A 65493-nucleotide genomic window follows, 5' to 3' on the forward strand; every position below is an offset into this window, starting at 1 on the left:
TCATGCATAGTTTCAAAAGATAAATTCATTAAGCACTATCATTATGCATCATTACATTATTTCATCAAGCATGTTTTCATAAAGTGTTTTCAATCAAAAGAAATACAGAAATCATTAAGATACACATTATCATTAAAACATCTAGCATGATTTAAGTCTAACATTTTGTTCCTTTATCGTAACACATGTAATTTTTATGATTATTTTCAAAATTATTAGATAAGCATGATTCCTAATTTTTTGTATTTTCATTAGTAAACATGCAATTTTTAAGAAAATTAATTCTAAACTAAATTTAAAATAACTCATGAAAAGTATTATGTAATTTTAAAATAAATTAAGGGAATTTTGATTATCTCATCGTCGAAAGCCGTTAAGGCATAGTTTGCCACCTCGCCTTTGTTGATTTTCTCCTCGTCTTCAAAGGAGCTCGATTCATCCAAAGTCACCTTCTTCTTTTTACATTCATAGCAAGTAGTTGTGTTCTTTTTGTTCTTTAATTTTTATTTTATGAACTTTCTAAATTTCATAGTGAGGAGTTCAAGTTCACCATCACTTGAGCTTATGCTTGAGTGGTCTTCGATTGTTCTTAGTTTGAAATCCTTCTCGTCCTTTGGAAGTTTGTTCTTGAGTTCTTCACGTATATTGCACGTCAATTCATAAGTCATTAAAGACCCTATTAGTTCTTCAATCGGAAAGGTATTCAAATTTTTTTATTCTTGAATTACCGTTACTTTTGAATCCCAATTCTTATTAAGAGAACGTAAAATTTTGTTTATAAGTTCAAAATCCGAAATCCATTTGCTAAGAGCTTTTAAACCATTGACGACATCCGTAAAACGGGTGTACATGTCAACAATAGTTTCACTAGGCTTCATCTGAAAAAGTTTAAAATCATGCAATAAAAGATTGACTTTAGACTCTTTAACGCTATTCATGCCTTCATATGTGATTTCGAGAATATGTCAAATATCGAAGCCGTGTCGCACAAAGAAACCTGATTGAATTTGTTTTTGTCTAAGGCACAAAATAGAGCATTCATAGCTCTAGCATTTAGAGAAAATGTCTTCTTCTCTAAATCATTCCAATCGTTCATTGGAAGAGAAGACCTTTGAAAACCAAATTCAACTATGTGCCATAAATCAAGATTCAATGAATGTAAGAAAACTCTCATTCGAGTTTTCCAATAAGTTAGTCCATCCCATTGAAAAAGGGAGGACGAATAAGAGAGTGACCCTCTTGAAAGCCGAAAAGAATCATTTCTTATTGGCTGTTAAACCAAATGAGAAAACGAAGCTCTGATACCAATTGTTAGGAACAGGGTTGGCACTAAGAGGGGGGGGGGGTGAATTAGTGTAGCAGTAAATTCACGTCGGTTACGAAAATTTCTTCGTACGTTGAAAACCGATTTCGGAAACTTAACTTGAAAGTGTGTTCATAAAAGTATTGAAGGCAGTTTGCAGTTAATGTAAATTGCAAGAAGGAAATGCAAACCAAATTTTATAGTGGTTCGGTCGTCATGACCTACATACACTCTGTCGATTCCTCTTCCGTCAAGGCCACCGGCATCCACTATCGGTCTTCCTTCAATAGGCAAAGATCAACCACCTTTTACACCCGTCTTCTAATTTTTCTGGGTTTAGGAGACAACCCTTACAAGCACTCACTCCTCTCTTACAGAATTCTAAACTTAGAGTAGATGAGGGAATTTATCAAGAGATTGCAGTAGCGTTTTCTCACTTTTAAATTCTATATGCTTGTGTTTTTTAACCAGGGATGAGAGGGGTATTTATAGGCTTTAAGTTGATTCAAACTTGGAGCCTAAAAACATCTCATCCTGGGTTTCTCGGGTATGGGCGGTACCACCGCCAATGTCAGTCTGACAATGACACTGCACTGGGCGGTACCACCGCCTAACACTAGGTGGTACCACCACCCAGACTGGCGGTACCACCTCCTGCAGCCTCTTGGAGGTTGTGTCTAGGCGGTACCACCGCCCAGACCGACAGTACCATCGCCTGACATAGTCTCGGAGACTGTGCCACGACGGTACCACCTCTTGGGTCACTGTTTAGACCTCTTATTGGGCCCAACATAGTCCCTACATGGGCCCAACTGGCCTATAATTGGTTTGGCCCAATTCCAAACCCAATTACATGCTAACTACAATTCCTAAGACATATTCTAAGCTAAACAAGTCTGTAAGTCTAGTTTCTTCCGGTGAGCTTCCGGCGAACTTTCGACGATCTCTCGGTAATGTTCCAGTAGACTCTCGGCAAGCTCCTGGACTTCACAAAGATCTTCTTGGCAAGTTTCGATGAGCTTCTCTGGCAAGCTCCGAGACTTCTCGGTTGGTTCCTACAGAACTTCCGATGAACATTTGGACTTCCGACGAACTCTCGAACTCCCAACGAAATCGCGTTCTTGACTCCGGGATTTCATTTTGCTTTATGCCTTGCTATCATAGTTAATCCTGCACATATAAAAACACACTTCGATCTAGACAATTAATACTAAGCATTAATCATGTTGTCTGGCATGTCATTGGTCCCTCGACGTTTCATCCGATTCTTTGGTGCATCGTCCTCTCTTGCGACCTATTGCCCAATCGGCCAGTTGACTCCGCAACTCCGATATCCTTAGCGCAATATCCACTCTTCTTGGCCTGATGCCCGAATCCATGGCCCGAAGCCTTCTATCGATACGTCGTCCGATCCTCCGGCCCGACGTCCAATCTTTTGACATGTTTTCCTCCGGCCCAACATGATTCTTCCTGCTTTAATTGTCTCATCCCTGATTGAAGTATCCTGTGTCACTCAAAACGCAGATCAAATCATTAACACTTATCAATTGGTTTCATCATCAAAATACGAGATTTAATATTCATGACCTCCAGAGCCCGAACCGTTCTCTCACACACAAGAGACGTCTCACTTGACGATAGACCACTACTTAAAGTTGACACTATCACCTCAGATACCAACCTAACAGAAGAAGAGGAAAAAGAGGTGGACATCTCAATCAACCTGAGGCATTTACCGACCAAGTAGAAAATGAGGGAGCGAGGACCCAGAGCACAGGAATGAACTCAGCCAAAAATGAGAGAGACAAGCAAACAAATAAAAGAGGGGGATGGGGATTTATAGGGTGAAGCCCTGCCAACCGAGGCAACCCTTCACCTCCCCCAGAAGGCCACCAATTGCTTCCCTTGCCTTAAAGACTCTAGAGAAACACAACTTCCGAGACAAGCGGTAGGACATCTCTCTCTCTTCCCCATAGCGGGAAACTTCTCGCCAGGGCAGAACTTCTCGCCAAGGTGAAAACTTCCCACCAAGGCAAAAGCTGTCAAGGATGAAGATTTCCCACCAAAACTGACATGGCGGGAATCTCCCGCTCGGCCGCATCAGTCATACAGCGCCCGAGTCATGCCGCTCGGTCGCATCAATCATACAGCACCCGAGGCATGTCGCTCGGCCGCACCAGTCATACAGCACCCGAGTTATGCCGCTCGGCTGCATTAGTCATACAACGCCCGAGTCATGCCGCTCGGCCATATCAATCATACAACACTCGAGTCGTACCACTCAGTCGCATTGGTCATACGATGCCCGAGTCATGCCCCTCAGTCACGTCAATCCCGCTCACGTCAACCTGAGCCGTGACACTCAGTCGCATCAACCCCTCCGAGTCCAAGCCGAGATGCATACCGACTCTAGCCGAATCACCACGCCCAACGTCGAACGACTTCGCTCGACTAGCCATAATCCCGACAACCTTTCCCAACGTGCCTTGTCCATGATCGATCCCTGCCCCCAAAGGCCCCTGGGGTACAACCAGCCACTACATGTCAGACCCGACTTACAAGATCGCACCGCGCCATGCACCTAGGCCCTCGTCAAGTGACCAAGTGCAAGCTGCTCTCTGAGGGGTGGGGAGAGAATGATAGAGCATATCTTGGGAACCTACCCTCCGACCACTATTCTCAGTCACATCAACATCAAGGATAACACGTCGGATTGTACCCCCTGGTCAACGCCAATTTCGCAAAGGTCGGGCGGCGCTGACTAAGTACAGCGCTGTCCCGCAAAGGTCAGGACAACGCCAAACAAGTATCGCACCGACCTGCAAAGATCGGGTCGACACGGTGGCGACCGAGTATAGTGCCATCCCGCAAAGGCTGGGACAGCGCCCACTGAGTACAGTGCTGTCCCGCAAAGGCCAGGACGATGCCGACCAAGTACAGCGCCGTCCAGCAAAGGCCGAACGGCGCCCATCAAGTACAACGCCGTCCCACGAGGGCCGGGACGTTGCCGACTGAGTGTAGCATCGTCCCGCAAAGGCCGGGACGGCACCCACCGAGTACAACGTTGTCCCGCGAGGGCCGGGACGACGCCCACCGAGTGCAGCACCGACCCGTAAAGGTCAGGACGGCGCCGATCGAGCACAGCGTCGGCAGCAATAAATATGACAAGTACAACTGGTCCCCTATGGGAGGATAAAAAACCCCTCGTGGGGTCGGCTAGAGTGGGGATTGCGACTCAATTCTAATAAGATCTTCGGAGGGGTCGAAATCGGGAGTCTCTTCCCGACCCCTACCTGTGTGCAGGGACCGGAGGCCAAGAAGTAGGCGGTCAACCCAAGGGAGTCCCTGACTTTGAAACCAGAGCCCAAGTCCGACCTCGCCAGACTACGATCCTCACTGACCGAACACCGACATGGATGATCCTACGCCCCCAGGACTGAACGAAGCCGTGTCAACTCGCTCTACCACGGTGTGAAGGACCACTATCAGATTATGTGATTGTATCATTTCAGTTTAATATCTTAGGTAATTTCTCAACCATTTGTATTCTTAAACCATTTACATTTATATTATATTAGGGCTTATAAGCCTTTTGTTCTCCTATTCCAGGATCAATAATGAAACTAAACATGTCGATTTAGCTTCGAGACTCACCAAAGAAACTGATAATGGAGAGATGGCTTTTCTTACTGCAAAGATGGTTTCGTTCATGGAAGAAGGCACGAAATGCACCTCTTAACTATGACACAGACCGCTAAGACTCAAATTCTGTTCACATCCAAAGGTCAACTCATACTCTAAATTGGAAGTTAATTCTTCTTTCGCCTTATTCTATAAGGATAAAGAATCAGATTCATTATCTGTATATACACAGTGATGACATAAATTTAAGCCGTGAGAACATTGGAAGTCGGTCAGCGTTAGGACAAGCAAAATATAAATTGGATGGAGTTGTAGCTCAGGTTCAGATAAAACTTAAACTTGTTGATCTGGTTTCTTTCCATGGACTGCTGTCTTATCAGTATGACAAACATACAATCAAGCCATTAAATCATCTTTAAACATAAATGTTCTTAGTTGTAAACATGTATATATATATATATATATATATATATATATATATATATATATATATATATATATATATATATATATTCTTTATTTTCCTTCTTTTTTTCCTCTACACTCTAAATGAAAGTGATTATAAAAAATTAAATTAAATTTGATATTTGATGGTACAATTTCATCGTGTTCTCAACCATCATCCACATCATATTAGAAAGCTTCAACGAAAATGTCGCAAATGATCACAGTAAGATTTGAGGGTTGGGATAACTCTGATAAATACTACCAATTGAGTTCTAAAAATTTTATAGCATCTTCTGATGGAGTTATCAAGTGCTCGTTGACTTCTTAATTTTGCCTATACTCACTTGATGAATCTTTTGTTGTTTTTTTTATAATGAGTTCTACAATAAAAATCTCGTTTGAGAATGAATCACAAAAACAACTTCTCCATTTCCAATTGATGCATCGAAATATATATATATATATATATATATATGCAGAAATAATTATTTTATCTTTTATTTAAATAAATTTAATTAGTTTGGTCGTATTTCGTTTATATAATAAGCTGTCATATATCGACATCTACTCAACAAAGGAGAAAAAGAAAGTAAATGCATAAAAGATAGCAGAAATCAGATTTGTTTTTGTGTGAAGATTAGGAATCATATTCATCTTACAAAGATGAGAAAATTTATCAATCAAGACTACTATCAAGAAATGAAGATTATTTTTTAAATCAAATCATAAATACTAACTTCTTCAAAGGAAAAAAAATTATATATTTTATTTGATATGATTATATTATTTTTTTATTCATATATTAGAGCCCATAAAAATTAAAAATTCTAATACATTATATTACACTAATCAGATCTGAATCAATGAATTAAGTTCTTTTATCACTTTATGTGTGAGTGGTGCGAGGCTATAGTTATGTTTTCAATGATATGATTCAATGGTCCACGTACAAGACGTGCGGAGATGCAAAGCTTTCGTCTCTCTCTTAATATTTATGGTTATTCTATTATTATATTTTTAATTAGTTTTTAGCTATTATTTTTTTTTATATCTCTGTTTTTTTTGTTAGTCTATTATCATTGTGGATAAATTAGCACTTATAATATATTCTCGTATCATATGAGTGGATGGGCCATAAAGAATGAAAGACTCACATGGATCTCTACCCGAATGGGGCTCAGTCCATTTATCATAACCATCATTCCTTCCCTTTTCAAAATTGCTTACAAATGTACAACTCATTATAATGGTAACTTGCAATCTTGATATCGTTAATTTTGTGAATGCTAGATATTGAGCAGCTACTAATGCTTCTTACTACATCATAGTCATTATTCCAAGTTACCCTTTTAATTAATTAATATTTAAAAAAAGTATTTTGTTATCTATAAAATCAGATGAGATAATCGATTCATTAACTTAATAGATATAAATCACATAGTAAAATGTGGACTCATCTTATCCTATAATCTAGCTAAATTCTTCTCACACATTTTATTCAGGAGAGCTTATTAGACACTGATATCCATAAGAAGATTATAATCATCTGGTAAAGAAGCATAGCAAATAAAACATGATAACTCTTTGGAGACTTGTGTTGATGTAAGATTCCTACATGAGAAGCACATTATTATCTGAAACTAGCAAAAGCATAAGTTGAGTGGTGACACACAGGCAGAGAAACTGGTTTTCTAACAACAAAAAGGTTGTGTTTTTTGAGACAAAAGTCTCAATCCATCCAAGGAGAAGTAATCAACAGTATTCACTTTTTTTTTTTTTTCAAAGGTGAAAATCATAATAACCCTACTCATATGAGGTCATTTATCCTTCCAAATCTTTGAAACCTTCAAGTTTATTACAAATTTTGCGTGTAAATTTGTCACCCTATTCACTTCTCTATATACAGTAACCGACCATCAATATTTCTAACAAAGAACTGTGATTGTCTTCTTTCTAGATTATTTTTTATCATTTTACCATATTCAATTATAACCGATACTACTTTGTCATGGACTTAGCGCTTATTACCGTCCGATCATAGGGTCGATGGCGTTGGCCGTCAACCCAACCCAAGCACCATGGTTTCAGCTTTGAAGGTGCCTGATGAATCACTGAGTGAGAGGAAAGGAAAAAAAAAGGCATAGGAAAATGATGGAGGAATCTGAACAACCATGTGGGATGTTGTTGTTCCTTCTCGAGGGTCACTCTCTCTCCATGCCCTGAAACATTCTTTGAGCAGTGACAAGCGTGCTGCTGGTGGAGCCACCGGATCGAATGCTTTATTCTGGTGGTTGACACATCCTGCTCACCATCTTCCCCGCATGAGCTTTTGGCACACCACCACAGTCTACTTCCAATCCAAATTGCCCTGCACACACCCTACTGTTGCTTTGTGTTGTGTCTTGGTGAGCCTTCTTCTTCTACTTGGCTTCTTACCGCACATACATGCTCAGCTCCTTTCACTTTCTTGGATGCTTGATTCTACTTGGCTTGTAGACCGACCGGACTTATGCTCATCGCAACAATATCTCTTCTACGCTGCAACAAAAAAAAAACAGAATTAACTTAATAGATCTGAATCACTAATCTAAATAGCGGAATCTCGATTCTCTTTCTACGTTCGATATGAGACTAAACTTGAAGTGCATCAATATATATATATATATATATATATACTCACACTAGCGAATTAGCATAGGACATGAAATCTTGTAGGCTAACTTATCTTAACATGTTTGTCCGTTTCTGCAAAAGGATCTCTTCTCTGAGTAATCAAGCAAGATAAGTGAAGGGATAATTTGTGTGACATATTAGTATTCTGTGATATATCAATGCCAAAGAAACATCTATGCTGCAACTAGAAAGAAATAGACATGAACAAAATGTTGCATGTTTAATAATAAAATTAATAATAATAATAATAATAATAATAATAATAATAATAATAATAATATTGTCTTCTATCTTATTATGCAATCATTAGAGTTGGCCAAGATTTGAAAAGATTAGGCAAAAAAAAAATGGGTCCAATCAGAGACAAAAGAGGAATAAATCGAATGAGATGGGAAAAGAAAAAGGTTGCAGCAGCAAAGAGAAGCAGGGAAAAAAGGGTGAGTAAAAAGATGGTCCATGTTGATTAACAGAACTTACTTGTTCTCTGACTGCAGGGGAACAAAACTGCAGAAAAGCCTTGTGACTTCCATCCTCCCGAAAGATGAGCATGTGCTCAAGTTCTTTCTCCTCATCACAAAGTGGACTGTCAACAATCCAGCGGAAAAAGGTTGAGGAAATTTGTCATACACCTCAACCGCACAAGAAACACAAGAATGAGCCAGTGCACCATGTCAGCATCATTCCGTGGTTGAATCCATCCATGGCACATCTCTGCATCAGAGCTTCCTCCATTTTGCTTCCTTTCGGTAGGTGATTGATTCCTTTCGTCTGTATAACCCGTGTCACATCAGTCCGATACAGGAGGCAGATGCTTGGACTCTTCAGCTACAAGCTGGCCATGAAAGAAGGGTGAGGAAGAAGCTTACATATCTAAGGCAAAATACAAACACTTGGTGTTAAGGATAGGGCTAAATCATGATGAGGTAATGCCACGAATGTATGAACATAATATCTGAAGGAAACTTATAAGATTAAAAATAATAACAAAACAAATACTATATGCGAAAGAAATTTTAATATAAATAATCGGAACCTCATTAGTTATTCGATTCAATTAACCGATTGGAGTCTAAATCAAATCACTCCTTGCGAAAGCATTTTATCTCTATGGATAAAGCTATTATTCCATGTGAGGAATAAAGCAATGAATGGATTGGATGCTCTGCTGCTGGTCAATATCACACCCTTTGGGACAAACAAAGGCATACATGAACATCCGATGCACCACACGTCGCATGATGATATGAACTCAAAGAAGGAATCCAATTCGGATTGGGTATCAAGCAAAAAAAAAGAAAATTATAAATCATATATATATATATATATATATATATTCTCGCATAATATAATACGTTTTTAAAAAATCCGAAAATTTTCTTAAATTCTTAAGATAAATTTAAAAAAAAAAGATTTTATTCATTTTTTTATAATTTTATTTTAGATAGAAAAATATTTTTATGTACATAAATTAATCGGATAAGGTTGTCAACTCTTCATGTCTAGTAAAAATATTTTGTCAACTTTTCGTTTGACAAAATAGATCCCCTAACTACAAACAAAACTCAAAATATCTTCTTATTTGAATATAAATAAGAAAATAATTTCTTTTTCCCTCGTCATGGAAACCAACAAAATGTGGTTTCCTGTAGATGTGATGGACATGGCAGATGTGAGAGAAACATCGAACAGACAGAAGTGATGGGCAGATCGATTTACGGTCCAGCGAGTGTCTGTAGATGTACGACCTCTTCTGATGCTTCCAATAGGAATTTGCCGATATCCAACAGAGAAAATAAAATGTTAGCATCTTCCGACTCCTACAAGAAACAAGCTTCCACTCACTACAACTACAGAAGTTGGCAATCCTCAGCATGGGAAAAAGAAGTGCCAAAGATGTTCTTGGTCGTTCATACTCTTACACTTTTGTCATAGATTCTCAATCCTTTATAAACATCTGGTTCTGGTGAGAAAGAAAGAATTGAAGATAGTGAAATAAGAAATGATGGATTAAGAAGCTCGCCAAACCATCTGATGTTGTTGTTAAGATTAAAAAAAGAAAAAAAGAGTTATTTAGAGAGTTTGCATCCAAAGATTGATGATGGCATGGCAAGCTTAAAGCAGCATCAGCATGCGGTGAGAGTAGTCTCGTCGATACATATTTTCTAAATTGACAACACTCGAAAATATAAATCCTCACTAAAATCCATAATTTTAACGAAAAATTCATTATTTTCGTCACTACAGTGGCATAATCATGATGAGACAGACTCGGACCGACGATGGGTTATATTTTACCATTGATTATGTTCCTATAGGTCAATTTTTCTTGTAATTAATTGTATATGAATCAAACCAAGTTGATGAGACAACAAGAATGGTAGGTCACCTGTTCTTCTTACCTTCTTCAGCCAACCACTATTCTTGTCTCTTCTAGCTCTACTTAACAATGTACATGTATATGTATGTATGAGGAACGTTATATTTGTACTGCGTGTTTGCTCGTGATCATTATGTTACCATTGGCCACCGCATCGTTTGGTCTGCGCAAAAAACATCGTGCAAATTGCTATGCTCAAACTTTTCTTGTCCACCGACAACGAGAATAAAAAGTTAATCGATATTTTAGGCGAATACAATGTCTTTAGTACAGTAATAAAAATTAAAATAAATTTTCCTCGGCATTTTTGGAATCATGTGAAACCACATGCAACGATCTCCATGTTTGAAGAAGACCATGCAAATTGCCAACCATCAATGGAATAGGAAGCCAAGCTTGCATATGCGTAAGACATGATGACCAGTGAGTCCAGTCCCACCATGGACGAGCTACCCTACAAGTGAAAAATCTCAGGGCATATTTCAACCTTGTCTCCATCCATTTAAAATATTTCCTAGACCCGGAGGACCATCATGCGAGTAGCCTGATGAGAGTAGGGTTCTTGTTGGAACTCACCGGAGGTGGATGTTAAAAGTGAGAGAAGCTGAAATTGGGCATTTAGGAACCCAATGAACAAAGCACGCAGAGAACAGCAAAAGGATGTATTACACGCATTTTGATTCGAGAAAAGAAGAAACAAAAGCATGCATAATGCTCTCCTTTGGAGAAAGTTGGGAATACCAATCTCTCGATATCTTTAACTTCATGGGGAATTACTACGAGCAGTTTCATCACTGTTGATCTTTCTTCTCTTTTGCATCGAATCTAATACAGAGCATCGGAGTTTCAGATCCATGCATGCATCCAAGGAGACATCCATCGTAAAGATCGAGAGCCACCACGCGCCCCTAAATTCGAAAGAAAAACAATGTAAATAAAGCATTTCGACGAAAGACGAGAAAAAAAGTAAAAAAGAGGCAAAGAGAAGAAAAAGTGATGAGGATCCTTCCTTTGTGCCATGATAAGATCACTACTTTGTTTTTAGGGTTTGATAATGAATGTGAACCTTAGATCAAGCTACCGCCAATAATTGAGACGAGAGGGAAAACAGATTAAGAACGCATAAAGCAAAAGATCATCATATGGCACAGTTGTTCAAGTTGCATCTGATTTCTGCTTCTGGAATAGAACTGATCAGTGTAGCTTTTTGCAATCAAAGCTACCTTTTGGTGCTTCAGATCGATCCATTGGAACCACAAGGACAATGAGTGGGGAAACTCCATTTCCAATCACTGCAACTTCCACTTCTTTCCTCGGTACCTCCACCTAAAAGACTCCATGTTTCTTGAGAGTAGACCCGAGCTTCTGCTTCCTGAGAGATAATCGCACCATGCACAATTAGAGAGATACTTTAATGGATCTCCCACCTCTTTTGTGACAACATCTTCTTAAGTCCCTCAGAAATGTAAAATTTCCGAGAACAAGAGTAGTTTAATCATGATGATTAGGGGAGAGTCTATTTAATTAAGGGTTGCGGCATGGCATGGTGTGGAATATGGAGGTGGCAGCATATAGACAAGGAAGAAGGATGGGTTCGCTGGGGAGAGGAGTTGGAGAGGAGTAATCAAAGGAAAAAAGAGTGCTTGCAAAGGACATGGCGCACCCGACACAGATTTTGAGCTGTGTACGGTCTCAAAGCTGTATCTCCACAAGGAATATAAATAAATAAATAAATAAATATATATATATATATATATATATATATATATATTTATTTATTGATATGTTTCTTTCCCCAATGAATAATGTCCAATGGTTTTGGGCATTTTGTTTATGGTTTGTGGAAAATGTAATGCTCACTGAGAATGATTGGAGTTTGTCCCAAGTTGTTTTGTCTCGTTGTATTGGTGAAGATAATAAATACTTCCTTCTTTGATTAAGATTATATTAGCATAATGCATGACTATTGGAGCAGTAATCACTCATGATTAGGAGTTTTGAGGCAATTTTTGGAATCTTGGAGGATATAAATTGATGACATTTAGGGGGGTGGGGGGGGGGGTGTAGATCGGAGAAATGGATTGCTACTTATGCTCGGGTAACTCATGGCTGTACTGCTTCATACCTTTTGACTGACACGTGTGACATGGACAGCCTACCGCTTTGGAACATGTTTTAAGGAACACTGCATGAAAATAATTAGGTTGTTTTGTACATTATATGCATGTCTCCATGAATCATTGAGTGTGAATCGATAGATACATTATGGACCCAATTAAGCTTAGGTTGTTAAAATGGAGTCTAATATAATGATCAAAGATATAAAACTTTGCATATGTTGTTTGAATGTACATGTTTTTGTTCTTCGGAAACACGATTTTAATGATGAAATTATCTATTTTATCGTCAACCTGATGCGATGAGATTGATGATCTGGCCTTATTTTTTTTCTTTTTAATATTATTGAATTTAGAAGAGAGAAAAAGACACGAGTTCAAGGGCTGTAAACCAATTAAGAAAAAAAAAATCTCTCAAAATAAATAATATTTGTGTATCACATCTTAATCCATTCCTACAACAACTTACATCAAGGGTGTATTCGATGAAAGAAATTTCTAAATACTAAAAATGAAAGTATAAATAATAATAATAATAATAATAATAATAATAATAATAAATCATTTGTCTTGTGGCCACAAGAGTCGATCTTGTGGCCAATAACATTAAGGCTTCAAAGACAGAATCAAGCAAAAAGCATAGTTTTCTAGCTTTATCATGGAACATCATGCAACGAGTATAATTCCTTAGCTTTAGCATGGATCATCTACATGTAGATGATCTCTCACTCATGCTTGGTGAGAAATAGACTATAAGTTCTTCTCCATCTTAATTGCCCAAGAAAACAAAGCTCAAAGGATATGTTCTTCCTTCATGCTTTTGGTAATTAACTCTAATATTCTCACTTTTGCACTTCATGAACTACAATAATAAGAATGTCAAATTCCGAGTAATCATTCATTCTTAGTCACACCACTAATGAACTATCAACTGGCCACCAACATATAATTAATTATTTGTTAACTATGGACTTGTCTACTATATGGGTGGTCCATATCCTCTCACCTTGAGCAGACTAATTTCCAGTGTGCTATGGTGACTTATCCTTTGTCACTCCTTAAGGACTCCGTATGCAATAGATTACAGAAGATAAAACAATGTTGACTACAATACATACTTAGGCCAATCCTACCATACAAACTTGTAGCTTCTACCCTAATTAAGAACTCATATTTCCCTAAAACATTCTTTCACTGTGAAACTGCCACTATCTTTTGTTTGCCCACTTTGTGATAAAGCAAAAGAAAGGAGGGGGGAGAAAAGCAAGGAAAGTAAGAGAAAACATTAAATAAAAGATGGGTGGAAAGGAAGCTCCTCTCCATACCTTGTAAACATAACCTACAAGCCCTTAGCTGGTATTGCTTTCCTCTCCAAACCTCAACCAGTAAAGTGAAAAGAAGCAAAGGTTGACCTGGGTGACAGGGAAAAGGAGTGGGAGCTGCAGAAGGATAGGGCGGAAGAGGAGCTGTAGGCATGAGTAGAGGAGCTTATCAGAGCTCCATAGTGCAGCAAATGATGGGGAGAAGCCCTAGCTTGTGGAGCATGAACAACAACCTGATGCCACCTTCTCAGGAGATGTCCACTCTCTTTGCTTCTTCCTCCTCTTCCCCTTCTCCTTTGTCTTCCTCCGTCTTCCCTAGGTACCCAAAGCCTGCTGGTTTTGCCCCCATGATCCCTTGCCATGAATCCCAAGAGGTACCTGAATCATGGAGCCAGCTGTTGCTGTAATACCCTCTCTCTCTCTCTCTCTCTCTCTCTCTCTCTCTCTCTCTCTCGCTCTCTCTCTCTCTCTCTCTCTCTCTCTCTCTCTCTCTCTCTCTCGCTCTCCCTCTCTTCACTGTTGCTAATATAAGATCTGTTCTGATATCCCATGCATGGTGGGAATACAATTTACAGGGGGGGATTGGAGGAGGAAGAGGAGGGGCGCAGCCACACTGGTAATTTCCCAGTGAAGAGGATGGAGAACTGGGAGTACCAACTGCCATACACACCAGCGAATGCCCACATGGTTGATATCAAACAAGAGGGCTCTGAGGTCGGACACCATGCCTATTACCATGGCAAAGAGCAAGGAGCTCAGGGGGGTAGGTCTTCATGGAGTCAGATGGTGCCAGCATCCTCTCCCAGGTCTTGTGTCACGACAAGCTTCAGCAACAACATCTTGGACTTCTCCAACTGCAAGTCGCAGAGAAAGCATCACAAATCTGACCTTTCGTCCGAGGTAAGGAACGCAAAGAAAGGGTTTCGTTGTTGTACATGTTCTTATCGGTTATAATCTTGCTCTTCAAAAAGGCAACTCAACGATTCAAAGAAGAGAAAAAATCTTATATTTGGTGTTCTTCAGATCCATATAAGTTCTCGTTATAGCCAATATTTGTTGCAGATACTCTTACTCTATGGTGTGCAACGTCTTACTTTCCTTTCTTCCTTTGCCAAGTGCAACAGCAACAGTGGTGCAGCTTTGAAGAAGGCTAGAGTTCAGACCTCCTCAGCACAGTCATCTCTCAAGGTTTTTATCTCCATACTTACATAATAGTTGCCCTCTCGCTCGATAGAAAAGATAATTTATAGATGTAGCAAGTGAGAGAAAGCATTTGACGATGGTTTATGTGTGTTTCTTCCCAGGTTAGGAAGGAGAAGTTAGGAGATAGGATAGCAGCTCTACATCAGCTAGTTTCTCCATTCGGAAAGGTACTACTACCAGGCTATGTGCACTAGATCTAGATGCGAGAGGTCACTCACTAGCCGGCTGCAAGTGTTGCTTCTGCTGCGCATGGCTCTCTGTCTCTCTGTCTCTCTCTCTCTCTCTCTCTCTCTCTCTCTCTCTCTCTCAGTCATTATTCCTGGTCATCAAATAAAGAAGCCCTGACATGGCTCCCTTTTGCAGACTGACACTGCGTCTGTACTGTTAGAAGCCATTGGCTACATCAGATTCCTCCAGGGTCAAATTGAGGTCCAATCTCTCTCTCTCTCTCTCTCATGAACAAAAAGCACAGATCTTTGGGTATGGATGAGGTCGCGCGTGCGATAAAAGCTGATTCAATGGCCAAACCATCCTTTAGTTATTGTTGTCTTGCGTCGTCATGTGTTTCAGAGATTAATACCTCTTCACCCGATTCCCAACCCTTTTGCTTCATGCAGGCTCTGAGCTCCCCGTACCTGGGCAGCAGATCAAGGAGCACGAGGCAGTGCGTAAGTATCCAAAATGCCCCATTCCTTCACTGCTCCCAACACTTTACCTCTTCCGTTAATTAGGGCTGAAGCATAAGCAGACAACAGCAAGTTTCATGAGCTCTCCTGCACATGCATGCATGCATGGAGATTCTACTACTTATCATGTGAGCTTAACAGTGGGATGCTTATCTTCCAGGGTAAAGGAGAGAGTAGTAGTATATTTGTGGAAGACCCTGGAGTACAGGTACATGTGGCTACCTCCTGCTTCATGTTCTTTTCCTCCTTTAAAGAGAGCGTCGAAAGAAGAATAAAGCTGCAACTTTACAGCCTTCAACATGATTAGCTATTTATTGACAGATTTAGGAGATATCAAACCCATGATTAAATCCAATTTATCCTGTTCCTTTGAACAGCTGTTGAGTGCTGATAGCTGCATGAAGAGAAGAGGTCCACCAGCTGATCAGGTACATCGTGATGTTAATTAGGTGACTCAAAGTAGCTTTTTGCCCTGTCGTTAAAGGGTTATGATTGATTGCAAATGATGGTCTTTCTTTCACATGTTATTGCATATCATTCATATCAACAGGATGATGGTGGTGGTGGTGATGGTGATGAAGATGAGGATGAGCCCAAGGACCTGAGGAGTAGAGGACTGTGCCTGGTGCCTGTGTCCTTCACATTGCATGTTGGGAATGACAACGGAGCCGATTTCTGGGCTCCTAACTTTGGGATGGGGTTTCAATGAGAAGGGCATGGCACAAGTCTTCACATCAATTTATGCTTGTCCGCTTGACATCTCACTGTAGCAAGAGAAAGGAAAAGGGAAGGAATCTTACACCTCATGATTGAAAAGCTTAGGGCCCTCTTACTCGGGTACTTTATTGGATGTGGCAAATGTAGCATATTAGGGATTTCAAATAGTGAGTACATGTAGACATCAGGGCATGGGTTTGTAATCTTCAGACATGGAATGAACCGATTGTCTCCTTCAATTCATTTCATTGAACTGTACTACTAATATTGGCCACCAATTAAATTGGCTGTGAATGCCTCAAAATTAGCTCTTGCGGAATTGCTCGGAATACCTTGTTTTTAAGCATGTATTGTTATACATATAATAATAAGCTTGAAGGGCTGATTGTTATGGTTCTTATACGTTTAATCTCTCCATTAATTTGGGAATTGCTGCTGATGCAAGTATTTTATGGACTCTTTAGTGTCGTCATTCGGTATGATGAATTCAGTTGTTCGCTTCTTCTTGTATAGTTGACCCAAGGGCGACTCAAAACTTCATCATCCTTTCTTTGTGGCTCTTGTCTGATCACAGCGAGAGAGAGAGAGAGAGAGAGAGAGAGAGAGAGTGAGAGAGAACGAACGATCATTCCTCTTTCAACATCGATGCGGATGCAATGCTCCTCTTGAAATTCTTTGCTTGGCTTTTCGTCCAATGACTATAATCTTACAAAAATACTTAATAATATCCAAAATAAAATGGTTTACGATGAACACCCATGATCAAATTAAACAAATTATAAAGCAACTGTATGTTGCAACCAACAAGCATTAAAAAGATACCAAGAAATATGTGTGTGCTGAAAAATATAAAACAAAAGCGCAAACACTTGATGTGCCTTTTTATCATGAAATTTCAAAGGATTTCACATTCATAACAAATGAAGAAAGGCAAAAAAAATAAAGTCAACACCACAACAATAGTAAACATAAAGATTTCATGACATACTAGATATTAAATTCTTCCTCCTAATGTTATACCATTCTTTGAGTAAAAAAAAGAAATATTCAAAAATGAAGTTTATAATATATTTAAAATGAAATCAACTCCCTCTCTACTTTCTTCTTCTTATCATCAACATGCCAAATCATGCTAAACACTATTTGATCTCTCCTAGTGTTAGAATTCTAAATGGATTTAAATAAAGTTAATATTGTTTAGAATCTCTCTCTCGTGTCATGGTAAACTGCATTATTTTCTTCAAATCTTTCATGTGTTTCCTTAAATAATGTTGGTCAGATTCAAATCTCTGTAAGTACTGCATTTTATTTCTTCTCAGCTTAGTTATTTGCTTTTCATTCCAAAATCAGAGCTTGCTTATATTTATCTATTCATTCCTTAAAATAATTCAATAAATAATGTCACAACTGAGATTATGCATGTATTTTTCAATTAAGGATTTTTACGAGCATGGTTTGCCGCCTTCCTCTGCCTCTCCCACGGTAAAACTTCTGGCTTCGCCAGAAGTTTATTCTAGGATTTTCTTTATTACTTATCGTAGATTCCTTATTCTAGGATAAGACCTTCTAGTGACAAAATAATCAGTTAGTGAAAGATTACGGATCTTCTCTCATCTCTTCTTCATCCATAATCCATCACTTATAATGGTTCTATGAGAGACAAAAAGAGAGAAGAATACGAGTCTAACTTTTCTTATAGATCAATATTACTATAGCTTTCTAATCTGACGATGACCTGCTTATAGATCAAATAAAGGCTTTTTGAGTATCATCGAAAGATACGTATCGTATATTTGATCTATTATTATTTGATTTTAATTTTTATTATTAAAGTTTTTTACATAACAGTAGTATATTACAGTTTTTATGCTTATAATTAATATCAAAGCTATGTTTTAAAATCAAATATTTAAATTATCAAGGTATTTTAGATCTATTTTATATTAAGATTTGTTTATTAGCATCATTCACTTACAAAAAAGTGTTGTTTGATTTTAATTTATAATGCTTAAACAATCTATTTATGTTATCGTTCAGTTTTTCTATCTAATCGATGCTATAGCCTACTTGTAGGCGATGCGAGGTTCCTCGTATTTGATCGATGGATCATTATTAACAACTTGTTGTTGGCAATAGAATTGTTTAGGGTGACGACCTCCGGTGGTCGCTAGCCCAATCGCGAGCAATGACTACGTACGTAATGGAAGCACCATGGGGTGCGATAATCAACGACGATTGCATGCATAACTTCTTGTATACAATAGCCTTATGATGATTGGCCTATCTTAGTCACAGGTGACTATAGTAGCGCCGCTGCGTGTAGCGGTTGTGGCGACTATAACAACATCGCTACGTGCGGTTGCAATAGCGTTGATGCCTGCGACGGCTACTGCTAGTCATAAGTGCCCTGCAAGCACATATGACATGCTACATAATCTTTTTATTTATTATTATTATTGATATTTTCTCACTTTACATTGCATGTTGTATATATTGTGATGTCCATGGATCTGTATAATGAGAATCAGATCATAATGAGATCACGATAATGAGACTGATTCGCCTTTAAACATAGACATTAAATAAACCCGATCATAAGTTGCTTGAGAGGGACATCGTGATAACCGAACAGACTAGTGTGATGCATACTCATTTATATGATGGAGGCGATTGGTCATATAGCTGCTCGTGTGGGGACACTAGGAATATAATGCAAGTGCTCATTGGAGAATGAGTTTACTGATTGATCTACTCATGGAATGCTGAACGGTTAATGATACTTCATTATCAAATAGCAATTGTGTGATCCTAGTTGTGTGTCTAGTCCTTAGACTTGAAACGCTAAGGATGCCTTATATGAGTACTCCGCTCTTTGATACCGGACTTATAGATCTAGAGATTCTAGATCTAGCACAACCGATCATTAGGAGTGGTCGCTAACTTTATGAGGGCAATTGAGTGTTGATAGAGGATCATTCGCTCTCAGTGTCATGAGAGGAATATTCTATGTGTTCTTACTCAGACAAATCCCTAAGCTAGGGTCTTTTGGATTGAGAGAGACAGAGTTCTCCAAAAAAATCCAATTAGACTCGAGTAGATTCCACATGGGCCTAATAGCACCATACCCAATATATAGTCTTTGAGATATTAGATGGATGAGAGACTATAAAAATATGGTAACTGAGGACAAACAGATCCAATGGATCGAATTCCCTTGTATCATCTAGGGACTACGGCGTAGTGGTCTAGTATGTCCGTAGTCGATGAGAAAGTGAATTATTATAAGAGATCATAATTCACTGAGTTAGAAAATTTTTTGATAGGCATGACTCATAGCCAGCTCGATATTGGGCCTAGAGGATCATACACATATGGTAGGTGTTGTAATGAGTAAAGATTCAGATATAAGATATCCATTGGAACCCCTAGTTTATTGGATATCGAATAAACCCCTAAATTATTGGATATTGAATAAGCCCCAAAATTATTTGGTAGAGATCTACTAACCTAAGAGGCTTGGGTAGTTGGATAGAGATTCAATACCCAATATGGCAGAATCCATTAGGGTTAAGTTGATAGGGATATCTATAAATAAGAGGGAACTAAATGAGCATAGGCTAGATCTTTTTTTGTTGCTACCTCATTCTCCTCCCTCCCTCTCAACCGATAATCCTAATTTGAGGTGTGTGATAGTAAAAAGGGTCGATCCTTTCTTGATCACGTGGTATGCATGGAGAGGAAGATCATGTTACAATTTGAGGAGCATCTTCGTCGCATCTACGATTACCACTAGATAGGAGGATAGTTGATTTCCTTCATCCACTCCTATAGATATGGGATTTTATAGGGATATATGATCTCCCTAGGTAATAAATCTTACTTGATACATGGGGTTTTGATTTTGCGTCTTGTTTTACTCATCAATCTCCACATGATGATGAGAACCCTTTGTTTAGGAAATCTGAGATTTTATTTTTTTATTTTTCTATTGCATATATGATGTTTTGTTCAGGTTTCCCATTAGCTACAATAATGCCATTGTGGCATTTGTTGGTCGCAACCGATGTTGACTGGATGTTGAAGGCCATAATTCTCAGCATCTACGTGGTGGACATATAGGCACAATTGCGCACTATGGCAACCGTGGGGGTTGGTGGTTAGCGCATATGCATGATTGCATGGTGGGACGATTTGTCGAAGATGCTTGAATAGCAACGCACCACAGAGGCATTCCACCAGTGAGGAATGCAACGGCATGGGTCGACGACCAGTGAGGTCATGGGTCGACCACTTGAGAAAAGCCGCACCACCATAGGTGGTGCGTAGGCAATGGACAACAACTATGCCGCCAACCTACACTCATGGGTGTAGTGGTATGTAGTGATGATAGTTGCAAGTGAGGACTTAGAGTTTTTTAAAAGATATTTTTATTCTCTAAAAATTAAATAATTATAACCTATGTACTTAAATTTACTTTTTAGTTATGCCCATCAAAAATAAGATATTTTCATTATATATTTGACTTAAAATTATAATTTTACCACTTAAAAATTAAAAATTTAACTTATTATCTTAATTATAAATTGACTAATTTAATTTATTTTGATCAAACTTAATCATGGTTATATTTTGACTACTTGATTGGATTTAGACTCAATCAATAAAGCTTTAATCGAATTTGAAAATTTTAAAATTTGATGATATCTTGATTTTGGTCAAATTTAATTTTTGATTGATTTAGTTGAGTTGATGTTTAGCCCAATTCTAATCCTCCCCAATTAAATAGAATTGATTAATCTAATTTATGGTTATATGTGAAATTTTAGAAAATATAAATTATAATTTTTTTATAGTTTCTTATATGACATATTGATAAAATACTTATGTTTGATAAATAAAAATCTAGTTATTATTTTTGGATATTTGTTTAGTTATTGACATGCATATGTTTGAAATTATAACATAATATTTATTTATACATAAAGATATCATTTATGATTTATTATGAATATAATTATTATATGAGTTTTTCTTTATGTTGATTAATATTCAATAATTATTATGATTATTATTTTATTATTATTAAATTATTTTAATATATATTAGATTGAAAAAAATTAGTAAATATTATTTGTAACTCACATCCCTAAGTTTTATCTAATCATTAGTTACCAAAGTAGTCTAGGATGATAGGCTTATAAGATATGAATTACAATAAATATTTTAAATTATATTCATATTACTGGATTAGTTTTGTAGTTGTTAAAATAGTCTAGAATAATAATTTATAAAATTATATTAAAGAATTAGTTCTAGATGATATTAATAAAATAATATTCATAAAGATATACATAATTAAGAGGTTTAGATAATTCTACAGGAGAATCTACTTAAAATAATTATATAACAGGATAGGATAATATTATTTTGGATATTCTTGTAGTTTAGGATTATATATACAAAGATAGCAATACTATTTTATAGGGATAATACCAGTCATTCATAAATAATTTTGAATAACAAAAAATATGTTAATATTCTACCCAAAGGTAAAATGGAGATGGTATTACTAATTCAACATTTATTGAAAAGCTTAAAGTATCAATATTATATTATTTTATTATAATGGTACTTCCATCATTATATTCTTATAAACATCTCTATATTTTTAAATTAAATTATTATAAATAGCTTGAGCATATATAATTTATATTGAGTGTGTTAACTAGTTGAAAGGATCAATAACATAATTACTGAAAATTCTATTAAACAAATAATTGAGATAAATGATCAAAAAAGATATAAAAACTTAGTTTATGATAATTACTAATAATATTTAGACTTTATTATAATCTATAACTAGTGCACTAGAATATTTAAAGATTAATTAAATTTATTAATAATTTATTGGTTGATATATTAATGAAAGAATTGACTAGAATTCAATATGATAATATTTGAGAAAGTCAAGATTATATCCTCAATATTGCTGACAATGCTATAAGCTCAAGAATATTTGACATAAATGTAGTTGAATTCTTTCTCATATAATTTATTTTTAATCTTATTTTTTTAGTTTGACTTATTTAAATTTTACTATAATAAAATTGAGGATAAGTAAAACTTAAATGAGCTAACTACTATATATGTTTAGAAATAATTGAGATTAAAGTAGAAAAGACTTATAATATTTTGGATACTACTCAAAAAGTTGATAATAAAAAAAGAACGTTAAAGTGTAAATCATGAAAGTTTATAAATATTATATATACTCATAAAAGAAAATTTTTCATAGTAAAGTGTTATTTTGGCAAAAAAAATCATGTAAAGATAGACTATAAGACTTGGTTTGATAAGGGAACGATATAAGTTTCAAATCAAACATTATATGTCCTTTTTTAGTACTTGATGAATTGATTCTGATGCTTTAATTTATGTTACTAATAATAAAGATTTATTTTAATATGAGAATCAAAAGAGTATAAAATAATTATCATTACAGAGAATCATCTTAAAACAACAACAATACTAGTTTATATTTATTGTTTATGCCTTGAGATAATTTATATGATGTTATATTCCTACTAGAAATTTAAGTTCTTTATCTAGAATTGTCAAGATATTATTTCTCTTTTGATGGTTGTGAATTTAATATATTTATAATTTAATAAAAGTTACCTTTTGAATTCTATATTATGGTTTATATATAATTATATGAATTGTGAGTTTGCAATGACTTTGTAAACAAATATTGGAATGAAACAGTTTGATAAACTCTTTAAGATTCTTTATATCTACATGTCACTCAATGTTTACTGTTTTAATAGAGAGGGATATGTTATCATCTTTATAGATTACCTGTTAATATTTGATTGTCTAAGGTATAAGGCTATTAACAGCTTTAGGTGTACATAAATGAAGCCAAAAGATAATTAAATATAAGAGTCAAATTTATCATATTTGAAAGAGGTGATAAGTTTTATGGTAGTTATAATGAGTCTGATTATAATTTTATTTTTTTGTTATATTTTTGTAAAAGTGAGGTATTTGTACTTAATACGCCTTACTAGATATGCTACAATAGAAGGGGATTTTTTAAAGATAATATTACTCTCTTATGGATATGGTTAGGAGCATAATAAGTTATTCTTCTATACTTGAATCAATGTGAGGAGTAGCTCTAATGACAATTATGTATATCTTGAATAGGATTCTTAGTAAGTTAATTTCATCAACTCATTTTATTTTATTTTTGGTAAGTAAAAATAAATAGATTAAGTATAAAGTTTGTACAAAATAGCTCTATCTACACAAGTCATAGACAAAAGCCTGATATCTCTTTAGAGTAGTCTCGGAGAGTGTACCCCATCTTAAAAAGGTGGAATGGTCTCACGCCACCAAATTATCTCCAACAGTAGTCAAACAAAGAGGTAGTGATGACTACACATGTTGTAGACTATGACTCCTTATTGTAGTCAACAACTAAAATGTAATGTCCAAACATGCCTAGACTACTTGTGAGTATATCGTATTATTAAAACAGATAACTATGGGATATACAATTTGTCAACATCATTCCCGAGATCATTAACTGATAGCAAAATTGAATATGATAAAAATATATTTCTCTCTTCATATGAAGTGCTCCATTTTTATATCTTGCTCTATACATGATCTTGAGTCTCTAAGAATCTTTATCAGAAGCTGAGTATTGCTTGTGTTTTAACACTCAAAGATTTTGTGATATTTCTTCTTCTAAATCCACCAAATAGTGCATCTGAAAGTAACATTTGTCAGTTATGTAAGAGGTCTTTTTCTTGAGAAGCTTTGCATGAGTTTGCCTAATTCTTGATGCAAATTTGGCAAACTCCTTATTGTAGTCAACAAATAAAATGTAATGTCCAAACATGCCTAGACTACTTGTGAGTATATCGCATTATTAAAACAGATAACTATGGGATATTTAATTCGTCAACATCATTCCTGAGATCATTAACTGATAGCAAAATTAAATCTGATAAAAATATCTTTCTCTCTTGATATGAAGTGCTCCATTTTTAGATCTTGCTCTATACATGATCTTGAGTCTCTAAAAATCTCTATCAGAGTATTGCTTGTGTTTTGACACTTAAAGATTTTGTGACATCTCTCCTTCTAAATCCACCAAATAGTGCATCTAAAAGTAACCTTTGCCAATTATGTAAGAGGTCTTTTTCTTGAGAAGTTTTGCATGAGTTTTTGCCTAATTCTTGATGCAAATTTGGCTATTGTAGCCTATTTAGTTCAAATCTCTATAGAATCTCCTTCCATATCTAATTAGTATAATCATAAGCAAAATAGAGGTGGTCAACACTTTTTTTCTGATTAACTCATTTTAAGTTATAAATTAGTAGAAAACTCAACTTGAGACATTTATATATTTGGAATTGTCCCGTAGAGATAAGGATCTTTAAATCACATAAAAGGAAATTGGATTCAAGGATTATTTTTTTTTATTTTTTTTATTATTTATCCTAAAAAAGAGGGATATAGATTTTATTTTTTTAATCATAGTATGAGGATGATTGAATTTGATAATATAAAATTTAAAAAAAAAACAAATTAATGAGAATAAAAATCTCAAAATTTAATCTTGATATTGATGAGATGTAGGTTAATATTCGTTAATCAATTTCAAGGGATTATTATTTCTCAAATCACTAAAAAATTAATGAGAGTGAATAGTAACATAACATTGATAAACTCCCATACGAAGTTGATATTATTGCTAATGATCTTATAAGAAAATTAGAATCGATAGTTTTGATAATACCTCAAAGGAAAAGAAGATCCGTTATTTTTATTATTATATGGTATGTCTATAAAAATTATATTATGACATAAGAATCAAAATAATCTCATATTATTTTTATAAGTTATAAGAAATAATATTTCTGAAAAATGATAAGATACAATAAAAGAAGAGTTAAAATTAATGAACTAGAATAGTGTATGAGAATACGTCAAATTGCCTAGTAACTATAAAAGAGTATTATATAAACATAACTCCAAAGATAATATCAAATGATATAATAGCTAGACTTATGATTATATATTTTACTTATAAAGATTGCATCGACCATAACGAGATATTTTATCTATTTTTTAAAATAAATTCATTAAGAATAATCGTGACATTGGTGACTTATGATGATTTTGAGGTACATTATATGGATATGAAAATAAGTTTTATGAATGGGGATTTAGATTTATATGGATTAACTTAAATGATTTATAAAGAAAATAAAAAATATATAAAATTTAGTATGTAAATTTAGAAAATTTATTTATGACCTTAAATAAACATTTGATGCCATTACTTTTTTCAGATTAAAAAAATACTATTAATCAGATTTATATCTAAACATTAATGGAAGCTAGTTTATTATATTGATTTATATATGGATAATATTTTATTTGTTAGTTTAATATCTTATATTATTGATATTAAAATATTTAGAGATATATCTTAAGGATTGCTAGGATTGTCTCAAAAAAATATGTTGACCGAGTCTTAAAGAAATTTAGTATACAACTTTATTTAGTAAATAATAAAAATAAAAATTTCAATCAAAACAAGTATTTTTAAAATGACTTTAAGAAATTAGATAAAAAATATCCATTATATATACATAGTTGAAAGTTTATCATATGCTTAAGCTTATACTAGACCATATATCAATTTTGTAGTTAAAACACTATGTATATATTAGAGTTACCTAGGAATAAAATACTAAAAACTATAAAATATACTCATATATATGAAAATATATCAAACTAAAATGATGATATTTTTAATTATTGAATTTGTAAATTATTTTAATAATAGGAAGTTCACTTTACATTTTATATTTATTAGTTGAGGGGTAATTTACATAAAAAATATAAAGTAATATATTATTATATTATCAATAATAAAAATTGATCTTTTAGCATGTTTTGATACTACTAATCAAGTTTTATAATCATAAAATTTTATTTTAGGATTTGATGTGGTTAGATTCAATTGTTAGGTCATTGAAGATTATAATATATTATAGTAATTTTCTTCTCTAAGAATATTAAGTACTATAGTTGTTCTATGCATTATGATATAAATTACTTGATAATTAAAGAGAGTGATACGGGAGTATCTAATTTGCTATAATATGCTCATATGGACCTTGCTGATGCTATGGTATATTTTTCAGCCAATAATGTTGCCTCTACAACTCAGCCCACTAAAATATGACAACTCATCAGCATATTCCCTACACAAAATTAAAACTGTTTCAATATGCTTTTTTTCATGACCAAGAAATGCATTAAAGGAGTTGGTTAGTAGTTGTTAAACACTTAATTTCGAAATTCTCTATGCATGAAGGGTTATTTCATGCACTAGTACTTATTTTGGTGTTTAGGGCTTAGAAAGGACTTCAGAAACCAATGATATTTTGGCAGAAGCTCTCTTAGAGTACTCTTTTAAATTCTATATCTCTTGGATGCGTCCTTGAGTAGTGAGTCTTTTGTTTTCAGTTCAATATCATCGTTTATAATCCTCAGGGTGGTAAATTTTCTGTATTCCTTTGTGATTTTAATTTGGTGGTGAGCTATTTTTTGATCTTATTTAAGTTTTATCATGAGTTCATACTTTTTCTATTTAAAACACTCATTCCAGCAAATACAATTGTACTATGATTTTTACTTCGAGAGTTTATTCCTTGTCTACTATGACTTTTCTATCCGAAATATTCATTCCAGCAAATACAGCTCTGCTATTGGTTTTCTATCAAAATCTATTCTGCTTTACCCTCTCATTCTGCATCACCCCTAGTATCAGTTTGGTATCAGAGTTAAAGGTTAGAGATCATGGAAAGGTGGAATGGAAAAGATATAGTTGGTGAAGGTAGTTGCCATGAAGATGATGCTGAGTCATTAAGGCTGCAGCTACGAAGATTGTGCTGCGTAGTCTACAAGAAAAATATGAAATAATCGAAGAACTTTAAAGTAGACACAACCAACATGAAAATGATGTCCATAAATTTTCTTTTGATGATGATACACCTCCTCATCAAAGGAAGTCGAGAAGATTTCGAGCAAGATATGGAGTCCAAGACGAGTAGCAGAACAAATTCAACATAAGATTGGATATTCCAGAGTTTGAAAGTAAAATTAATGTTGATGACTTTATTGATTGGCTTAATATAGTGAAAAGAATTTTCGATTTTCATGAACTACCAGAACAAAAGAAGGTAAAACTTGTGACACTTAAACTTAGACGAAATGTATCTTTTTGGTGGGAAAATATGAAGAAACAAAGAGAACGTAAGGGGAGAAGTAAGATTGTGATATGGGGAAAAATGAAAAGAGAGTTAAAGAAAAAATATTTATTTAACAATTATGGGTAAGAGATCTTTCTCAAAATCCATGATTTCAAGCAAAATGATCTTAGTGTGGAGGAGTACACTATAAAATTTGATAATCTGATGTTAAAAGGAGAGCTTATGGAACCGGAAGAGCAAACCATTGTAAGATACTTATGAGGTCTGAAATATGAGATTGCTAAAGTGGTTCAACTGCAGTCATATTGGTCTTTAAATGATATGAGCAAGCTGACATTAAAAGTTGAGAAGCAATAGAAGTTTGAAAAGAGTTCTCGGTATGGTTCAAAAGAAGGCTATTCAAAAAGAGAAAGTTACAAGCCTACTGTCCAAAGCAAGGTGATATCGAAGGTGTAAGAAAAGTGTGAAGAATTTGCTGGTAGTAAAAAAACACCTAATTCTTCTACCCCAAGTGGCCAAAAATTGCTTCAAATGTCATGGTTTTATGCATATTGCTTTAGATTATCCGAATAGGAGGATTATAACTTTGGTTGAAGATCATAGAAATGGAGGAGAAGATGAAACCAACGACGAATCAAAATATGATGAAGATGAGGAAGAGGTTACTTATGTAGATCATGGTTTATCTATTATATTGTAACATAGCTTACAAGTGTCTTATGTGAACGAGGATGAAAGTTGGGTAAGAAAAAACGTGTTTCATACTAAATACACTTCTCTTGGCATGGTGTGCTTGGTGATCATCGACAACAGCAGCTTTAAGAATATGGTATCTTTGCAGATGGTGCAGAAGCTAAAGTTGGACACAATCCCTTATCCACATCCATACCAATTATGTTAGTTGCAAAAAGGAAATGACATCAAGGTAACTAAAAGATGTTTAGTTTTATTTTCTATTGGCAAGTATTATAAAGACAAAGTATAGTGTGATGTTGCTCCTATGGACGCTTGTCATTTACTATTAGGAAGACCTTGACATTATGATAAAATGGTGTTATATAATGGCTACAAACATACTTATTTTTTTAAGGTGAATGAAAAGAATATTATCTTAGCTCCATTACAACCTTCCAAAATCAGTACACCAAAGAAGGAAGTTAGCGCTTTTATGTCCTATGATGAATGCAAAGGTGAATTAGATAAGGATGGCCATGTTATGACTCTAGTAGTAGTAGAGGAGAATGAACAACATAAGGAGACACCAGCAATCATGAAACAAATCCTGGAGGAGTTTAAAGATGTTATACCGGAAGAGATTTCACATGGCTTTCCACCTTTGAGAGACATCCAACATTATATTGATCTTATTCCGGGGGCTATTCTATCTAACAAGGCAGCCTACAGAATGAGTCCCAAGAAGCATGGAGAACTTCAAAGATAAGTGGACGAGTTGATGAAAAAGTGATTGATTCGAAAGAGCATGAGTCCTTTGGCAATTCCAGCCTTGTTGGTGCTTAAGAAGGATGGTTCTTGGAGAATGTGTGTGAACAATTGCACGATCAATAAAATCACAATGGACTATCGTTTTTGTATTCGAATGTTAGATGATTTACTTGATCAATTGTGTTGTGCTTATATTTTCTCTAAAATTGACTTGAGGAGTGGCTATCACCAAATAAGAATGAGGCCTAGAGATGAGTGGAAAACAACATTTAAAACTAGAGAAGGCTCATATGAATGGTTGGTTATGTCATTTGGGCTATCTAATGCTCCTAGTACTTTCATGAGATTTATGAATCGCATACTTAAGCTATGCAATGGAATATTTGTTGTAGTTTACTTTGACGATATATTGGTGTATAGCAAGAGTGAAGATGAGCATATAAATCATCTGAAAGAGATCCTTCATATTTTGAGACAGTAAAAGCTTTAAGCTAATCTAATGATGTATGATTTCTTTACTTCTAGTGTTGTATTTTTGGGGTATGTTGTTTCAAAAGATGAAATTATGATGGATCAAAGTAAGGTAGAAGCTATTCTCAATTGGCCAACACTTGCTTCATTGCATGATGTGAGGAGTTTCCATGGCTTAACTTCCTTTTACACAAGATTCATCAAGGGTTTCAGCTATATTGTCACTCCAATCATCGAATGTTTGAAATGTGATAAATTCAAATGGACTAGTGAGGCTAATGATGCTTTTGAGCTTTTAAAAAGAAAGGTGACCGAAGCTCCTATCTTAGTTCTACCAAATTTTAATAATGTGTTTAAGGTTGAATATGATGCATCTAATGTGGGAATTGGTACTGTTTTGAGTCAAGATAGAAAACTCATTGTATTTTTTTGTGAAAAGCTAAATGATACAAGAAAGATATATTCTACTTATAACAAGGAGTTTTATGCCATTTATCGTGCTTTATCTCATTGGAATCAATATCTTCTTGCCAAGCCATTTGTTCTATATTCTGATCATGAGGTATTAAAGTTCATTAATCACTAGCACAAGTTAAATAGAAGACATGTAGCTTGGGTGGAGTTTTTACAATCTTATAACTTTATAATCAAGCATAAATATAGTGTTCAAAATGTAGTTGCTAACGCATTGAGCAGAAAGCATTCTTTATTATTAGCAATGAAAGTCAAAGTGGTTGGATTTGAAACATTCAAATATCTCTATGAGAATGATGTAGATTTCGGCTCAATATTGCATAATTACAAATCAGGTTCCTTTCAACAATTTCTATCTTTGATGATTTTCTTTTTCGAGCTAATGCTTTATGTGTTCCATCTTGTTCTTTAAGACAAGTAATTCTAGCTCTTGTTCAATCAAACTTCTATTGGCCTAAGATGTTTAGAGATGTGGAGAGATATGTAAAGCAATGTCGAGTGTGTCATTTGGCAAAAACAAGAAGTTAAAATTTTGGATTGTACACTCCGTTGCCTGTGCCAAATGCTCCATGGGAGGATATGAGTCTTGATTTCATTTTGGGACTACCAAAAACTCAAATGAATAAGGATTCTATCATGGTTGTTGTTGACAGATTTTCAAAAACGTCTCACTTCATTCCCTACAATAAATCGAATGATGCATCTCATATTGCTGATTTGTATTTTAAGAAGATTGTTAAATTGCATGGTATTCTAAGAACTATGATGTCTGATCGAGATTCAAAATTTCTTAGTCATTTTTGGAGAACTCTTTGAAGGAAGCTGGGTACTTCTTTGAATTTCAACAGCTCGCATCATCCACAAATCGATGGGCAAATTGAGGTAATGAATAAAAGCTTGAGAAATTTACTTAGAAGCTATATTCGTAAGAATATTAAGCAGTGGGATCTCATTCTTCCACAAATTGAGTTTGCCTACAATCGATCTATGCATCATAATATTGGTAAGAGTCCTTTTGAGGTTATTTATGGTGCTAATCCTGCTAGTCCTTTGGACTTCGTTTCTCATTCGACAACTAAGAAATTTATTAGAGATGCTGATGAGAGAGTAAAGCAGATAAAGAAGCTACATGAGGGTGTTAAAGCAAATATAGAAAAGCAAAATGAGAGGTACATGAAAGTTGCCAACAAACACAGAAAACATATGGAGTTTAATGTTGATGATTTGGTCTGGATTCATCTAAGGAAAGAGAGGTTTCCACCGGGCAAATTTGGAAAATTGAAACCAAAGGTTGATGGTCCATTCAAGTGTTTAAGAGAATTGGCAAAAACACTTATAAGATCGAGCTACCTGAAGATTACGGAGTGTCCCCAATATTTAATTTTAGTGATTTAAGTCATTTTCATAATCATGTTGACGAAACAAACAAGAACTTGAGGACAAGTCTTTTTCAACTAGGGGAGATTGGCACGGGAGTGTCTAATTTACTACATTATGCTCTTATGGATCTTGCTAATGCTATGATATTTTTTTAGCTAACAATGTTGACTCATAGTCTTCAACACAGCCTACTAAAATATGACAGCTCATCAACATATTCCCTATACAAAGTTAAAGCTATTTTAATGTATTTTTTTTTATGACCAATGAATGCATTAAAGGAGTTTGTTAGCAGCTACAAAATACTAAATTTCGAAATTCCCTATGCATGAAGGGTTGTTTCATGCAGTAGTACTTATTTTGATATTTAGGGTTTAGATAGGACTTTAGAAACCGATGATATTTTGGTAGAAGCTCTCTTTGAGTACTCTCATAAATTTTGTATCTCTTGGATGCATCCTTGAGTGATGAATCTTTTGTTTTTAGTTCTGTATCCTCGTTTATAATCCTTGGGATAGTGAATTTTCTATATCCCTTTGTGATTTTAACTTGGTAGTGAGCTATTTTTCGATCTTATTTAAGTTTTGTAGTGAAGTCGTGTCTTTTCTATTCAAAACACTCATTCTAGCAAATACAACTGTACTGTGATTTTTTCTTCGAGAGTTTGTTTCTTGTCTACTATGACTTTTCTATCCGAAATATTCATTCCAACAAATACAGCTCGACTATTGGTTTTCTATCAAAATCTATTCTGCTTTACCCGCCCATTCTGCATCAACCCCAGTATCAAGGAGTTCATAAATAATTAATGTCAATTAAGAACTTGAGTTCCATTATATTGATTACTGATCCATTCACTTAGGACTTATAACATAAAATGTTTGAAAGAAAATGTTTGAAAGAAAATGTTCTCATGATTGATTTGTGAGCAATTTATAAAAAATATGGTAATACATATTTAAGTAGATATTATAATTATCATTCTTATTTAAGTAAATTAAAATTATTTGTTTCTATTATTTTGTTTACATTTATATATGTATATGTTATGATTGAATGTGCTAATATGGTTATCTTAATAAGATAAATTAGAGGAGCTATTTTGGCCTATATTACGAAAGGTTAATAATGTTATATTACATAGAAGGAAGTATGACATTATAGTATATAACCGCTATGACTCGCATTGATAGTCAAACTTAATATAGTATTATATTTATTAGACTTATTGGTCCATTTTATAAAATTCATGTGCATATGTAATTTTTCTTTTTAAGTTTTAAATTTTAATTAAATAAAATTATTTTAAATAATTTATTATTTTATTAATTTTGATTTTAAATTTTTTTATATCTTACTAATGGGTTAGATGTTAGATTATGTAGCCCTATCTAATTATGTAAGATATATTATATATGATTAGATTCTGATTACTTTTATCGATCAATAAAAATATAGATAAATTATGATAGAATTCTTTATAAGATGATCTTTATGGAATAGGATATTCTAATTATTTATCTTAGATACTTTACTCTTGGTTATAAAATGATACGACTTCTTAAGCATAAAATAATTTATTACTAAGATATTATAAAAATTTTTATTTCTTCTCTATCCATAATTTATCGCTCATGACGATCCAGACGAAGATAGAAGAAGGCGAGTTTAATTTTTCTTATAGGTCGATATCATTGTGACTTTCTAATCCAATGATGATATAATTACATATTAGATAAAGATTTTTTAAATAATATCAAAATGCATACATCATATATTTATTATTATTTATTTTTAATATTTAATATTAAAAATTTAATATAATAATATATTATAATTGATAATATTAGAAGACCTTACCGAAAGATAATATTAGAAGACAAAAGTATTGAAGCTTTTTATGATACCACCAACGCACTGCAGCTCCCAGAACCAAGAACACCAAGTACAAGAAAATGATGAAGATATGTAGGAAATAAGAAACTGAAAGCTTCCGAGTACAAGAGGGAATAGCTCAGATTTGATGTCATCAAATAATATCTAATCTTTAAGTCCTATTTTCCAGGGAAAGAACAAACAAAAACGAAAGTCATCATCATAATACTGCAGACAATCTCTCTCTTCTCTTCCCTGCTCATTTATGTGTTTGATGAAATTATCCTGCACGAAAGATGAAGAGACAATGATGAAGATTGAAAGTGAGAGTCATGTTCAGGCAAGGAGAAGAAGCTCGAAAGAGAGAATGATACAAAAGCTGGAGATGCGTACCGTGACTTAATTCAGCGGGTCCGCAGGTTCTTATCGTCTCCTGGATGAATCCATGGATGCCAAGCATTCATCTCCGTCGTTGTGATCAACACACCGTTCTTTAAAGAGTATACAATAGATTCCGACATCAAATAGATATACATGCAGATCACTGCATTGAAGTCGATCAAAATCACACAGCCTTTTGCGAGTAATGATTGCTAGCTAGAGAGCTACCGCAAAGGGAAGCTCCGGCAAAAGACCAGGGTCAAGGAAGCGGTGGAGCATCAGAGGAAAGATCTGGACTGGACTTCAAGTCCCTTGGAATCGTAACTTAAGTCGGAACCAGAAGCAGCGTGGGCCCCGACACATCACGTGTCGCTCTCCCGCCTCAAACTTCGTCGCAGCAGCACACCTACAGATCGCCCGTCGCGGTGGAGGGAAGGAAACACGCGTTTCCTCCACTTGTCCCATGGAACTTCACTCTGATTCGTTTTGAACGGCGGACCCACGGTTTAAACACAAGACCCTGTCTGAGCCCAAACAAGAAGTCCCCTCTTCCCTCTTCCCCCCTCCCCTACTCCATGATCTCTCCTTTGAACCGGAGCGACTCACCCATCAGTGGCGTCCCCTCCAACCTCAATCCAGCGCGATCCCCGGGCACGTCAAGCGCACTACCGAAAGGCCACACACAGCAGTCACCACCACGACCTTTTCGAGAGATGTGAACGGGGGATGTCAAACAGTGCCGCTGAGAGGGAAGAGAGACTTGCCATCCCATTCCCCTCCCCACTGTTGAAATGACTGCCGTACCTGAGAAAGTTGACCTGATCACAAAAAGGCCACAGTCTTAAAAAGGCTTTTTTTTCTCACTCTTTCCCTTTTCCTCCTCTTCCTTGGAGGATATGATTGAAGTATTCATTTATTATTCTTCGTATCATTATTTTGCCCAGGACTATAAATAATAAAAAAAGAAGAAGATTATTTTCGTTATTCAATCAAAACTAGAACTTTTTCTTTTTTGAAACGGTGATAGCTCCCAATAAATCATAGAGAAGACAGAAAAGAGATCCAGAAATTAAGAATTTGTATTTATTATCATAATCATTTATACTTTCTTAATGTTTTAAAAGTCTTGTGTCTACCTACCTTAGATCCTTCTTTCTCTCTAATTATATTAAAATATTTTGATGTTAATTAAAAAAAATAAAACTCATAACCTAATTTTTTTAATATATAATTTAAAATAATTTTTAATTTAATAAAAATAATCTTACCATTATATCATATCAAGGTCATCCTCCTCCTCCTCCTCCTCAATAATGTCCTAAAGAGTAGGATAGAAACTTAAGTATCAAACTAATGGAATGTACACTTTGATTCTTTTACTATAGCATATATAAGCTCAATTTATGTGCACATTTATCTTTGCAATATGCAGTCCAATGACAATTGACACAATTAGGTGTATAAACTCTCACAAAGGTAGAACAAGGAGATCATTTGGAAGACTCGTGCTACATTTGTTTCTCATGAGATGACACATGAACGAACTTTAAAGACAAAGAATATTACTATGCATGGATTCAATCAATCCGAAGAGAGAGAGAGAGAGAGAGAGAGAGAGAGAGAGAGAGTAGAATAAATGAGATGAGGACAAGTGGATAAGTCTATCATGGGATCTGTGTGGGGGATAAATGTGCTTGTCATTTGACATTGATGCCAAGAGCAGAAGTTGCAGAGAATTTTCCTAAAGCAGGAGTATGTGGTCATTCTTTTGGGTGCCTGTGGTGTATGATGGATGGGAATGCATGACATCTCTCTCTCTCTCTCTCTTTCTCTCTCTCTCTCTCTCTCTCTCTCTCTCTCTCTCTCGTGCCTCCAAATCCAAAAGCAAAGATTGGTGGGGTTGATACAGATGCCAAGATCTTATCATATCCCACACCCAAGTTCAAAAATGTGTACCATGTGAAAGCCAAGTGAAGGTAAGCAAGACAGTGATGCATTCTTTTGAAAGTTATCATCATTCTTCATAGGATGGGATGATATGTTTAAAAGAGAAACACTGTTGAACAAAAGTCAAAAGAAGCTTTGGAATTGTACAGCCATAAAGGAATTAAAAAAAAAAAAAAGTGACTTCAAAACATTTCTCCTAAAAGTTTTACAAGTTATGAAAGGACAATAGGCTTTTCTTTTTTTTAGCAACTCTTTCTTAAATCAAATACTAATGGCTTTGTTTGATGATTGATGTATCAGTGTACATAGTTTGATAATCTCAGGTTCCAGTCCACCACCAGCATCCTTTTTTGTAAGCTTTATATACTCTTTATAAAAATACTCTATTACAGCTGATGTTTCAAATTTTCATCTCTATCTAATTTCCTTAGTCAATAAAAAATTTATTAATTTGATTCAGAATAAACATGACTATTATCAATTATTAATAATGAAATCTCTAGCCCTTCTAGTGTTTGTTTATAAAGGACAAATCTTGTTATTATTTTTTATCACTCGACTAATTAATTTCTTTGCTTAAAATGTTTGATCCCAAATTTATTTATTATTCTGCTTTCAATATAAAATCAAATCAAGATGTTTGGACATGAAGGATACATAGTTATTATCGATTGGGATACTCATATCTACCTAATATGCTTAGCCTAATAAGAGATCTTTAGTATAGATATTACTTATTACTGATAATGAGGTTTCTCACCTTAATAATCCTCTTAGCGTTTATAAAAAGGACAAATCCCAAATTCGAAACATGTTGCACGAAGGAACAAAGTCGTAACCCGAGTCGCGACTCAGCGACTCAGTGGGGTTTGTTGAGCGGGTCCCATCACAATGATGTGCCTCGGAATGTGTGAGCTCGCTCGTATGATGGAATCATGAGTGCAGTCAGAGGGCGATTAATTAGAAAAGCCTGCGTCGCATCCCATCCCATCACATCCCCAAGTCAGTCATGCACATATCCATCCCCACCGCCTCTTTCCATCCCACTCCACCAAAAGCAGGACATGAGCAATCCATGATATTGCCATCATGTCGTGCAATGGGAATTTTATCCACACCTCTTGTTGTCCTACAACATATATAACAAAGAAAAATATTATTAAGATAATAATTATTATTATTATATACAAACAAACAACATCTTTTACCTATCGATTCTTTGTAATTTTGCAAATAACATATTTACTCCGTTAAATTTTAATGTAGCATGTGCATCCATCCTCTTTTATATATATATATATATATATATATATATATATATATATATATATATATATATATATATATATATATATATATATATCAAGATCCACCTTTTTTTGTTAATATCCATAAAAGAAATTTAAGTTTATTATTAATAATTACCATCATAATAAAGCTTTTGGAAGTTACTAATGTCAATTATAATTTAAATATTATATGATAGTTTAAGTTTATACTTTAAGCATTATATGATAGTCGAATAATAACAATTAATTATAATATGTGTTTGAATATTACGAGGATATATATGCAAAACTTAAACTTGGAGGGATATGTATGCAATTCCACATTCAAACATATCCTCTTCACCTCCTTTCTTTAAATTGCCCTCTTATCTCCTCCTCTTCAGTAAACCAGACAGTCACATAGCAAGGCCTCGAGTAATATTAGAGAGAGAGAGAGAGAGAGAGAGAGAGAGAGAGGGTCCGTCGTGAAGTATCCTCTCTACATTTACTCTTGAATTGCCCTCTTGCTTCCCATCTCGTTCACCACAGTGAACTTGAGGAAGAAGGCAGGAGAGGGAGAGAGAAAGGAGACATGAAGGATTCCATAAGGTGTTGCATCTCATGCATCTTCCCCTGCGGCGGGCTCGACGTGGTCCGCATCGTGCACGCGAGCGGTCGCGTCGAGGAGATCAGCGGCAGCGTCAGCGCCGGGGAGGTCATGCGGGCCTACCCCAAGCACGTCCTCCGGAAGCCGCCCTCGGCGTCCTTGGACGGCGTCGTGTCCCCCAAGGCGGTGATACTGCCGCCCAGCGCCGAGCTCCAGAGAGGCAAGATCTACTTCCTCATGCCCGTGTCTTCGGACAAGGCCGTGCCACAGACGACGACGTCGGCGACGAAGAGGAAGAGTTGGAAGAAGAAGAAGGAGGGCAAGGAAGGAGAAGGCAGCTGGGAGACTTCCACGGACAAGAAGAGGCTGCTACCGGAGGTCCTGCAGGAGAAGGCGTCAGCGCAGAAGAACAGGCGGCGAGGAAGGGTGGGGGTGTGGCGGCCGCATTTGGAGAGCATCTCTGAGGTCTCCATTGATCTCTGAGAATTCCATGATGTGGTGTCTTCCATTTCCTTCTCCTCTCACCATTCTTTTGTCATGGTGTCTCCGAGCAGAGATGTCATTTGTTCTTTCTTCTCTCATCGCATCTTCCTTCCCCCATGCGCGTTTTCCTTGTTGTAGGTAGATAAAACTAGGTTTTGTGTTCAGTTCTGCTTTTGAACTGTAATTGCCAGAAAGCATGGTGGGATTAGCAGTGAGTGTATGGTACGAGAGAAAGAGAGACGGGAAGTGTGTGTGTGCAGGGAGGATCAGAGAATATTGTCAGGAGACCCCACGATCGCTCCCACACGCTAAACCTTTTGTGCAGTGTTGGAATGCAATAAATGAGTGGCACAATCATTGTTCTACGGTACTGCCTCTATGTCCACTTTTTAGGACTGTTAGATTTCACTATGTATTGTGCCAATTATTTGGCTGCAAACTCACAGATATAACAAACAAGCGACGAGGACAAACAACAAGTAAGGAATCTTGTCCCGAGCAAGGAAGGGGTGCTTAAGTATTTGTCCGTCCTTTCATCACAAAGACACACACAAACACACACACACATTGAGTTACGTGTAAACACCCTGTTTCCTCCCACTCCTATAGCCTCCTGCTCCACACATGACCTATCTCTTGCTCTCGCATGACCTGAATGCTAGTCTTCGGTAAGGATATAAAATCGCACACGTCAATCTTCCCGGCCCCGAAATCTAATAAATTTTATAGTATGATACGGTTAGTTTTGATTGTTGATCCGACATGACACGAGTGATCGACTCGACTGTCGTGCTTGAAAGAGAGGGAAAAGGTCGATTTGATTGTAATTAATTTTAGCTGAGGATAGAAAACATTTGTTGTGCCTCATATCCGGCTTTAGTCCGAGGGTGTATCTCGATCCCGCTTTGTAGTGTTGGTTTATTGGTTGAAGACCAAAAATACTCGTCAGCATTTAAAAGCTCCAAGTTTAGTTGATTGAGTTGATGTTGAAGAAAACTATTTTTTATAGTAAGAATATTTTATTTAGATTATTTGTTGATGTAACATTGTTCATTAGACTCTTTCTCATCATGGATGTTAACGGTAGATGCTAGTTGAAATCTGCATATTGAGTTTTGTTTAACTGAAAATAATAATCATATCATTTGACTCCCATTATTAACTAGTAAAGGGCTTGTCCATCAAGAAGAAAAATGTTTATTATATGTGTCAGCAAATTTGGTTGTTTTTCTCTCCTAACAAATACATTATCTCATCAAGCATGTTGGTTTTTTTTTTCTTTTTGTCCTTGGTAGATGCATTTATAAGGAAGTACTATGACTGTGTTGGGGGATGCTTTGATTGAGTCAGGCATGTTAGGGTGTTTTTTCTTTTCAATTTGTCTTCGGTAGATGCATCTATAAGAGAATGCTATTAAATGCATCATGTGTCCTCTTCTCCTCGGTGAACGTATCATGCACAAATGTGACATTTGGGTTGCATTAGGTGCATCAGATATTTTTTTTGTCCTTAAGATACGTTTTAGTTATATAAAATTTCTTTTTTTTTTAATTTTGCACGAATGCACACATGCAAAAGAATACTTTGGTCATACTTCTTGATTTTGCATAGATATATCATCTGCAAAGGGGATGCTTAGGTCATATCACACGTTTCAAATATTTTTTGTTTTAGATGGATGCATCATCTGTAAAAGATGGTTTGATTGTATTAGATGCTTTGGATATTTACTTATCTTAGATAGGCATATCGTGCATAAAGGAGATATGTTAGTCACATTGGGCACTTTGAATACTTTTTTGTTCTCGGTAAACACATTACACGTAAATAGAATGCTTTAGTTATGTTGAGTACTTTGGATACTTCTTTGTCTTATGCTGATACATCATCTGTCATGTGAAACTATGATTGTTTTAGACACTTTGACATATTTTTTGTCTTAAGTAAACACATCATGAGCAAATGGGCTTTGGGTATGGCCGATCTCATTGGATGCTTTGAATGTTTTAATTAGCTTTGATAAATATATTATAAAGAAAAAAAGGATGGTTTTGGCCTAATTGACTGCATTGAGTGTTATGTATATTTTTTTTTACACCTTGGGTTGATGCATCGCATGTAAAGAAAAAACTTTGGGCATGGTTGATCGTGTTGGGCACTTTGATTTTTTTTTTTAATCTTAAACTAATGCACCTACACAAAAGTGCTATTTTAGTTATATTTCTTTTTTGTCTTAGATAGATTTATTATGCGTATATAGCCCTCACTCTAGTGTTAATTTGATATGGTCAATCTTGGTTAGTAACATTACAATCGACTTGACCCATTTTCCTTAGTGTTATTATGCTCGGAAGAGATAAATAAGTTTGATTGGTTAGGAAAAAATTTATCTTAGGATAAAAAATACTCGTATCTCTTATATTGGAGATACATTTGGTAAAACTTGTTCAACGGTTAAATTAGTTTTGATTCATCAGTTGTGAATTAAAAATACCCTAAAAGGACTTAAGTTTAGTTCATTTGTGTTAAAAGGAGAATAGAAGATAGAAATTACTGAAGAAAATATTTCCATTGAAGCTGTTCTCTCCCTATTTATACAGGTTAAGAGGGAGGATTTCCCTTAACAGAGTAGAGAGATTTCCTCATACAATTAGGAAAATCTTATTTGCTATCATGCTCCGCAAGATGACACTCCTATCAAGGATACAAATCTTGGATCGATGCAATACAAATAGTTTACGAGCGAGAGGCTTCGTGAGTGAGTCGGCTAATTGATCAACTGTATGTACATAAGAAACACGAAGTTGACGGCGGACAACCTGATCTCGCATAAAGTGAAAGTCGATAGCAATATATTTTATGCGAGAGTAGAATACCGGATTAGCACACAGATAGGTAGCTCCGACATTATCACAATATATTGTAGGAGTGGACCTGATGTTGAGTTCCTTGAGCAGATTTATGACCTAATTGAGTTTTGTAGTGGCAGTGGCGATGACATGGTATTCAGCTTCAATTGTAGACTAAGCGACTGTCTTTTACTTCTTAGAACTCCAACTGATTGGATTAATGCCAAGGAAGACATTATACCCTGATGTGGATGCTTGATCATCAACGTTGCTTGTCTAGTCAGCATCAGCAAAGACATGAAGATGAAGTTGAGAGTGTTTACGAAGAAAGAGACTATAATTGAGGGTCCCCTTAAGATATCGCAAGAATTGTTTAACCGTAGACCAGTACATAGTAGACGACCTCTGCATAAACTGAGATAATTTGTTGACTGCAAAAGAGATGTTTGGACGGGTGAGAGCTAAGTACTGTAAGGAGCCAACGACTTGTCGGTATTGAGTGGGCTCTGTAGCAGAACTTCGATCAGATAATTTGAGAGAGCCACTAGCAGAGAGAGGAGTTGTAACCACATTTGCATCTTTCATGTTTATTTTTAATAATAAGTTTTGAATGTACTTTCTTTGTGAGAGAAAGAAACCGGAAGATGTGAAGATTGCTTCTACGCCTAGAAAGTAGTTCAAGGATCCTAGATCTTTAAGTGAAAATCGATCTGCCAACTATTTGATGAACGATTGGATTTCATTGGGATTGTTGCCTATGACAATGATGTCATCCACATATACCAGAATATATATTATGTCACCATAGTGTTGTTGTAGAAATAACGAGGTATCGGATTTGGAGTTGAGAAAGCCAATTAAAGTCAGAAAAGAGCCAAGTTTTGTGTACCAAGCTCTTGGAGCCTGACAAAGTCCATAAATAGCTTTGCGCAGTTTGCAAACATGCCCTGGATACTGAGGATGAGTGAAACCAAGAGGTTGTTACATAAAAACAGCTTCGGTTAGAATCCCATGTAAAAATGTATTATTAACATCCAATTGTCGTAATTGCCAGCCCTTAGTGGTGGCCAAACTCAGGATAAGTCGGATTATAGTCGGCTTAACAATGAGACTAAATGTCTCAGTGAAATCAACTCCAGGTCTTTGATAAAACCCTTTGACGATGAGGCGTACCTTATATCGGGCTACAAAGCCATCTAGGTTCCGTTTAATTCGAAAGACTTACTTACACCCGATGATATTTTGTGTATGATGAAAGGGTATTAGATCCCATGTTGAGTTATAGTGGAGGGCATTATATTCCTCACACATGGCGGTACGCCAATGTGAAGATTTTTGTGCTTGAGTGAAGGTGGTGGGTTCAAGGTGGTGAACGAGGAATCCATGATAGTATGTAGGTCAAGGATCTGACGTGGTCTGAAAATACCACTCTTAGAGCGTATGGTCATAGGATGATTGGAGACTATGAGACCGTAAGGTTGAGTTGTTGGAATAAGCGGTTGAGAGTCATTGACATAGGCCGGGTCAGGTGGAGGTACGTCAGTGTCACTTGGTAGAGAAGAGGGTAAAGATAACGATTGTGATTCTGAACTAATGACCCCAATATTTTGATAAGAAAGAAGTGGAGTAGGAATGATGGGAATAGGCAATTACTGAACTGGAGGAGTGGGATCATGAGGAGAGGAACTAGACGACGTCATGGGAGGCTCGTCCGGTTGGATCAGAGGTATATGCTAGTGACGAAAGGGTAATGAAGTGGTCTGCATGGTAGGATATATATGGTTTTGAAAAGAAAAGATAGACTCAACAAAAATAACATGACGTGATATAAAAATTTTGTGCGTGTGGAGATTATAGCAGCGAAAAGCATTATGTTTAAGAGAGTAACCTATAAAAACGTAAGGATCAGATCGGGATGTTAACTTATGAGAGGCATAGGGATGTAATCATGGATAACATAGACAACTGAATACTCTGAGTTTACGAAAGTTTGGAGGTTTGTGAAATAGTGTGTCAAAGGGGGATTGGTATTGTAGGACTGGCGTAGACATTCTATTAATAAAGTAGACGAAAGTTTGAAAGGCTGCTGTCCAAAATTTTGAAGGCATGGAGGCTTGATGGAGAAGTGTGAGCTTAGTTTCTACTATATGCCGATGTTTATGTTCGACGGAGCCAACAAGTTGAGGAGTATGTGGGCGAGATTTGAGGTGTTGAATACCACAAGAGTAAACCATTTTGATTGTAGACTAAAAGTGATTTTCAACCAACTTTCAAAAAGTGGGAAAGATGATCGAAACATCATATTTATAGTGAAGAGGGTATAACTATGTGTACTTAGTGAAGTGATCTACAAAAATGACATAAAATCTAAATTTATCAAATACAGGATTGGGACAGGGCCTCAAACATCTGTATAAATAATTTCAAATGGTTTAGAGAAGGAAATGAAAGATGAGCAAAAGGGCTATCAATGACTTTTATTACTAAGACATGCATCATAATATGTTATAGAACTATGTGATTTAAAAACAGGAAGAGAGTAATGAGAAAGTAATTTATGCTGAATAAGGGACAAGAGATGACCAAGACGACGATGCCACACATTAACTGAAGTCGCAACGGAAGAATGAATAGTGGGCTGGGTTATTTGTAGAGCTGACGGTCATTCGTAAATGTTACCTCTATTCGGACCTTGGACCAAGGATTCCCCCATGCTCAAGTCCTTAACAAGAAAGGAATCAGGAAAGAATTAAATTGAAGTATTGTTATGTTTGCAAAATTGAGAAACAGAAATGAGGTTGTGTTTAATATGAGAGCCGCATAAAACATCATCGAGTGTACATGTGGTAGTATTAGAAGTAAGCGTTGTGGAACCAGTATGAGTTATAGGAAGTCCTTTACCGTCACCAATGATGATATCTTCATCGTAGCCATAGGTGTTGTAAAGAGACAAATTCTGAAGATCAGCGGTGATATGATGGGAGGTACTAGAGTCGACAATCCAATTGGGCTGGCTAGTCATCGGAGTAGTTAGGAGATTTACTTGAGGCCAGTGGGACAGAGCAGGGAGGCGGGGTCAAGACCGACAAACTTTATCGAAGTGTCTGATTTTATCACACAGCTGGCAGACGACCCGTTTTGGTGGCTTAGTGGGGTAGGATGCCAAGACGGACGATTACTGGAGTTGCCACTTTGCGAGAAGTTATGATTATAAGGATAAGGGGGGTTTCGCATAGAATCCATAGGATCAAGAGGTATTGACCAAACCTTTGGAGATGTTCGGATAGTACCGAGTACCCTTCCTCTTAGACTTGTGACTGACTTGAGTTGTGATAGTCGGTCTAGGCAACTTGTCCTCATGCTTCAAATATGTCTCATAATCAGTCAACTTGTCATAGAGTTCTTCAAATGATACAGGCGTGTCGCGTGCCCGAATTGCAACTGCCAACTCTTTGTAATCGGCTCCGAGACCATTAAGAGTATAGATGATGATCTCTTTATCACATAGGGAATGACCCATCTAAGCCAAATTATCGATGATAACTTTGATATTTTGTATATAATCAGTGATAGTACTTCCCTCTTGTTTTGTCACCATTGGACATAAGACTAAGCTTGCGAGTACGCAAATGATTCACCAAGGTAGTTTGTAGTTTAGACCACGCTTCGGTAGCAATCCTACATGAGGATATCAATAGAGCGACTGTTCCAACAACGGAAGCTTGAATAGCTTGGAGGATGAGACGATTTTATTTTTTTTTTTCTGACTTTTTTTTATCTCTCTCTCTCTCTCTTTTTTTTTTTTTTTTACTGAAGAGGGACCTTTACAGAAAAGGAGGAGGGAGGGAGGAGGCTTGGAAGAGCAAGAGCAGTTGTTGCGGCTACTGTTGTTGCTACGGCTACCATGATATAGGAGGCTTGCGACTTCGAGCCAACTGCAGTAGTGAGCAGAGTTAGCAGCCAGCCAAGATTGCGGCTGCTGCTGTTGCGACCGCCGTGGTAGAGGAGGCTTGCGACTTCGAGCCAACTTTAGCAGCGGGCAAAGTTAGCAGTCTGCCAAGACTTGTAGCTCGCTCAGCGATGCCAAGTCAGGCCCAACGAGGTTGAGGATTTGGGGATGGGGCCAATAGTTCTTGGACGTAGTGCAGGGCGGTGTGGTAGGGTCGTGGGCGACGGAGATCAACTGGCCAAGCCGACGGAGGGCGGGCCAATTGAGGAATAGAGGTAGAACAGTCACGACCCTTCTCGCTCGAGTGAGATGTGAGAACGAGGAGGAGAGGCCACTAGCCGGGGAGCAGTTGGTTGCGAGGCTATGTCAGCTCTACTTCTGTAGGAAGCGGTAGAGGAAAGGCGATAGTAAAGAATGCCACCGGCGTAAGGAGGAGAAGAGGGAAGGAGCATCCACCATTCGTTTATGGAGAAGAAGCCGTAGCATCCACCGTTCTATGTGGAAAACGCCACAGTAATGAAGATGTCGCCATTGTTGCTGCCTGATGGCGACGCCAGGTATGGTCACGACTGGGGTGGGGGGGGGGGACACCGACTGTAGTGGAGTCGCGGCTGAGGAAGCTGGTCCACCTCGAGATGTTTAGAAGTGGCCTTCACGATGATGGCTCTGATACCATGTTAAAGGAGAATAGAAGACAGAAATTATTAGAAAAGATATTTTTATTGAAACAGTTCTCTCTTTATTTATATAGGTTAAGAGGAAGGATTTCCCTTAAATCTTATCTGCTATCAATTTGATTCTTGAAGACATTGACGGAGGAAGTGCATAATATAGATTCCTTCAACGATTAACTATGCTGCTAGTACTCTCTCTTTGTCAGCTCTAGTACGCCATATGGATGTAACCTGAAATCAAAATGATGAGCTCTGATGAGGGTAGTAGCAACGAGTTTGGCAAAAGAGTTTTAAGCGTACAATATGCTTTTTTGTTTTGGTACAAGGAAGATGTAGGTCCTCATTCTTAGCATGATTAAGACTTCGCTAAGAATACACCCAAACCTGGAGAGATGATTGGCCTCCAGATTTTTCTTTCTGCTCCTTCGTATGCATGCAATAAGCTTCTTCTTCAACAATAATATTTTTCTCTTTAAGAGGAAAAAAAAAAGAAAAAGGAAGGAGTTGCACAGAGATATGATTTGTGACGGGTGGAAAGAGAGGAGGTTTGTTTGATGATGGTGACTTCTTGGTTTCTCATTGGTCGGTGGGTCAATCTCTTCCTAAAGCCCATGGGCTCGAAAACAAGCCCTTCATTCTGACGTATGGACGGTCTGATACGACTCGCAATGCATGGAGTTCCATATCTAACCGTCGGTCTCCTTCTTAGACTAGTTAAATTCCTACTATGCCCCTATACGCATCCCATCTCGGGGGGCAGTTTCGTAACTCCATTACGAAGCGCTCATCTCATCTCAACTCCATAGTAGTTAAATTCCTACTATGCCCCTATACGCATCCCATTTCGAGGGGTAGTTTCGTAACTCCATTACGAAGCGCTCATCCCTTTTATTCTCGCGGATATCCTCGACACGAAATCGAGCACGATAACATTCATACGACGAACAATACGAGGGCTTGTTCTGGTCTGTTCCGCCGTCGGTCAATATCCACCCGCGGCAACGGAACCAACGGCGGCGATGCTCCGTCCCGGTGGGCCCCCGCTTCCCCCACCCCTGATCGAGCGCCAACGTCGTCGCTCGCGTAGCCGCCGGCGGCCCACGCTCTCACGTGACCTTCACGTGTCCCCGCCCCCCTTCAGCCGGCGCCTTTCGCCGACTCTTTTACTTGCACCTCCTCTCTCCCTCCCTCCCTCCGTCAAACCCTAACCCTAACCACCTCGAATTAATAATAACAGAACCAAAGAGAGAGGAAGAGATAGCAGACGACGGAAGAGAGAGAGAGAGAGAGAGAGAGAGAGAGAGAGAGGAATTAGCGTCTGGGAACGGGAAGATGGAGGGAAAAGAGACGTCGGCGCCGGCGAGGTCGCCAAACCCAGCGATGCCATACCGGGAAGACTGCTGGAGCGAGGGGGAGACGTCGACGCTGGTGGACGCATGGGGCGACCACTTTGTCGAGCTCAACCGCGGGAACCTCCGCCAGAAGCACTGGCAGGAAGTCGCCGACGCCGTCAACTCCCGCCGCGGCGCTGGACGCCGGCCGCCTCGCACCGACGTCCAGTGCAAGAACCGGATCGACACCCTGAAGAAGAAGTACAAGGCCGAAAAGGCTCGGATCGCTGCCGGCGCCGAGAGCCAGTGGCAATTCTTCTCCCGCCTCGACGACCTCATCGGATCCTCCCCTCCCTCGGCCGCCGCGAAGAAATCCTCTGCCTCGCGGCCTCTCGCTGTGCCCTTCTCCTTCTACCGCAAGGGGCCCACGGCAGAGCCGAGGGAGAAGAGGTCGGCGGTTGCCGGGATCCCGGTGGACAACCCCCTTTTCAGACGCGCGGCCGCTGCGGCAGCCGCAGCGGCTGAGACCAACTTGGAGGAGGAGGGATCGGGGTCACTGTCGAGATCGTCATCGAGATCAAGAAGGGGGTGGAAGAGGGGAAGGGGCGAAGAAGGCAACGGGATCGGGGAATTGGCTAGGGCAATCACGAGGTTTGCGGACATATATGAGAGGGTGGAGGGGGCAAAGCAGCGACAGATGATGGAGCTGGAGAAGCAGCGGATGGAGTTCGCTAAGGCGCTGGAGTTCCAGACGATGCAGATCATTGTGGAGTCGCAGCTGAAGCTTGCAAAGATCAAGCGTGCCAAGCAAGCGATCAGATACTGGTAACACATTTGTTCTTTTTATTTTAACCTGCGTGAGCTATTGTCATGCTTCATATGCCTCCCGTGAATTGGGATTTCTCCGTTCTGTTTATATGCTTATTTGTTATACTTCAGAGACATCAATATGTAAGTAGAGATGGTGATCTTGTTATCACCATATAATGTTCTTATTGATTGTTCATTGGTGTCGATGTAGCGGTAACTCTTTTCCTAATTTCAAGTCACTAGGAATTTGTGAGAGCAGAAAACCTGCTACTCTGTGGGAGGGAAAAATAATTAAATCTAAATGTAGAATTTGTGCTAGAAGCTTGAAGTTCAAATCTTTTTACTAAGCCTTTTTTATTATGGTTATTTAGAATTGATGTTTAAACTGCTATATCAACTTTGGTATTCCATGGCATTCAATCTGTTACCGAGGCACTTCCATGCACAAGATGTCCTTCCGTGGTGCCTACCATTTTAGCTGTGCCCAACCAGATCACTCTGTGGAACATGGGGCTCTTGGAAATGTATATTAAGTGTAAAAACCAGCTTCCTACTCTCTAGGATGACAATTGGTGAGCAGCTTCAACACTCGAGTCTAGTTGGTGCTCTTTTAAATCATAAGAACCATCCGATTGTTATCTCTTCTCTTTTTTCCCTCTCTTTTATTTTTTTGTCAGTTGGACTCCAATCTAGGTATGGAGAAGGCAGTAAGTGCAACTTTCTCTCTGTAGCAGGATAGAAATATACTGAAATACTCTATATAATTGAAGAAAAAAAAAACAATATCATCTTTTTATTGACCTAGTATGACTAAAATCTAATCAATATGAAGACTCAAACTGGGCAATTTGAATTCAACAACTTGGATCTTTTCTGCAGCAACCCAAATCCTTTCATCCTATTCTCGGACCGATTCTCCTGTCGTGAGTCAACTCATGCTCAAATCCCTGGCTTGCTTGTGATGGAGTCTGACCAACTCCAACAATCTTTTGATGCTTTTTGAAGTTTTTTGTGCAGTGCCCGCAGAGGTTTTCTGAATGAGTCTACGTTTGTAGACTTTGTATGTATCTATAAAAATTTACAACTGATGTAAGAAATCTGTTTAATTATGGACTACATAAATGATTCTTTTGTAGTTGAAACCATTATGGATATGATCTAAGGTTTTATAGTTGAAGCCTTATACTTTGGTATACTGATAATACAGTTTGGAGTATATCTAGCCAATACCCTGATGTAATATTGTTGGTATTCTGTTGTGGATTTTGTTTTGCTTTCTCATCATACTCGTGGTCTTCCCAGCACTACATGCCTAGTCGTGGTCAGATTAACATCTCGACTGATTAGCCTCTAAATTTTTCAACATTAACTGAAATAAGATAGTGATGCTCCATAAGGGACATTTTACCTATAACCTCTACTGACATGTAGATAGTGATTTCAAAAGTGCTAGATGCTAAAATCCTAAAATGTCCGAGGCGCTAAGCGCTCGCCCGAGCGAAACAAGACGCTTTGAAATATTCAAATATAAAAATATATAATATAATTAAAAATATAATTATTTAAATAAAAATATAATATTAAATTAAAAATATACTGTTAACAGTACATTACTTAAGTTATAGGGGGAGAAAAAAATATTCTCTGAAATATAAAAATATAAAAATATATAATATAATTAAAAATATAATTGTTTAAATAAAAAATGATATTAAATTAAAAATATACTGTTAGCAGTATATTACTTAGAGTTAGAGGGGGGAGAAAAAAATGTTAACAATAATAGAGGGAGATAGATAGCAGCGGCGACGGAGGATTAGTTTAAGATAGTTGTGGCAGCACTGCGAACGATAGTAGCAGCAGCGGTGGAAGCTATGGACAGCAACGGCAGCAGCAAGAGAAGTTGCGGACAGTAGTAGTGACAATGGCGAAAGCTGCGGACAACAACAGCAAGCGGCAACGACGGAAGCTACGGACAGCAGCGGCGATAGCTGCGAACAACAACAACGACAACAACGGAAGCTCCAGAGGGCCGTCAGACTCATTCGCCAACAATAGAGGAAGGCTCGGAGGCAGCGGCAGAAAGCGTCGGTGACGGAGGCAGAAGCAGCACTAGGGTTCCTCGGGATCGTGCAGGTGTGAAGCGTGGCTTTTTAGTTAAGAAACTACAAACTGAACCAGACTTAAACCAGTTCGGTTCGCTTAATTGAACCGGGCGCTCGCTTGAAGCGCCCAACACCTGGGTTCGGGCGAGCGCCCAGGCGGTGCCTCCTTGAAGCGCACCACTTGGTCCACACACAAGGCACTCGGGCCTCGTCTCGCCCGAGCGCTTAGGCAAGCGCCTATTTAAATCACTGCATGTAGACAAAAAAAATTGTGCTTCTTGTTGTAGGTTATTTTAGTTGATTTATCGCCATATCTTGAGGCATTTGTGGGCGTCTGACCTATTCATTTGATATCTTTCTCTATTGCCAATCTTTTTGCCAATTAACTTTGTTTTTATCGTTCCTCACGATAGTAGGAGAATGGAACTTTGCTTTAATTGTTGAATGTGAACTTTGGAAGGAGATTTGTCTGCATTTAGCATTGAACACAGCTAAATATATTGTTATTTCCCGATAGAGTTTGCTTCCTTGAGGGATCTGCTCCCTTCGGCTCTAACTGCAGAGCATCTCATATGGTCTTGTGGTTTCACCAGTAGGGAATCCTTTCTTCTTCTTTTTTTCTGAAAATAGCAAGTGGTGAAGGCACAATGTTGTTTACGAACTTTGTTGTCTATGAAGAGGAGAAAACAACACTTAGGTATCATCAATTTTAGGGGAAAAAATGTGGTGGCATGAAATTGTTATTGGCGATAAGTGTCACAAATCTTCACTGAACACAGATGAATATTGTAATACATATATATGGTTCTAATTTGAATTTGTTATCGCTTTATATTGAGTTGTTTATTGTTCGATATTTCCATTTGTTGGAAGTGTGCTCATGGTTTTCTTTTCTTTCAGAAAGTTATTTGTAGTCTGATGTCAATGGAGCGAGAGGATCACGGCCATGACGATATATGTTTCTTGGTGCAAATTAATCTCCATCATGCACCTGAACATGTACGCTTGTTCATCAAAAATGTAATATTAGCTGAATTTTTACTCTTTCGTTTACTGGTTGGTATCCAGAAGATGGATTCAATTTGCTCCATCGCAGGCACTGGTATCTTAATCTTTTGACTGTTCTAGGCAGCCCCGCTCTTTTGACGGTGCACAATATCTGTTTATGCAAACAAGATTATGAATGCAATTTTTTATCAAATGCATGTTAATTCTAAAGGATTTTTTTGTTGCATTGTTTTTTTTATTATTTGATTCTTTTAATCAATGATTTGAAAATGCACGTGAGCGCTCGCCTAGGTGGTCGAGTGAGGTGAAGTGAGACTTGAGCTCCTTGCAAAGTAGTTGGGCGACATGCTTCAATGAAGCGACGCTTGGGCACTCGCTTGAACCTAAGTGCCGGTGCCTTGGGCGAGCATCCGAATGAAGCAAAGCAATGGAACCAGATGATCAACTCTTGTTTTGTTGAATAATAGCTCAATTGGTTTGATTGAACAAATTAAGCAAAACAGTGACCCTCCCCCTCTACCCCACCTCGGACTCGACTCACCTTTGCTCTCATCATTGCCTTTATACGCATTCGTTGTCTCTATCACTGATGCATAGGTTTGATGCTTCCTCTACCATCGATGCACGGGTTTGAAAGTCTAGCTTTCGTGTGTAGTTTCGTTTATCGTCGCTACTTCCATATGTAGCTCCCTCCACTGTTAGGGGATAGGATTGTAGCTTCCTCTGCCCATGACATCGCTGTTGCTGTCGTCATCCAAAGTTTTCTCCGTCACTACTACCATCCTCCGTAGCTTCCTACATTGTCATTGTCATCATTCGAAAGTTCTCCCACCACCACCATTGCCCTCTCTTACCTAACGTTCCACAGTTTGTGACTCTTTTCTCCCCCTTTAACTACTGTTAAAAGTTGTTGGTAGCTCTTTTCTCTCTCTTTAACTACGATTAACAACAATGGATTAAATACGATTAACAATAGATTGTTAATCCTTAATTGTTATTAGAATTACTATTGTGTTAACTACTATTACCATATAATAGTCTCTATTTATCATTACTAATCTCTAATTATTTAGAATTGTTATTAGGGTTTTATGATTAATAACAAGTGTATAAAGTAATTTAAAAGATTCATCAAAAAATTTTAAAAAAGGCTCATGCTTGAAAATATATTTATCTAAATGATAATAAATATATGTATTTACTTACATCTTTTATGACATAACTACTAAAGTTGGCATCTTTCGTGCAAAGCAACATAAGTACAGAACTTCAAAAATGCAGCAGTATGTAAGAAGTGTCCATCTAATATAGAAAAAAGAGTTGTTGGCTTATATGATTGAAGAAAATATGCAAAGGAACAAATTTATGGAATTTTACTCGAGGAACATATTAAAGATGATGAAGAAGAAAAATATTATTTAGAAAGTGTCAATGCTAGTGGGAAAAGAAGTCATGATTGTTAAGAAGGTAAAAAGGAACCGATAGACTTATATATGTATCAAGGATCAAAGAAGTAACAAGGTTAAGCAAGAGCAAAATTAATACAAACAAATATAAGTGATGCTTGTGATAAGGAAACAAGGGAAAGAATGATTCAACATATTACTAGCTTCTTCTATTAGGTTGGACTTCCCCTTAATATTTATCATTTAAATAATTTTAAAGAGATAATTGAAGTTATTGAAAGATATGACGAAGGATTAAAATCTCCAAGTTATTATGAGTTGCGAGTTCCATTATTAGAAAAATAGTTGGATTACACAGATGATTTATTAAAGGGCCACAAAGAAGAAAATTGGTTGGATTACACAAATGACTTATTAAAGGGCCACAAAGAATCATGAGTAAAGCACGATTATTCTATTATGCTAAATGCTTGGATCGACAAGAGACATTATATATGACATATGTTATGAACGTGTACGTATATATTACGATGACGTGTAGTATGGGAGTGCATATACATATTATGATATGAGGAGTAGAAGTTTATGAATTTATTATTTCTTACGTATGTATATAAGTATTTTGAATTATTTTAACATAGAACTTTACTTCTTTATTTTGCATATGCTATGTTGTAGGGTTATGTTTTCTAAAAATGCAATAGGATGTAGTGTTTACCATTAAATATCTTATTTTAAAATATTATATACATGACATAATACATGCTCATATAAATAAAACTATAAAGGCTTATACTTACTATATAATTACTCACTATAAATCCTATTTTATAAATAAAGATACTAGTACCTCACCCTAGTGATTAGGTTAAGAAGTGAGCATATGTAAGCTCATGCTACTACAAATATGGACGATGATTTGTGGGCATTTATATGTGTATAAGTTTTGGATATAAAATGCAATAATCAATTATCCTATAAGTTTTAATAATTGAGTTACATTGATTTTCTTATTAATATATGCTACTTATTAATAAATATAAGTCTTATATTTAGTAACTAGGGTTAGAACAACTTGGGATTAATCAAGAAGATATCATGAGAACTTGAGGGCAAATTAGTAGTTCTGAAAATATTCAAGAGGAGACTTCCAATGATAGAGAGGCATCTACACCAGGAGATCAAAGAGATATGATAATTAATAGGGTAACAGAATTGGTAAAGAGACAATCTAAACAATTAGAACAGTTATTAGCCCAAGGATAGGAGGTGGTGTTAGTAGTAGCTCGAGGATATGATGTTTTATAATCAACAAGTAAGAGATTTAGAAAAAATAATCCACCAATCTTTAAAGTGATACAAATCCATTAACAATCGAAGAGTGGATAAAAAATATTGCCGGAATTTTTAAGTATGCAAGGATTCCAAGTGAAGATAAAGTTATTTGTGTAACTTATATAATGAGAAAATATGTCCATCACTAGTGGGATGCAAGAAGAGGGATTGTTGATACTAGACAAATGATTGGAAAAACATTCAATGAGATCTTTTACTAAAAATATTTCAGTGTGACTCACCGATCCGCCAAAATGACAGAATTTGTTACTCTCAAATAAGAAGGTTGATCGATTATAGATTATATTAAAAAGTTTAAGGAGTTATCTCGATTTGCACCCCACATGGTTAGCACTAATGCCTTAAGGGTAGATCAATTTCTACCAGAACTTAAAGCATAAATTTATCGAGATATAAATATGATAATGAATGCCTCAAACATTCCCTATTCCTTGGTAGTGGGAAAGACCTTAGAGGCAGAATAAGTTGAGTAAAGAATATTTTAAACCAAAATATCATGTATTACAACCATGATATGCCAAGGAAGGGCATCTATTTTTGACAACAGGCCCCTACAATAGATCTTGAAAACAAAAAAAAATGACACCCAAGTCAAGGACAATAATAAGGGTAACCTAAACACCCTACACAAGAAAGAATGGGTCATACATTTTAGTCTTCTCAGCTAACTCAAGTACAAAGATGCACTTACCTTAAATGTGAAAAGCATCATATGAGGAAATTCCTTAAAGGAAATAAATTATATTTTTGGTGTGGAAAGCTAGGACATTTAGCCAAGAACAACATAATAATCTCATCAGAACAGAAAAGAATACCGAGTAGAATCTTTGTGATGACTAAGACAGAAGCAAATACTAGCCCCTTAGTTATCTTAGGTGAGATATTTATTTATAATATTTTCTTGCATGCCTTAATTAATTGTGGCACTACGTATTCTTTTATATCACTAGCTTGTGTGAAAAAACTAGGCAAACCATCTAAAGTAGTATTGCATAGTTATTCCATTAGGAGATATAATATATTTAGGTCATCGATGAGGGTCTTATCTAATTCAGATTATCAACAAAGAATTAGTTGTAGATTTGATAGTATTAAACATATAAGACTTTGATGTTATATTGGGCATGGACTAATTGTTTAAATATCAAATTTTTATTAACTGTAATAAGAAGAGGGTAGTATGTTAACCTATAGAGTCAGCAAAGTTTGTATTGGCTGATTTTGAATAAAAGACATCGATCCTTTTTATCTTGGCAATGAAAGCACAGAGATTATTAGAGGGTGAATGTATATGATATCTAGTAAATGTGATTGACACTAGGATGAAACTAAAGGTCAAGCTAGAGAATATACTAGTTATGAGCAAATTCCTTCAAGTGTTATCAAAAGACTTCCATAGAGAGAGTGAATTTGTTATAGACTTAATGTTGAGATTATTTTTAAAGCACATTATATAATGACTCCAATAGAACTAAAGAAGTTAAAAATGTAATTGTAGGAACTCCTCGATAAAGAATTCATTTGCCCTAGCGTTTCACCATGAAGAGCACTAGTCCTATTTGTAAAGAAAAAGTAGGTGACAATACGATTGTGCATAGATTATAGAGAGTTGAATAAGGTGACTATTAAGAACAAATATCCACTCTCTAAAATTGATGATTTATTTCATTAATTACAAGGTGTATTAGTGGTTTTAAAAATTAATTTTAGAGCAAGTTTTCATCAATTGAAAATCAATAAGAAGGACATTTCCAAGACCACCTTTAGTACCAGATATGGACACTTTGTATTTTTAGTAATGTTATTTGATTTAACAAATATACCAATTATCTTTATGGACTTAATGAATAAAGTATTCAAGGAGCAATTAGATAAAATTGGGATAGCTTTTATCGTTGACATTTTAATATACTCATAAGGGAGAAACATACATAATATTTAAGAATAACTTTGAGTATCTTGATGAAAAAGTAATTATATATAAAATTTAAAAAATATGAATTTTGGCTAAAAAAGATAGCATTCCTTGTATACGTTGATCTCAATGAATCCAACTAAGATAGAAACAATTAGTAACTGGCCTAGGCTGATTATTGTAAATGATATAAGGAGTTTTCTTGGGATGATAAGTTATTATGGATGTTTTGTAGAAGGATTTTTCAAGATAGCATCACCTCTCACCTAATTAAATCTGAATGGATTAATACTTGTGGAAACAATTTTCAAGAATTGAAAAAGAGATTGATTTCAACTCTAATTCTTAATATATCATTTGGGTCAAGAGGATTCGTAGCGTATAGTAATGTATTCAAAAATGGTTTAGGATGTATTTTAATGTAGAATGACAAAATTATATTATGCCTCAAAACACCTAAAATATCATGAGAAGAATTATTAGACCTATGATTTAGAGTTGGTAGTAGTGGTGTTTGCCCCAAAAATTTAGCGATATTATCTTTATGAGAAGAAACATGAAATATATATAGATCATAAGAGTTTAAAATATTTTTTTACTTAAAAGAAGTTGAATCTAAAATAGATGAGATGGCTTGAATTAGCAAAAGAATATGATTTTATGATCAATTATCATCTTGGGAAAGCGAATATAGTTATTGATACATTAAGTAGAAAGTCAATCAATTTAGTTGCTTTATCAATAGTTCAATGACCTTTTCATATAAAAATATAAAATTTAAATTTAAGATGATTATTAAAAGTTTAATTGGGAGATTGACGGTTAGTGAAGAGATACTCATATTTTAAGGTACGGAGTCTGGCATAAAATAAAAAAATTTAACAAAGACATGTTCATCTTTATATGTAGTACATTCTAAAACAACTAAGATGTACAAGGATATAAAAGAGCACTATTAGTGAATAAGAATGTAAAGAGATATCATCCAATTTGATGAGAAGTGTCTCACCTATCAACAAATCAAAATAAAATATTAAAGGGCAACAAGTACCTTAAATCCATTGCAAATCCCCTAATAGGAATGAGAAGAGATGAGCGATTTTGTCGTAGGTTTGTCCAAGACTAGCAAAGGATATGACAGAATTTGGGTCATTGTAGATAGATTGATTGAGACAGTATACTTCTCACATATTATGCTAATTATTCCATGAATCAATATGCTCAATTATATATATAGGAGATAATTAGATTTCATGGTGTGCTCACGTCTATTATGTCAAATAAATACTCCAAATTTATATCAAGATTTTGGAGGAGTTTTTATAAGGCACTAGGGACAATGTTAGCTTTTAACATAATTTTTCATCCTCAAATAGATGGTCAATAAAAGAAAATCATTAAGATATTAGTAGATATGTTAAGAGCTTATGTCATAAACTTTAAGGATTATGGAACAAATATTTATCTTTGATAAGAGTTGAGTTTGTCTTCAATAACAATTACTAAACAACCATTGTAATAGCATCATTTGAAGCACTATATGACCAAATGTTCAGATCACATATTCATTGAGATGAGATGAATAAACATAAATATTATGAGAGAAACAACAATAATAGTTAAAAAGATTTGTTAAAAGATGAAGGTAGCATAAAGTAGGCAAAAATACTAAGTCAATAACAGAAAAGACCTTTGAAATTTAATAAGAAGTAGAAATTTATAATAAAAAGTTTGTTTTAATCAAAATGCTATAGCAGAATCACACAATGTTGGAAGCAACTTGGGAATGATAAAAAAAAAGATATGAGAGAAATATCCAGAGCTATTCAAGTAAGAAATTTTGAAAATAAAATTTTTAGTTGGTGGGGAGGATTATAGTGCTTTTGTCACGCCCCCTTAAGTCGATAATATTAAAATTTTCTATCATAAACTAATCCAAGATCCAAATTAACATTTGAGGATATTGAGAAACATTCAAACATCAATCACATTCATTAACTTTATAATCATACATCACATCACTCGATAATTCACATTTATGGAAACCCAAGCCAACTTAACAAAACATTAACAACACTTATAAATCCATAGGCTAAACAATTTATAAAATCAGAACTCCAATCATTTACTGTTAGGATCGGAGCGGCACTAAGAGGGGGGGGGGGGGGGTGAATTAGTGCAGCGTTAAAGTGTGATAAACTTTTGATGATTTAAACACTTTCAGAAACTTCGTACGATAAAAGTAACGTTTTTGTTTGAAACCGTTTCGATTGCGTTTTAACTTGAAGAGATAAGTAAGACAGAGACAAAGAAGTAGAGCATTAAAGTGCAAATGGTTTGCAGTAATGTAAATGACAATAAGTAAATGCAAACCAGAGATCACGCCGATTTTACAGTGGTTCGGTCAAATGACCTACATCCACTTGCGAGGCCCCTCTTCGATGAGGCTCCCACCTTCCACTAGCAAATCTCTTGAAATGGAAGGGCAAATACCCCTCTTATAACTTTTTACAAACGGTTCACTCTCTTACAGATTTTCAGCAAGAAAGAAGGAGGTGAACACTAGCAAATTGAAAACAAGACTAGCAAAGACTTTTCTTAGACCTTTCTCTCAAACAATTGCTGCTCAAAAAGTTGTGATCTCAGCTGAGATTTGAGGGGTATTTATAGGCCTCAAGAGGATTCAAATTTGGGCTCTAAAATTTGAATTCTCTTTGGGTTCCCGATGTTGGCGGTGCCACCGCCTGTCACTGTCAGACATTGACAGTGCTGGGCGGTGCCACCGCCTAGGCCAATTCAGCTCACTGGTTGGGCTCCAAACTTGGCCCAAACCAGTCCGAATTCGGGTCCAATTGGCCCCTACTTGGGTTATAAGATTAACACCTAATCCTAACCCTAATTAATGTGCTAACTACGAATTTAAAGACATTTTCTAAGCTATTACAAAGTCCGTAAGTCAAGACTTTTTTCGGCGAACTTCCGACGGTTTTCCGATAAACTCTTGGAAACCATTCTGCGGACTCCCGGCAAGCTCCTAGACTTCACGATTTGATCTTGACGAGTTCCAACGAGCTTCTTCGGCAAGCTCCGATCTTTCTCGGCGAGCTCCACGAACTTACAACTAACCTTCCGGCGAGCTTCCGAAAAACCCTTCGGCAAGCTCCCTACTCATTCTCGGCTAGTTCCGGCAGCATTCCTGACGAACCTTCGGACTTCCGTCGAACTCTTGAACTCGCAATGAATCCTTCGTGCTTGACTCCGACACTTTGTTTTGCTTTATGTCTTCGTCGTTATCGTAGTTAATCCTGCACACACAAGCTAAAACTCTACTCCGATCTAGACAATTATTACAACGCGAATTGACATTCTGTTGCCCGGCACGTCATTGGTTGGCGTTTCGTTCGATTCTTCGGTGCATCGTCCTCTCTTGCAGCTTGTTGCCCAATCAGCGGTTGACCTCCGCAACCCCGATATCCTTGGCGTAATTTCGCTCTCCTTTGCCCGATGCCCGACGTCCGAAGCCTTCTGCCATCCAATATCTTGATGTGATCTCCTCCGGCGCAATGTCAATTCCTTCTGCGTTAACTGTCTAATCCTGATCGAGTAGACCTGCATCACTCATAATGCAGTTAAACATAAACATAATTATCAATTGGTTTAATCATCAAAATACGAGATTCAACAATCTTCCCCTTTTTGATGATGACAACCAATTGATGACGGAGTTAAACTTGACTCCCGGAGTTTAAACAAACTCCCCCTATCAATATGCCATATTGATAGAACCTTGAATTCAAACTGAATTCAAGTCATTGCAATATTCATCATGAATACTTACAACACGTCATTATGAACTCATGCATAGACTTGTGCATATCATGTCATCAACATACTTCTCCCCCTTTGTCATCAACAAAAAGGAGAAGTACAACTATTCTTTGTGTTTGTAATATAAGTTCAACTCATTGCTTGAAAAACATAATATTAAGTTTTATCATCATGCAGTTTTGAAGCTAGAAAATTTAGCAAGTAATGCATCATGCTTAGGACATTCAAGCTATTAAGTTTTAGATATGCAAGTTTTACAGTATACAAGATAGCACTTTTGGTAATGTTCAAGATAGTAAGTTCTACATCATGCAAGCTAGCAATATTGAGATGTTCAAGAAAGCAACTCTTGCTTCTTGAAATATGCAAATTTGTCAAGTTTTGCTAGATGTGCAAGTTAGCATTTTTGCCTCTTAAGATAGGAAAGATAGCACATTTGCTTCTTTTGAGATAGCAACTTTTTGCTTCTCTTTAGACTACAAGCTAGCAATTTTTACGATACGTAAGTTTCACAATATACAAGCTAGCAAAAATTTCGAAAGCAAATGCAAGATAGCTTTCTTGTGTAAGCTCATAATTCTTGCTTCCTATTGCAATGTGCAATTTGCAAGTTTTGCTTCTTGAGATAGGCAAGATAGCACTTTTGCAATTTTTGTTTCTTAAGATAGGCAAGCTTGTGATGTTCAAAATAACAAGCTCTTTCTTCTAGAAGTGCCATTTTTGCTTTCTTTGCAAAGTGTAAGCTAGCAAAATGTTTGAAAAAGTGATCAAGTTTTGTAACATACAAGCTAGCAAAAATGTCAAACTAGCAAGAGATAATGTTTTACATGAGGCAAGCAAACAATTTGGCAAATGTTACATTTGCATCTTCTCTTTTGAGAAGTGTAATTTTTGCTTTCATCTTGAATTGTACAAGCTAGTTAGTTTGCCTCTTTTCATGATGTCCACGCTAGAAATTCTTGCTCCCCCTTTGTCATTGTCAAAAAGAAGGGAAGACCCTTATATCAATTTTCATATTATGACAAAGGTAAGTATCATTCTTATTTGTGCATCATTATATATTCAAATTAAAACATACACAATTTCAATAACCTTATTTTTCATGCACGATACCGAAAAATAAATCAATCATCATTAATAAGCATATCATACATGATACTCAAACATTAAAATTTTCAAGCATTTATCAACATGTTGATCATGATACCAAACATTCATCATTTAAAGCATTCATGATACACATCATATGCAATAAATACATCATGTACATCATTATCATAAGTATTGCATATATCATTTTAACTTTATGAATATTTCATCATTGCATGCATCATACCAAAACATTTCAAGTCATGCAAGCCATAAATACAAAGAAATCATGTCATGAAGGATAAAATCATTTGAATACTAAAAGACATGATTCATATAGTAAATGTCTTCTTTAAATAAAATATCAAGAAAAATCATAGGAGTACAAAGAAGAGATCTTGTTTTAAAAGAAAAATCAAGTAATAACTCTAAGAACTCACAAGGAAAAAATCATGATTCATTTAGAAAATCTCCTCTCAAGAGAATATCAAGTAAAATCGTAGAAGATAGATTAATGAGAAATTTTGATTTATAATAAAATCTCATGTATCGAATGTCGAGAAATAAAAATGATGATTTATATAAAAAAAATATCACAAGTTATATTCAAGAGAAAAATCATCATTCATTTTCAACTTATTCAATTTGTCACATCAATATTTCTTAGATATGCATGATACCAAAACATGGTTTTAAATCTTTAACATATAACATGCATAAATTGAAAGGAGAAGGGAAGAATTCAAACATACAAAGATTTCAACCATCTCATAAACAAATGTAAGACCAAGTCATGAATCCAAAATTCCATGAATCAAAATGATCATCAAAGGTAATCTCATGTTATTCCAAGAAATCAATATCATGATTTTGATAAAACTCATTTCAAATTTAAATCATCAAAATCATCAAAATATCAACATTACTTTCAAGAGATTCAAAATGGTATACATAGATTTATCATAATAAACATCAAGATCAATAGGATAGAGAAAAATAATTTTTCAAGGAAAAAATATTTTCCTCTTTTTAGTTGTTTCAATTCATATGATTTTATTTCACTTATACCAAATAAAAACATGTATAATGTTTAAAACCGAAAGTGTAAGATTTATTACAACAAAGATTAATAAGGCACTTTCATTATGGTAAAAATCAATAATCCATAAATCACAAGATTGATATGCATAATTTTGAAATTTATTAAGCATGATCATTATGCATGACACTAAAACATGGTTTCAAAATGTTTAATATTTTCATTACATCATTATGCAATGGTTTCATTGAACATAATTTTGAATGATTCTTATAGATAACTAAAACTTCTTTAGTTTTAATTTATGTGATTGACTTTATATTAGCATGCTCAAGTTTTGTTCTTATGTCAAAAACATACATCATGTTTGAAAACCAAAGACAAGGTTTAAAAAAAATATCATCAAGCCTTCCATATAAAAACCATGCATCATCATTGAAAGTTAATATGGAAATCATCAAAATACACATTCTTGCTTCTCAAGCATATATATATGATTATTTAAATCTAACATTTTATTCTATTAACATAAAACATATAATTTTCAAGAAAAATAATTATTCAAAAGAAAAGAGAAAATACATCATGAAAAACATCAAGTAATTTCAAAATAATTCAAGAGAGTTGAGTTACTTACCTTGTAGTCGAAGCCCGTCAAAGCCCAATTCACCGTTTCACCTTTGGAAGTTCTTGATTCATCCTTGGTTGCCTTCCTCTTCTTTGGCCTCTTCCTCCGTTCAAGTTCATTGTTTATTTTAGATTTTTATTTAATAAACTTATTAAGATTTAGTATTCGAAATTCAAGTTCATCATTGTCCTCATCACTTGAGTCATTACTCAAGTGGTATCCATTTGTCCGGAGTTCCAAATCCTTCCTGTTCTTTGGAAGGTAATTTTGTTTATCATGTGCATTGTGCACCATTTCATGTGTCATCAACAAACCAATTAGTTCTTCAAGTGGAAAAATATTTAAATCTTTTGTTTCTTGTATTGTAGTTATTTTAGAATCCCACCTTTTTGGAAGGGATCTTAAGATCTTACTTACGAGATCAAAATTCGAAAAAGATTTACCAAGAACTCTTAGATTATTGACGACATCCGTGAAACGGGTGTACATGTCGCCTATAGTCTCGCTTGGTTGCATTTGAAAAAGCTCAAAATCATGCAATAAAATGTTAACTTTCGAGTCTTTGACTCTACTAGTTCCCTCGTGCGTGATTTCAAGTGTTTGCCAAATATCAAAAGCCGTTTCGCACGTAGAAATCCGATTGAACTCATTTTTATCCAAAGCGCAAAATAAGGCATTCATAGCCTTTGCGTTTAAAGAAAAATATTTCTTCTCCAAATCCGACCATTCGTTCATCGGTTTAGAGGGAAGTTGAAAACCATTTTCAACGATATTCCATAAATCTAAATTCATAGAAATTAAGAAAACTCTCATTCGAGTTTTCCAATAAGTGTAATCCAATCCGTTAAACAACGGTGGACGAACAACCGAAAAGCCCTCTTGAAAGCCATGAAGAGCCATTTCTCTCGGGTGTAAATCCAAAATGAGAAATACCGGGCTCTAATACCAATTGTTATGATCGGAGCGGCACTAAGAGGGGGGGGTGAATTAGTGCAGCGGTAAAGTGTGATAAACTTTTGACGATTTAAACACTTTCGGAAACTTCGTACGATAAAAGTAACGTTTTCGTTTGAAACCGTTTCGATTGCGTTTTAACTTGAAGAGATAAGTAAGACGGAGACAAAGAAGTAGAGCATTAAAGTGCAAATGGTTTGCAGTAATGTAAATGACAATAAGTAAATGCAAACCAGAGATCATGCCGATTTTACAGTGGTTCGGTCAAATGACCTACATCCACTTGTGAGGCCCCTCTTCGATGAGGCTCCCACCTTCCACTAGCAAATCTCTTGAAATGGAAGGGCAAATACCCCTCTTATAACTTTTTACAAGCGGTTCACTCTCTTACAGATTTTCAGTAAGAAAGAAGGAGGTGAACACTAGCAAATTCAAAACAAGACTAGCAAAGACTTTTCTAAGACCTTTCTCTCAAACAATTGCTGCACAAAAAGTTGTGATCTCAGCTGAGATTTGAGGGGTATTTATAGGCCTCAAGAGGATTCAAATTTGGGCTCCAAAATTTGAATTCTCTTTGGGTTCCCGATGTTGGCGGTGCCACCGCTTGTCAGTGGTGGTGCCACCGCCTGTCACTATCAGACATTGACAGTGCTGGGCGGTGCCACCGCCCAGCTCTCGGGTGCTGGGCGGTGCCACCGCCTAGGCCAATTCAACTCACTGGTTGGGCTCCAAACTTGGCCCAAACCAGTCCGAACTCGGGCCCAATTGGCCCCTACTTGGGTTATAAGATTAACACCTAATCCTAACCCTAATTAATGTGCTAACTACGAATTTAAAGACATTTTCTAAGCTATTATAAAGTCCGTAAGTCAAGACTTTTTTCGGCGAGCTTCCGGCGAACTTCCGACGGTTTTCCGATAAACTCTTGGAAACCATTCTGCGGACTCCCGGCAAGCTCCTAGACTTCACGATTTGATCTTGACGAGTTCCAACGAGCTTCTTCGGCAAGCTCCGATCTTTCTCGGCGAGCTCCGCGAACTTCCAACGAACCTTCCGGCGAGCTTCCGAAAAACCCTTCGGCAAGCTCCCTACTCATTCTCGGCTAGTTCCGACAGCATTCCCGACGAACCTTCGGACTTCCGTCGAACTCTTGAACTCTCAATGAATCCTTCGTGCTTGACTCCGACACTTTGTTTTGCTTTATGTCTTCATCGTTATCGTAGTTAATCCTGCACATACAAGCTAAAACTCTACTCCGATCTAGACAATTATTACAACGCGAATTGACATTCTGTTGCCCGGCACGTCATTGGTTGGCGCTTCGTCCGATTCTTCGGTGCATCGTCCTCTCTTGCAGCTTGTTGCCCAATCGGCGGTTGACCTCCGCAACCCCGATATCCTTGGCGTAATTTCGCTCTCCTTGGCCCGATGCCTGACGTCCGAAGCCTTCTGCCGTCCAATATCTTGATGTGATCTCCTCCGGCGCAACGTCAATTCCTCCTGCGTTAACTATCTAATCCTGTTCGAGTAGACCTGCATCACTCAAAATGCAGTTAAACATAAACATAATTATCAATTGGTTTCATCATCAAAATACGAGATTCAACATTTACCACCAGTTCATATCATCGTAACCTGAACTTAACATTCCGAAATTCCAAATAAGAGAGGTCTTTTAACATATTTACAAGATATATCAATTTTAAATCTGTCGATAATATTTCATTACATACAAAATATACTTATACAATAATAATATAACAATCAACAAACTTGCCCATAATTTTGAATAGCTCTCCACTGCCTTAGCCCAAGTCAAACATCTTAGAGAATAACAAGCTGACCTAAAAGATTTATATAGCAACAGAGTGAGCTAAAAAGCTCAGCAAGTGACAAAACATATCCATAACAAAAATGGACAGTTTCAAACAAACAAGGTATCACAATGCAAGATAGAATATAAGAGATTCAAGGAGACCATCTCATCAGATACAAATTCATAAATGTCATTTCATTCAAAACATATTTGGTTCATAACAATTGGAATAGAGAGTAATTGGAGCATATCAATGGTGGATGAAATATTCTGGAGCATATCAACAGCATATGGAACATTTTGAAGCGTATTAATGGTAAATGAAATATTTCGGAGCATATCAATGACGTATGAAATGTTTCGAAGCATATCAATGATGTAAGAATCATTTTGAGGTATATCAATGACGTATGAAATGCTTCGGAGCGTATCAATGGCAAATGAATATCTCTTAGGCATAAGAAGCATTTCAGAATATATCAAAGAACAAATATGAAACATAAGCTCAAACGTGGCATTTGACATTGCATTCATACCATTCTTATCCAAAGCATATATATAAGTACATAACCAAAGCTCTAGATATCATATCAAATATATAGAAGGTGAAGTGAGATCAT

At 36.2% G+C, this 65493-nt stretch overlaps 3 protein-coding genes across 7 annotated transcripts; all 3 read left to right on the top strand.

Annotated features, from left to right (window-relative positions):
- The first annotated feature begins 13895 nt into the window (after window positions 1–13895).
- LOC135640178 (transcription factor bHLH68-like) lies at window positions 13896–16745 on the top strand. Of its 5 annotated transcripts, none has more exons than XM_065154382.1 (9): window positions 13897–14284; window positions 14457–14781; window positions 14944–15069; window positions 15186–15251; window positions 15448–15513; window positions 15702–15752; window positions 15931–15978; window positions 16148–16198; window positions 16321–16730. In XM_065154382.1, exons 1-9 carry the CDS (start codon window positions 14034–14036, stop codon window positions 16477–16479), a joined length of 1143 nt encoding a protein of 380 aa, XP_065010454.1. In that variant the 5' UTR covers window positions 13897–14033; the 3' UTR covers window positions 16480–16730. The 5 variants fall into 5 exon arrangements, with proteins under 5 accessions (XP_065010456.1, XP_065010454.1, XP_065010458.1 ...); XM_065154383.1 differs by having other exon boundaries at window positions 13899–14284; window positions 14998–15069; window positions 16321–16745; XM_065154385.1 differs by having other exon boundaries at window positions 14094–14255.
- Window positions 16746–37430: 20685 nt separating this feature from the next.
- On the top strand, window positions 37431–38481 carry LOC135639747 (uncharacterized). Its single transcript, XM_065153629.1, has one exon. The coding sequence runs from the start codon at window positions 37619–37621 to the stop codon at window positions 38114–38116; it is 498 nt and encodes a 165-aa protein (XP_065009701.1). The 5' UTR covers window positions 37431–37618; the 3' UTR covers window positions 38117–38481.
- Window positions 38482–46518: 8037 nt separating this feature from the next.
- LOC103988815 (trihelix transcription factor ENAP1) lies at window positions 46519–51052 on the top strand. The gene is made up of 2 exons (XM_009407460.3): window positions 46519–47744; window positions 50735–51052. Coding segments are annotated over exons 1-2 (825 nt in total). The 5' UTR covers window positions 46519–46920; the 3' UTR covers window positions 50736–51052.
- The last annotated feature ends 14441 nt before the right edge of the window (window positions 51053–65493 follow it).

This window comes from Musa acuminata, chromosome BXJ3-6, assembly GCF_036884655.1.
Source record: "Musa acuminata AAA Group cultivar baxijiao chromosome BXJ3-6, Cavendish_Baxijiao_AAA, whole genome shotgun sequence".
Classification (NCBI taxonomy): domain Eukaryota; kingdom Viridiplantae; phylum Streptophyta; class Magnoliopsida; order Zingiberales; family Musaceae; genus Musa; species Musa acuminata.

What these genes read in the sequence shown, in the direction of transcription:
- LOC135639747 (XM_065153629.1), top strand. Translation starts at nt 37,619, where the DNA reads ATGAAGGATTCCATAAGGTGTTGCATCTCATGCATCTTCCCCTGCGGC.
- LOC135640178 (XM_065154382.1), top strand. Translation starts at nt 14,034, where the DNA reads ATGAGTAGAGGAGCTTATCAGAGCTCCATAGTGCAGCAAATGATGGGG. An exon ending in TAGTTTCTCCATTCGGAAAG is followed by an intron (nt 15,252 to 15,447) that starts GTACTACTACCA and finishes TCCCTTTTGCAG; the next exon opens with ACTGACACTGCGTCTGTACT. An exon ending in TCCTCCAGGGTCAAATTGAG is followed by an intron (nt 15,514 to 15,701) that starts GTCCAATCTCTC and finishes TGCTTCATGCAG; the next exon opens with GCTCTGAGCTCCCCGTACCT.
- LOC103988815 (XM_009407460.3), top strand. Translation starts at nt 46,921, where the DNA reads ATGGAGGGAAAAGAGACGTCGGCGCCGGCGAGGTCGCCAAACCCAGCG.